The 63,471-nt window shown below is 40.6% G+C and overlaps 5 protein-coding genes and 1 pseudogene across 6 annotated transcripts in view; 1 reads left to right on the top strand and 5 right to left on the bottom strand.

Moving 5' to 3' along the window:
• Positions 1-2,996: 2,996 nt before the first annotated feature.
• On the bottom strand, positions 2,997-9,277 carry LOC142383913 (guanylyl cyclase-activating protein 2-like). Its single transcript, XM_075469746.1, has 4 exons — positions 9,074-9,277; positions 8,803-8,952; positions 6,768-6,867; positions 2,997-3,118 (listed from the first exon to the last, which is right to left on the bottom strand). Exons 1-4 carry the CDS (start codon positions 9,275-9,277, stop codon positions 2,997-2,999), a joined length of 576 nt encoding a protein of 191 aa, XP_075325861.1.
• Positions 9,278-19,285: 10,008 nt separating this feature from the next.
• On the top strand, positions 19,286-23,762 carry LOC142379298 (guanylyl cyclase-activating protein 2-like). The gene is made up of 4 exons (XM_075464725.1): positions 19,286-19,480; positions 19,566-19,715; positions 23,154-23,250; positions 23,641-23,762. Exons 1-4 carry the CDS (start codon positions 19,286-19,288, stop codon positions 23,760-23,762), a joined length of 564 nt encoding a protein of 187 aa, XP_075320840.1.
• Positions 23,763-35,964: 12,202 nt separating this feature from the next.
• On the bottom strand, positions 35,965-37,715 carry LOC142378570 (retinal cone rhodopsin-sensitive cGMP 3',5'-cyclic phosphodiesterase subunit gamma-like). Its single transcript, XM_075463658.1, has 4 exons — positions 37,587-37,715; positions 36,492-36,615; positions 36,372-36,409; positions 35,965-36,291 (listed from the first exon to the last, which is right to left on the bottom strand). The coding sequence occupies exons 2-4, from the start codon at positions 36,605-36,607 to the stop codon at positions 36,215-36,217; spliced, it is 231 nt and encodes a 76-aa protein (XP_075319773.1). The 5' UTR covers positions 36,608-36,615; positions 37,587-37,715; the 3' UTR covers positions 35,965-36,214.
• A 5,487-nt stretch (positions 37,716-43,202) lies between these two features.
• Positions 43,203-45,183, bottom strand: LOC142377776 (retinal cone rhodopsin-sensitive cGMP 3',5'-cyclic phosphodiesterase subunit gamma-like). The gene is made up of 4 exons (XM_075462351.1): positions 45,098-45,183; positions 43,867-43,990; positions 43,747-43,784; positions 43,203-43,666 (listed from the first exon to the last, which is right to left on the bottom strand). The coding sequence occupies exons 2-4, from the start codon at positions 43,980-43,982 to the stop codon at positions 43,590-43,592; spliced, it is 231 nt and encodes a 76-aa protein (XP_075318466.1). The 5' UTR covers positions 43,983-43,990; positions 45,098-45,183; the 3' UTR covers positions 43,203-43,589.
• An 8,344-nt stretch (positions 45,184-53,527) lies between these two features.
• LOC142377078 (retinal cone rhodopsin-sensitive cGMP 3',5'-cyclic phosphodiesterase subunit gamma-like) lies at positions 53,528-57,323 on the bottom strand (annotated as a pseudogene).
• Positions 57,324-61,828: 4,505 nt separating this feature from the next.
• LOC142368710 (ras association domain-containing protein 8-like) overlaps positions 61,829-63,471 on the bottom strand; it is a 10,090-nt gene continuing 8,447 nt past the window's right edge. For both annotated transcript variants that reach the window (XM_075454310.1, XM_075460005.1), the window contains exon 5: positions 61,829-62,298. In XM_075454310.1, the coding sequence (XP_075310425.1) occupies positions 62,158-62,298 (141 nt within the window). In that variant the 3' untranslated portion in view covers positions 61,829-62,157. The remainder of the gene's footprint in view (positions 62,299-63,471) is intronic.

Below are 63,471 nucleotides of genomic sequence, written 5' to 3'. Positions count from 1 at the left end.
CCTGAAAATGTTTCAAATGTTGCTAAAGTTTACAGAGTTTAGAGCTTAAGGGAAATCAGCTTCAGGCCGGCTGATTTTGGCTCGGGCAGGAGCCAAATGCATTGTGGGTAAACGCTCTGCATACTGTCTGATCGATGAGTATGCAGTATGGAAGTATGTAGTATGTAGTATGCAGTATGGGGTTTCGAACACAGCCAAAGACTTTACATCCGTGCAGAGTAGCTGCATGCTGTGTGGTCACATGTTTCAGCATGTTGGAGGTGTTTCCCCCCTTAGATGTGATCAAAGCTCTAAACGTAATAAAACTGGCCCTAGTGTTGTCCTTTTGGTGAAATATAAACTTTGGAGCGCTTCTGCCTCGCCGCCATGTTGGAAACATTCTGAGCCAAAACACTACCGATAAGCGGGATCGTTAGGCAACAAACTGATGCTGTTGGATCGATGTTACAGAGATTTTCTTTATTTTTTGTGTGAACAATTTCAATGCAAACCCCTAAAATCAATGAGCCTCGTGTTCACATTTATTTCCGTGTAAATTGGCAACAGATGAAGTAGTCATGCAGAAGAATTAAGACTTAAGGAAGTCCACACTTTTGGATTGTGATCATGAAGTCCAGTAAATCACAGTTATGGCAGCTAACATCGTGACCCGTCTGTAAAACGATGATATTTTTGAGTAGCATAACTTGAAATACTGAAAGAAACTCCAGCTAAGCTGCCAGCGTTTGTGATTTGGCCTCCGTAGTGTTTGAAATCAGGCCATTATAGTTTGTATAATCAAAGCACCGTTTCTGCATCTACATAAAAAAAAACTAATCGTGTCCTCGTTGTAATGTGCACGATGAACAGATAGCACTGGTGAATCACACTTTCGGCATAATCTGCATGATCAGGCATAACATTATGACTATCTGCCTAATACTAAGAAGATCCCTCTTTTGCCAAAACACCCCCAAGCCGAACTTATAGGTCCTAAAAATTCAGAGGTGGGGCCTCCATGGATCAGATTTAGATCTGGAATTTGGAGGCCACGTTAACACTAAAATTCCTCACCATTCTTATACCATATTTGCATTGTTGTAGGGCACATTATCTACCCAAAAGAGACCAATGACAAGAAGGGACTCTGTTTTCATAACATGACATCATGTAGCTTTGAAATGCCAATACATAACATGCACCTGAGATTAACGGGATAATGTGGACAAGAGGTAAAGTATATGTAGGAGCTATTTGTAAAGTTAGTTTTAGTTTTTTGGTTCTAGTTGTAAATTTAATTTGCTAAATATGAGTAACTTTATTTGATTCATTTCAGTGCTTTATTTAGATTAGATTTTTTTGCTAATATTCTTTGTTAGTTATTTGTTTAGAATATTGTGGTAATTGGGTCACACTGGGCCCCTGGAGGACCAGCATGCACCTGGGTGGGCCAATGTTTTTTTTTTTTACTTGATCGTAGTGACCATTTGTCCATAAAAAAACAAATTAAACTTAAACCAAACAAAATCAAAAGACCCCTGATGCACCATGGGGGATGTGGTTTAACGCAGGGAAAAGGAGAGAGCAGCAGGTTTTCTTTGTTCTTTTGTTTGTTTTATTGATTTGGAATAAATCATCAGAAAACGCAAGAATTCATTTTGGACATTCATCTTCTTTTGCCTGCGTTAAACCACATCCCCCATGATGCATCAGTGGCCTTTTGATTTGGTTTGGTTTAACCCTCCTGTTGTCCTACGGGTCAAAAGTGAGCCACTACCGTGTTTAGCTGTAGAAAAACTACCTTAAACTATCTTTTTCCAACTTGAAATGTTATGACTTTTCCTAAAGGGACCCCATCATTAGAAAAAGTCATACTTTATTTTTGTTCATGTTTCCATGTGGGCTGTACACCACTAGGGCACAAAGATTGTCTTATGGGTCATTTTTGACCCGTGAATTATAAAAACATTTAAACACCAGAAAAAAGTTCACTGTTTTTTCCCTTTCAATATAATTCATTCAGAAGTAATTACTTCACATTTATATAATAGCAATAATAAACCTTTATTATGTCAAAGAAAACTGAGAAAACAAGAAAACTGTTGGTCCAACTGACAGTTGGTTTGTGGTAAAAAAAAAAAAAAAGTTTAATCCTGAAAACTGGTAATTGTCTTTTTGTATTGTGTAACAAAAAATACATGATAAAAAATGTATTGAATTGAGTTGAATAGATAAATAACAGGTGGTTTCATCATACAAAATAGATTTTGGATTTAAAATTCAATTAAGTTGCTTTATTTTGGGGCTTTGGTAGGGCGGCTCATTTCTGACCCGTAGGACAAAAGGGAGTAAACACAATGTTAAGACCGCACAAGGGTTAAGTTTAATTAGTTTTTTTATGGACAAATGGTCACTACAGTATAAGACCTATCAGATTGCATGATTTGGGGTTTTTCCATCCATCCATCCATCCAATTTCTATTCCCGCTCAATCCCATTTAGGGCCGTTAACCTCAGTGCATTTCCACTTGAGCAAATCTAGGAACGGTGTACCTCCGAGGTGTGAACATTGGCTGACTTTTCGGTCCCATTCAGGGAGTTGGAGCCTCGTTGCTGGGTTACACACACGAGTTACCACCAAAATCAACGAGTCGTCACCTACTGATTTACCAACTCCCTGCACCCTGTGTCAGAAGTATAACTGCTTCAGGAGGAAAAAGCCTTTTGTGGGTCAGGTGGTGATGATCTTTTAATCATCTCTATGACTTAAGAAGACAGCGAAGCACAGTCATTGGCTTCCAGGCTCGTATCAGTCACGAACTGCTGCTGTGTCCTCTCAATGGAAGGAAATTCAAGACATATCTTCTATCAAAAAAAACCAAAACTAATAAGAATGAAAGCTTATGGTCCCATGTCGATGCAGAAAAATGTCTCTGCGTGAACAAGGTAAGAACTCTTCACCTCGCAGTAAGGCAGTTTGTTACCGCAACCTGATGTCCAGCCATTCCAAAACGAGCTCAGGAGTTCTTGTTCATCTGTTTAACGAACCAGTCAGTCGGCTGGGGATCAAGTTTGAGCTGTTGCATCACCCAGGGGTCCTTCTCAGACCCCTCAATAAACTCCTCTAAAGAAATCTGATCTGGAATGTGGACACAAACAGCAGGATGATACACAAGGTGAACGATACACTCTTTAGTTATCGTACAATGGAGGAACAGGATGTTCTGATTCACTGCAAGTTAAATCTAAAGATAAATTCTACTGAAACTTAGAGGTGAGGTCAACTTACCAGAGATGGGACCAAGTCACACATGTGCAAGTCTCAAGTAAGTCACAAGTCTTAGCTTTTAAGTCTCAAGTAAGTATCAAGTCTTAGCTTTCAAGTCTCAAGTAAGTCCCAAGTCTTAGCTTTCAAGTCTAAAGTAAGTCCCAAGTCTTAGCTTTCAAGTCTCAAGTAAGTCCCAAGTCTTAGCTTTCAAGTCTCAAGTAAGTCTCAAGTCTTAGCTTTCAAGTCTCAAGTAAGTCCCAAGTCTTAGCTTTCAAGTCTCAAGTAAGTCCCGAGTCTTAGCTTTCAAGTCTCAAGTAAGTCCCAAGTCTTAGCTTTCAAGTCTCAAGTAAGTCCCAAGTCTTAGCTTTCAAGTCTCAAGTGAGTCCCAAGTCTTAGCTTTTAAGTCTCAAGTGAGTCCTAAGTCTTAGCTTTTAAGTCTCAAGTAAGTCCCAAGTTTTAGCTTTCAAGTCTCAAGTGAGTCCCAAGTCTTAGCTTTTAAGTCTCAAGTGAGTCCTAAGTCTTAGCTTTTAAGTCTCAAGTAAGTCCCAAGTCTTAGATTTCAAGTCTCAAGTAAGTCCTAAGTCTTAGCTTTCAAGTCTCAAGGAAGTCCCAAGTCTTAGCTTTCAAGTCTCAAGTAAGTCCCAAGTCTTAGCTTTCAATTCTCAAGTAAGTCCTAAGTCTTAGCTTTCAAGTGTCAAGTAAGTCCCAAGTCTTAGCTTTCAAGTCTCAAGTAAGTCTCAAGTCTTAGCTTTCAAGTCTCAAGTGAGTCCTAAGTCTTAGCTTTCAAGTCTCAAGTAAGTCCCACGTCTTAGCTTTCAAGTCTCAAGTAAGTCCCAAGTCTTAGCTTTCAAGTCTCAAGTAAGTCTCAAGTCTTAGCTTTCAATTCTCAAGTAAGTCCTAAGTCTTAGCTTTCAAGTCTCAAGTAAGTCCTAAGTCTTAGCTTTCAAGTCTCAAGTAAGTCCCAAGTCTTACCTTTCAAGTCTCAAGTAAGTCCCAAGTCTTAGCTTTCAAGTCCAAAGTAAGTCTCAAGTCTTAGCTTTCAAGTCTCAAGTAAGTCTCAAGTCTTACATTTCAAGTCTCAAGTAAGTTTCAAGTCTTAGTTTTCAAGTCTCAAGTAAGTCTCAAGTCTTAGCTTTCAAGTCTCAAGTAAGTCCCAAGTCTTAGTTTTCAAGTCTCAAGTAAGTCCCAAGTCTTAGCTTTCAAGTCTCAAGTAAGTCTCAAGTCTTAGCTTTAAAGTCCAAAGTAAGTCCCAAGTCTTAGCTTTAAAGTCCAAAGTAAGTCACAAGTCTTAGCTTTCAAGTCTCAAGTAAGTCTCAAGTCTTAGCTTTCAAGTCTCAAGTCTTAGTTTTCAAGTCTCAAGTCTCAAGTCTTAGCTTTCAAGTCTCAAGTAAGTCTCAAGTCTTAGCTTTCAATTCTCAAGTAAGTCCTAAGTCTTAGCTTTCAAGTCTCAAGTAAGTATCAAGTCTTAGCTTTCAAGTCTCAAGTAAGTCCCAAGTCTTAGCTTTTAAGTCTCAAGTAAGTCCCAAGTCTTAGCTTTCAAGTCTCAAGTAAGTCCCAAGTCTTAGCTTTCAAGTCTAAAGTAAGTCCCAAGTCTTAGCTTTCAAGTCTCAAGTAAGTCCCAAGTCTTAGCTTTCAAGTCTCAAGTAAGTCCCAAGTCTTAGCTTTCAAGTCTCAAGTCTTAGCTTTCAAGTCTCAAGTAAGTCTCAAGTCTTAGCTTTCAAGTCTCAAGTAAGTCCCAAGTCTTAGCTTTAAAGTCCAAAGTAAGTCACAAGTCTTAGTTTTCAAGTCTCAAGTAAGTCTCAAGTCTTAGCTTTCAAGTCTCAAGTAAGTCTCAAGTCTTAGCTTTCAAGTCTCAAGTAAGTCTCAAGTCTTAGCTTTCAAGTCTCAAGTAAGTCTCAAGTCTTAGCTTTCAATTCTCAAGTAAGTCCTAAGTCTTAGCTTTCAAGTCTCAAGTAAGTATCAAGTCTTAGCTTTCAAGTCTCAAGTAAGTCCCAAGTCTTAGCTTTTAAGTCTCAAATAAGTCCCAAGTCTTAGCTTTCAAGTCTCAAGTAAGTCTCAAGTCTTAGCTTTCAAGTCTCAAGTAAGTACCAAGTCTTAGCTTTCAAGTCTCAAGTAAGTCCTAAGTCTTAGCTTTCAAGTCTCAAGTAAGTCCCAAGTCTTAGCTTTAAAGTCCAACGTAAGTCACAAGTCTTAGCTTTCAAGTCTCAAGTAAGTCTCACGTCTTAGCTTTCAAGTCTCAAGTCTCAAGTCTTAGCTTTCAAGTCTCAAGTCTCAAGTCTTAGCTTTCAAGTCTCAAGTAAGTCTCAAGTCTTAGCTTTCAATTCTCAAGTAAGTCCTAAGTCTTAGCTTTCAAGTCTCAAGTAAGTATCAAGTCTTAGCTTTCAAGTCTCAAGTAAGTCCCAAGTCTTAGCTTTTAAGTCTCAAATAAGTCCCAAGTCTTAGCTTTCAAGTCTCAAGTAAGTCTCAAGTCTTAGCTTTCAAGTCTCAAGTAAGTACCAAGTCTTAGCTTTCAAGTCTCAAGTAAGTCCCAAGTCTTAGCTTTCAAGTCTCAAGTAAGTCCTAAGTCTTAGCTTTCAAGTCTCAAGTAAGTCCCAAGTCTTAGCTTTCAAGTCTCAAGTAAGTCCCAAGTCTTAGCTTTCAAGTCTCAAGTAAGTCTCAAATTTTAGCTTTCAAGTCTCAAGTAAGTCTCAAGTCTTAGCTTTCAAGTCTCAAGTAAGTCCCAAGTCTCAGCTTTCAAGTCTCAAGTAAGTCCCAAGTCTTAGCTTTCAAGTCTCAAGTAAGTCCCAAGTCTTAGCTTTCAAGTCTCAAATAAGTCTCAAGTCTTAGCTTTCAAGTCTCAAGTAAGTCCCAAGTCTTAGCTTTCAAGTCTCAAGTAAGTCTCAAGTTTTAGCTTTCAAGTCTCAAATAAGTCTCAAGTCTTAGCTTTCAAGTCTCAAGTAAGTCCCAAGTCTTAGCTTTCAAGTCTCAAGTAAGTCTCAAGTCTTAGCTTTCAAGTCTCAAGTAAGTCTCAAGTCTTAGCTTTCAAGTCTCAAGTAAGTCTCAAGTCTAACCGAGATCTAACCGAGTCATTAATAGAGATGGGACCAAGTCACACATGTGCAAGTCCCAAGTAATTTTTTCTTGGGCAAATCAAGTCAAGTCACCTTATTATTGCAGTTTTACCTGCAGAATCTGATCTTAATAAAGTGAAAACACAAAGATATAAGTAACTGTCAGTAAACATCATTGGCCAATGTGTCCAACCTGTCCACCCCGTATCATATCAAGCTAATGTTAGCTAACTACCGGCTAGGCTAACAGGACAATATTAGCTAATTTGACGAGCACTTCCTGGTCAGAATGGATCTTCAAATGACGAACAAAGTTGGAAGTTATGCTAGATGCTTAACACTCAAGTCATTCAAGTCATCGTGTCTCAAGTCAAGTCAAGTGCAGAGTCTTTAACTTCAAGTCCGAGTCGAGTCTCAAGTCTTTTATTTTTTGTCAAGTCAAGTCACAAGTCCCCATCTCTGCAACTTACCGTCATGGTTCTTGTCGACCAGTTCGAATAGTCTTTGACAGATGCTGTCGATGTTTTCTGAGACATTAGGGTCCTTGTGCCTCTTTATCTTGTTGATGATCTGAACAGATGGAAAAAAGACATTTTTGATGTCAATCTGTTGTGTGATGACACGCTGTAAATCAGTAAAGTTGCAACTATATGTAATAAATCTCTTCTGCACGTGATTGAGGAATTAATCTCTTAAATATTTCTGTTAAAACACGAGTATTTATGAGTCTTTAATAACCCTCTGGTGAGAGTTTGGGTCTCAGTTTTTCAGTGTTTTTTTATTGAAAATTTAACAGCGTTTACAGTATTTTTTCTCCATCATTTTTCAGCTTTCAGCTCCTTTTCGAATACGTTTTATACACCATAGAAACACACTATTTAACCATATGCAATAGTTAGTTTGGATAGCGTTAGCTTGGCCTCCAGGACCACTATGATGAAGTTTTTAGTTATTTTTGTGACCAGGACACCTGTCCTCTAACCCACACAGTGAACATTTTTTCATCTGAATGTCACTCCATCTAATCTCAGATAGACTCAGAGACACCACATCCGAGAGGGCTTCCTAAACCACAGTTTATATGGTGAAAAAGCCTGAAAAGAGAGCCTGAAAAGCCCTAATTTAAACGTCTAACACAGATATACTCATTGCGCGGCTCCTCAAGTTTTAATTGGCGACTCGCACTCGCATAGTAGCTTATAACAATATGGTAACAATGACAATACATTTTTTCAAATAACATGCAGCGAATACTGCACAGTATTAGGTATTTTTATTAAGTTTGCGTTTTTGTAGTATTAAGTATTTCCATTAAGTATTAATTAAGGCTTAATGGTGTTTCCTAAAGGGGGGACTGTTAAACCTGGCAACGCAGCCCGCTTAAACCACCCTCACACCTGACCGCAGAGCACGCTAGATCCTTTAGCCAGCGCGAGATGCCTTGATTTTGATCTGCCAATGTGGCTCTTGTGAAAAAAATAGTGAATATCACTGGTCTAAAGGATGCAATTAAGGAAAAATTTAAGTGACTAGATGTTAGCTTTCTTAGTTGATCTGCAGAACGTGTGGAAGGTCATCTTTGGCCTTTTACCCCTGCAGGATCCTGTTCATAGACAGAGGAATAGCTTCGTGAAGAAATGAACTAAACATTTTGAAAAGAAATCTCATTTTATCATCTTAAAGGGATAGTTCGCCTCTTTTGACATGAAGCTGTATGACATCCCATATTAGCAACATCATTTACGACAGCCGCGCCTGTTACCGTGTTTACTGCTCGTTCTGCACTTTGGTCTGCACAGCAGGCAGTGATACGAAGGGAGAGAAAATAGGGCCAAGCCATTGTGAGGTCTGACTTTTTCCTGGAGAACCATTTTGTGATGCAAATGTATTACTCTGTTGAACGCATATTGTTTAGAGAAGCAAAACGCTTTATTTTTTAAACCCCAGCCAACTAGCCGGACTACCTTCATCAACACCAAAACGAGGCTGGAACTCTGCTCACAGGACGCAGCAGGGGGTAAGAAGATGTTCAGAAATGATGCTGCTGATATGGGATGTTACACAGCTTCATGTCAGAAGAGGCGAACTATCCCTTTAAGGTTCATTACATTACATTACACTTAGCTGACGCTTTTTATCTGAAGCAACTTACAGCTATTTAGATACAGGGTATTGGTTACAGCCCCTGGAGCAATGTGGGGTCAGGTGCCTTGCTCAAGGGCACTTCAGCCGTGGATAGAGGTGTAGGGAGAGGTAATGGCAGGATTTGAACTGGCAACCCTCGGCTGCCACACACAGGTTCAACAGGCTGCATCTTGCAGAGCATCGTGCGGACGTAAAGCTGTTTCTGCGCGTAAAGCCCTCTGTGGGCAGATAGTGTAAGAGGATACAGATTGTAATTCCTTCGGGACATTTTACTGTGTGGGAGCAGCTAACATTGTTAATAAGTGTGTTTTTAAGCCTTCTGAATATGTGTCGGGGTCCAAAGAAAACCTGAGCGCTCACTTTGATGATGTGTCTCACTTCCTGCCTGGTGAGAGAGCCGTTTCCATCTCTGTCATAAACCTTAAAAGACCACCTCAGCTTGTCCTCCAGCTTTCCACGAAGAATCAGGTTCACGGCCGCCACAAATTCCATGAAGTCTATTTTATTGTCCTAAAAAACAGGAAACGGGAGCAAAGATTGTGTTCATGTGTCAGTTATATCACACTGCGGATACTTTCTCTTTAAAAACCATAAAAAAAACCATTAGATCAACGTGACAACACGCTGTTACCTTGTTCGTGTCGAAGGAGTGAAACACGATTTCCACGTAGGCCAACTCTTCCTCCGACGACGAGCTGCTGACCCCGAAGATTCTCTTGAACTCGTGCAGGTGCAGGTTTCCGCTCGGACACTCGCTGGCAAACTTACGGTAGAGATCCTGAATGTTTTGGAGAGTCACCTCCGACTCGTCCGAGTTGCTCTCTGCCTGACCCATCATTCTAATCACAGAGCTGGAGTAAGTTTCCCGGACGGTGAGATGGAGGCTGGCGAGCTGGAGCATCGCCGCCGGGCACTCATAAATCCATGACCTGTGCTTCCTTCAGCACTCTGAGCTATTTCCAGAACACTCCCACAACAAATCCAATTAATGCTTCACCTGTCTCAATCCAGCTCCCGCACAACAACACACGCTTTCCTTCAACTTTTTCCTGCCTTTAACATAAACTACGACCGGTCCTCTTCTCAGAGAAGTATAGACTACTGAGACCACTTGCTTACTTCAGACCCTGCTGGCTTTCTGACAGCAGAGAGGAGCAGATTTCCCCCCGCAGACGCAGAGCACCCACCGGATCAGCAGGCCGACCGCATCAGTGTGTAAGCGCGGCTTGGCAGAAGTGTTGATCTAATGAAGCCTGCCTTGGGAGAGTTTACCCAGATTGACCTGCCTTCTTGTTGAACCTGTAAAGCTTTTATCTGCCTCTAATACCGCCGTCCTGTCAACGATCTAAGCATAACTGAAGGGAACAGCTGAGCGTAAAGCAGCATTCTTTATTCTTCCTTTGTTTTGGGGAGGGTGAGCCTGATCTTCTGCAGTTCAAAACCTTTTAATAATCTACAAACTTTTTAGAAGAAAGAAGAAGAAGAAAAATACTTTATTCATCCCCCAATGCGGGAAATTCAAATTAGTCAAGTAGCTAAAAAAAAATCATAAATATTTACAATGACTGTATATTAACAACAACATTAATAATACAAATTCTAGTAAAAAATACTACTACTAACTAATAATAATAATAACAATAATAATAATAATAATAATAATAATAATAATAAATGACTACATTTTAATTTTAAATTTTAAATAATTTTAAATTTAATTTTAAAAATTAAAATTTGAATCTGCTTTGTGTATTAAATTAATTAACTTTTTTATATATATAATTTTTTGGGGCTTTTTATGCCTTTATTGTATTGGACAGTGGAGAGAGACAGGAAGCAGGGGGCAGAGAGAGGGGGAACAACACGCAGCAAAGGGCCGTCCGATGTGGGACTCGAACCGGGAACTTTTTAGAAGAAAGAAGAAGAAGAAAAATACTTTATTCATCCCCCAATGCGGGAAATTGAATAATCATAAATATTTACAATGATTGTATATTAACAACAACATTAATAATACAAATTCTAGTAAAAATACTACTACTAACTAATAATAATAATAATAATAACAACAACAACAATAATAATAATAATAATAATAATAATAATAATAATAATAATAATAAATGACTACATTTTAATTTTAAATAATTTTAAATTGAATTTTAATCTGCTTTGTGTATTAAATTAATTAACTTTTTTTTGCTTTTTGCCAGCTGCAGTGAGGACTGTAGCCTCTGTACACGGGGCGTCTGCTGTGCCCACTACGCCACGGACCGCCCCAAATTAATTAACTTTGAAGAAAGCTGTGAGGCTGTTTGCTTTAAACATTCTTAAAACACCTGAAGCTCGTCATGGGAAACAGCTTCCACCGGTTGGCGTGAATAATAATGGCGATCGTATTAAATCTATATTTACTGCCTGTGAGGCGCTCTGGTGTCCTGATGTCACCGTCCAGCTCTGAGCCTTTACCTCCCGTGACTTCTGCATCACATCCTCCGCCCACCAGATGGCCTCGGCCTTCTTATTTCCAGGGTGATTGAGTCGCCTCGCCTGCTCCAGGTTCCTCAAACGGCCTCTTTCTTATCTGGGACCAATGCATTTGGTTTGTTGCTGTTTTGTTAGCTTCATTACAGAATAATTGGTGATTTTTCATCATGGAAGTCAGTGAGTTGGTCAAATTCTCAATTTTTTTTAAATCCAGGTTAAAAACATTTCTGTTCTCATGTGTCTATGCATGAAATCTGCACGATATCTTTGAACTTATCTGGACTGTTGCTTGTTTTTAAAGTCATTTAAATTATTTTATTTGTTTCTCTTTATATTCTTTTATGTATTTTTAATGCTTCTTACACTCCCTGCTGCAATGCTTTTATTTTATGTGAAGCACTTTGAATTGTTTTGTACATGAAATGTGCTACAAATTTGACTTTGATTTTGATTTGATAATTGTTATTCTTCAATTGACGTTTTTCCTCTCTTTTGTAAAGAGTGCTCTGGACCATTAGCGTTGCCATAATTCCTCGCTATATAAATATGTTAGAAAAAAAACTAAATTTAGATGAAAAAGGAGTCTTGTAATTCTATGTTTTTACTTGTCAGGATATTAAAAAAGAAACAGCAAAAGATGCTATATTAAGCCATATCATTGTTATTATTTTCACAAAAACTGAGACAAAACACAGAAGCAGTGAGTGAAAAACTAAGTGAACCCTCGCTGCTTCCACAGGAACTAAGAGGGTAAGTAGTGCTGATCAATATTCTGATTAACTGATCATCAGTCAGTGTGATCACCTCTATAAAAGCAGAAGTTCTGGAGCATTCTGCTGCCCATCGACCTGGGAAGGGTTAGAAGGCCGTTTCCAAACCATCTGGAGTCCATCGTTCTACAGAGAGAAAGATTATTCACAGGTGGAAAACATTCAGGACAGCTGTCAGTCTGCCCAGGAGTGGACGTCCCAGCAAGGTCACCCCAAGGTCAGAAACCCAAGAGCTACATCTCAGACTCTGCAGGCCTCAGTTAGCATGTTAAAGGTTAAAGGTCACCCCAAGGTCAGAAACCCAAAGAGCTACATCTCAGACTCTGCGGGCCTCAGTCAGCATGTTAAAGGTTAAAGGTCACCCCAAGGTCAGAAACCCAAGAGCTACATCTCAGACTCTGCAGGCCTCAGTCAGCATGTTAAAGGTTAAAGGTCACCCCAAGGTCAGAAACCCAAAGAGCTACATCTCAGACTCTGCAGGCCTCAGTCAGCATGTTAAAGGTTAAAGGTCACCCCAAGGTCAGAAACCCAAAGAGCTACATCTCAGACTCTGCGGGCCTCAGTTAGCATGTTAAAGGTTAAAGGTTACCCCAAGGTCAGAAACCCAAAGAGCTACATCTCAGACTCTGCGGGCCTCAGTCAGCATGTTAAAGGTTAAAGGTCACCCCAAGGTCAGAAACCCAAAGAGCTACATCTCAGACTCTGCGGGCCTCAGTCAGCATGTTAAAGGTTAAAGGTCACCCCAAGGTCAGAAACCCAAAGAGCTACATCTCAGACTCTGCGGGCCTCAGTTAGCATGTTAAAGGTTAAAGGTCACCCCAAGGTCAGAAACCCAAAGAGCTACATCTCAGACTCTGCGGGCCTCAGTCAGCATGTTAAAGGTTAAAGGTCACCCCAAGGTCAGAAACCCAAGAGCTACATCTCAGACTCTGCGGGCCTCAGTCAGCATGTTAAAGGTTAAAGGTCACCCCAAGGTCAGAAACCCAAGAGCTACATCTCAGACTCTGCAGGCCTCAGTCAGCATGTTAAAGGTTAAAGGTCACCCCAAGGTCAGAAACCCAAAGAGCTACATCTCAGACTCTGCGGGCCTCAGTTAGCATGTTAAAGGTTAAAGGTCACCCCAAGGTCAGAAACACAAGAGCTACATCTCAGACTCTGTGGGCCTCAGTTAGCATGTTAAAGGTTAAAGGTCACCCCAAGGTCAGAAACCCAAGAGCTACATCTCAGACTCTGCGGGCCTCAGTCAGCATGTTAAAGGTTAAAGGTCATGACAGCACAGTCAGAAACAGGCTGAACAGGTATGGCTTGTGTGGAAGGGCTGCAGGAGAAAGCCTCTTCTCTCTAAAAAGAACATGGCAGCACAGCTTAGGTTTGCAAAGCTGCATCTGAACAAACCACAAGACTTCTGGAACAATGTCCTTTGGACAGAGCAGACCAAAGTGGAGATGTTTGCTCAGAATGCACAGCAGCACGTTTGGAGGAAACCAAACACAGCATATCAGCACAAACACCTCACACCAGCTGTCAAGCACGGTGGTGGAGGGCTGATGATCTGGGCTGGTTCTGCAGGACCTGGGCACCTCGCAGCCATTGAGTCCACCATGAACTCCTCTGGATACCAAAGTGTTCTAGAGCCAGATGTGAGGCCGTCTGTCCGACAGCTGAAGCTGGGCTGAAACTGGCTCATCAACAGGACAAAGATCCCAAACACAGCTGCAGATCTGCAGCAGAATGTGTGAAAAAAGAGAAGAATCAAGGTGTTGCAATGGTTTTGATATATAAGCAAATCCCTGAATTATCAGTTATTTCACATACTTATTTAGTTGCATAAATCATAAACCACTGTAGCAACGTTCCTTCCAGGCGTTGGCCTAATCCCTATTCTTCTGGTTCTACTTCCCATTCCTCATAAAGATGGAGTTACCTTTCTCTTTCAGTGATTGGGGAGTAATGGTTATCTAGCCAGCTATAAAACTCTCAATGACTCAACTTATCAGGGTTCATGTTGAAAAACCAAAAAGGGCCCAAATGCAAGACAGCAGATGAAGTTAGCTTTACAAAGACAACTATGGGTGCTGCCGAGGGTGGATAAGCAACTAAAAACAGACATAACCAACAGAACTTAGACAAACAAAGAAAGATGTCTGACGGATGAAATAAACTGACTGAAAGACTGAAAAAGGCACCAAAGGGAACTGTAGACAACAAAGTATATGCTATATTCTACATGTTTTTTTATGAATTTTTATGTTGTAGAGTTGTGAATTTATTTTAATAATGGAGAAATTGAGCAGCCTTGCTTTATTGTCTACAGTAGTAGATCAACCCTCATCTTACTTTGAAGCTCCCAGATCAAGGAAGTGACGTCGACGCAGCTTTAGCAGCAGAGAAGCTATCAGGCTTGTGTTGATAATAATAAACTCCTGGACTATGTACAAACTTCCAAATGCATCGTTTGGTGAGTACAGACCATATTTGTACTACTGTAGAAGTTTGGTGTCATGACATGTGATTTTACTGTGGTAATTTTGGAGATACTGCCAGGGTCCGTCAGCGCTTGTACGAAGCTATTCGGAATAACTCAGTAACTCAGCTGATGTTCAGCCAATATCGGAAAAACTTTGGGGGGGCTACTTGGCTGGATGTCACAGTTCAAATGACCCTAGGGTGAATCTACTCCGAACCATCACTTTGAAACCAAAATAGTCCCACACGACTGATGTGCAGTTCCTCTTTGAAACTAGCATCCCCGCAGGGTCTGGTTCTGTTGAGCCTGAGGCCATTGTGTAGGTTACAGCTTTGCTTGCGAGTCCTCTCCGGTAGACTGTTTCATAACGTTGCTCCCCGTGTCACGTGACCAGAGTGCAGCCTCTGTGGTTAGACAATCTCGTTTGATCATATCACATGTTTTACTCGCGCATGTCACGTGAACAGAGTATAATCGCAGCCTTTGCGATTAGAAAATTGCACTTGGTCATATCGCGATATTATCGCAAATGCAATATATCGTTCAGCCCTAGTGTGAATTGTACCTGGCTCGGTCACACTTCTGCAGTGCACCACCTCGCCACAGGGGTCCCCCAAGGCTCAGTGCTGGGACCTCTTCTCTTTGCCATATCCACCACCTCACTGGGCCAGATCCTCCCATCACATAGCTTCTCATACCAATGTTATGCTGACGATACCCAGCTCCATCTGTCATTCCCACCTGACGACCACACGGTCTCAGCACCAAACTCAGACTGTCTCTCTGACATATCAAATTGGATGACAGCCCATCACCTCCAACTGAACCTCTCTAAAACCGAACTGTTTGTCTTCCCAGCCAACCAAACAAACACCCCAGCATCTGCATCCAAACTGAATCCCAATCTCTTCCTCCATCAAAGGTAGCTGGAAACTTGGGTGTCATGACTGACCAGCTGACCTTTAAAGATCATGTTGCCTCTGTTGCTCGATCGTGCCGCTTTGTATTGCTAACCATAAGAAAGATCAGGCGGTACCTAACCCAACACGCCACCCAGCTCCTAGTACAGGCCATGGTTATCTCAACGCTCTCCCAACTGGTCTCCCAGCCTGTGCTGTGAAACCTCTGCAGATGGTCCAGAACGCGCCTGGTCTTCGGTCAGCCCAAAAGAGCTCACGTCACCCCTCAGTTCATTGAACTCCACTGGCTGCCCTTAGCCGGCCGCATCACATTCAAGTGATGTAAGCCTACAGAGTGCTTAATGGAACGGCTCACATCTACTTGAATGCTCTCGCCAAGGCTTATGTCACAACTCCGTCACAGGGTTGTCGTCCAGCAGTGCCTACACCACGCTTAAGACAATCCAAACTCTTTTCATGTGTTCCACGATGGTGGAATGACCTGCCGAGCGCTACCAGAACAGGGGCGTCCCTGAGTATCTTCAAGAAACTGTTGAAGACCCAGCTCTTCAGAGAGCATCTCCTATCCTAGCACTTCCCTCTATGCCTGCACTCTCTCTCTTTCCGAGTCTGACTGCTGGTTTCCTTCTTTGTAGCTTATTGTTAGCTTTGATGTTAGCTGTAATGTTATATATTTTTTCAATTGTAAGTCGCTTTGGATAAAAGCATAAAGATAAACATAAACATAAAGACTAAGAAACCAAAACCACCGACCGTGACACTATCTGGTAGAAAACAAAGGCCAAGTGCTTGGGCCAAAATTCATCATATTTACATTAACTCACAGTCTATATTGTATATATATATATATATATATATATATATATATATATATTAGTGGTGGGCATAGATTAATTTTTTTAATCTAGATTAATCTCACTGAAATCTTGAAATTAATCTAGATTAATCTAGATTAAAATGGCTCATTCAGGGGTCCGGCAATCCGCGGGGTTCGCGGAAACAAACGTGTAAACTTTGGTTCCTATCCAAACAATAGTCGTTTAATCCTGAGACTGTTGCAATTGCCGTGTCGAGTGCTTCAATACAATAGTGTAGTAACCCCACGCATACCTTTCTCACTGCAATTAAGTTTTATTTCGGATTTATTTCGGATTTTATTTCGAATTTAGTTTCCTTTTCACAGCTGCCTCTGCTATTCCTGCTCTTCTCAGGTGTACCTAATGTAGTTTTACATCCTTTGTAACGTGATGTATATCTTGTATAACAAATTGTAAATAACAAAACGTTTATTCGTGTCCCTGCCCTCACTTTCCTCATGTTTTTTTCTCGCGGGGGTGCTGCACAGCCACGGGGCCTTTAAGAATTTAACATTCTAAATGTGACGTCACCAGCTACCAAAGCTACCAAAGCAAATTAAGCGAAGCTTCTCCAGCGACAGCGGAGGTCACTCTTGGTGTACACGCAGCAGGCAGACCAGCTTATTCACATGCATGGCTCCAGCAGTTTCTCTAGCTTCGCCAACTTCTCATATTCAGCACTTGTTGGGAGGGCCAGCTGGTGCTGCTGTTGAGATAGCGTTGTGTGCAGTGCGTCTCTGTTGCGCCACACGCGCAGTATCCTCCCTGCGGCCACCATATTAGGAGCGCTGTCTGTTCCAACAGGGCAGATTTTGTCAACTATCCCCCACAGATTAGCGACCTCCATAAACTGCCTAGCACAGGCTTCTGCAAAGTGGCGTTCTTCTGTTTTAATCACACCTAACAGCAGACTAAGTACATCAGCCCACACCCGAGCTAAAATATCAAGGTAAAAGTCATCACAGTTTGCTTACCTATTTTGACCCAGTTCCCAACCCAACTTTGAGAATAGATTAACGGCGATATTTTTTATATCGCCCGATAAGACTCTCAAATTATCGCAGCACGTTAACGCCGATAACGGCCCACCACTAATATATATATATATATATATCTAGATTCTGTATATGTATATATATATATATATATATGTATATATATATATATATATATATATATATATATATATATATATATATATATATATATATATATATATATAGAATAGAATAGAATAGAAAAATACTTTATTTATCCCCCAATGGAGGAAATTCAAATTCGTCAAGTAGCTCAACATTTTTTTTAAATATTTACAAGAATTGAATTAACATCAATAAAACAACAATAATAATACTACTACTAACTAAATAATAATAAATGACTAAATGGCAAAATAAACAAATTAATAAAAATATGTTATATGTATGTATGTATGTCTAGATTCTGTATATATATATATATATATATATTTATAGATTCTGTACATATATATATATATATATATATATATATATATATATATATATATATATATATATACATACAGAATATCTCTCTCTCTCTCTCTATATATATATATATATATATGTATATATATATATATATATATATATATATATATATATACATATATATATATATATACATATACATATATATATCTGCAACAACATCTTTGGATGCCCTGAGAAGCCATGACCTTCTTTATCCACATCTCGCTGCTTTTTCCTTTTTTGATAAATTTCTGGTCACTGGTGAGGGGGAAGGACGGGGTGTCAAAAAGTACTAATCTGCAGGCTGTGAGCTCGAGACCCACCCCGCACGGCGCTTATCTGCTTATCCACGGCTCGTTCACGGCTCCTTCACGTGTGAATGGTCGGGGGATAAAGCCTAAAATGACACGGTCAGGGTTTGAAAAATAAACACTACACTGTTAACAGTGTTGGGCTGACCCCCTGACGCTGCCTAACACAAACAGAAGGGATGCGTGGGTTTTGGAGAGGAAGAAAAACGCTCCTTTGAGACATTTTCTGGCTCCTCTCGGTGTCACATTGGTGTTGACCTGAAGCCGATTGCTGTGCAGCTGGTTATTAGTGTGATCTTCTTCTGCTCGCTTAAGCCTTGGCTGCAGTCGAATCACTTTCTCTGTTCACTGCAGGCCGCGTTGGCTTCGTTTATTTGCAGCCCACAATATTTACACCGTACAGCACAGATCTGACAGGCTTCCACGCCTCGTTCTTTGTCAGATTTTGCTGCTGCTGTGTGGTCACCTTAATTCAGATCTCAGTCAGGCCTTCATTCCAGCAATTACACGAAAATAATGTAGCTCAAGCTTCTGCAAAACTTCCATCACACACTGAAAAAACAACTCTTAAGATTTACTTAAAAAGCCTTTGTAAGTATTTGCACTCAGATGATTTAAGTAATATTTAATGCTGCAATATCAAGTAAATGTTACTTACCATAAAACATAACACTTTTGAAGATATTAAGTAACATTAACTTAATTACATGTAAGTTTTAAGTTATATTTAGTTAAACAAATGAAGTAAAGTCTACTTGTTTTTCATAGGCAGGAACATCATTTTACTCAAAATTTAAAGTAAATTTTATATATCTGTAGTATTTGCTGTTATGAAGTAACTTAGTAGATTTTAACGATACACTTTCAGAGTAAAGCTTATGTAGTATTTCTAGCTTTATGTACATACAACTATTAAACATTTAAATTGTATGAGGAAACCTAAGTAAAACTTACTCTTCCCCCATAATTCATGTTATTACGTTAATAAAATGTTTAATTTTACTTAAGAAGCTCGAGTTCTTACTGAATCTTAAAAATACAAGGTAGAAATTATGAAATTATCTCATTCTTGTTGTATTTTATTGCTTTCACTGTTCTTTTCTTGTTTTTATTTGTTTTTTCTTCTTCTTCTCTTTATTTATTACCTGCTGTAAAGCACTTTGGTACAGCGTAATGATTGTCTGTATTAGGCTGCATAAATAAAGTACATTTACATCTTAATTATGGATGATTAACTCTCATGTCAGGCAGTAGATGTAATTTATTGCGTGCTGCATTGAGCTGCACCGGCTGAGATCTAAATATTTTTAGCACATGTACATTTAGATCCCTTTTCAAGGGGTTAGATTTTTATGCAAGGGTTTAACCCGTTAACAAGATTAATCTATTAGAAGCCTCGCCTCCCCAACAGAAGCTGGGCGGCTGCACGGAGCTCTTGGGTTCACTCTGGGGAGAGCGAGCTGATGCCTGGACCGCCTGTTGCCAGAGACTCAGAGTCCTTCACAACAGGAACTATTTTACACCAGCAACCAGAAGCCATGGGGCAAGGAGAAAGCCACAGTGAGGAAATTGATCTGGCTCAAATTCAGGATCTGTGCCTCATTTTTCTGAAGGAGTGCCCGAGCGGCGCCCTGCACCTGCACGAGTTTAAGAAGATCTTCGGGGTGCAGAGCAGCTCCGCAGAGGAGTCCCTCTTCCTGGAGACCATATTCCGCTCCTTCGACACAAATCAGGTAAAAGTTTGGTGACGTTTGTCCCAGAAATAAAACTGAGATTGTCAGTTTTATCATGTGTAACCCGGCTGTTTTTCGTTCACAGGATAAAACTCTGGATTTCATTGAGTATGTCGCGGCACTAAACTTGATCTTACGAGGCAGTTATGAAGACCGGCTCAAGTGGTCCTTTAAGATGTACGACAAGGATGGGAACGGAAAGCTGGACAGAAAGGAGGTGAAGCAGATCATACGGGTGAGGCCGACTTCTTCAGCTGTTTCTGTTCTTTTTTTGGGTGAATTGTTTCTACAATAAACTGCGTGTTTGTGGTGTTTGGGTTTAGGCATTTAGCTTTTATCCAAAGCAACTTACGAATAAGGATAAAACATTACAGCTAACATCAAAACCAAAGCTCACAATGAGCTACAGAAGGAAGCCACCAGTCAGAGGTGGCAGTGTAGAGATTAGATTAGATTAGATTAGATTAGATTAGATTAGATTAGATTAGATTAGATTAGATTTATTTATCCCACAATGGGGAAATTCACTTGCCACACACTGGAAAAAGAGACTTTTTGGTGAAGTAAACTCTATTAGAGTAACTGTCATAATTTCTACCTTGTATTTTTTAAGATTCAGTAAGAACTCGAGCTTCTTAAGTAAAATTAAACATTTTATTAACGTAATAAATCAAAATCAAATCAAATCAAATTTATTTGTAGCACATTTCATGTACAAACAGTTCAAAGTGCTTTACTTAAAATAAAAGCATTGCAGCAGGGAGTGGAAGAAGCATTAAAATACATAAAAGAATATAAAGAGAAACAAATAAAATAATTTAAATGAATTTTTAAAAAAAATACATGAATTATGGGGGAAGAGTAAGTTTTACTTTGGTTTCCTCATACAATTTAAATGTTTAATAGTTGTATGTACATAAACCTGGAAATACTACATAAACTTTACTCTGAAAGTGTAGCGTTAAAATCTACTAAGTTACTTCGTAACTACTTAGTAAAATGATGTTCCTGCCTATGAAAAACAAGTAGACTTTACTTAATTTGTTTAAATAAATATAACTTAAAACTTAGATGTAATTAAGTTAATGTTACTTAATATCTTCAAAACTGTTATGTTTTATGGTAAGTAACATTTACTTGATACTGGCAAGTGAGTGTTGCTTCATATTACACATATATATATATATATATATATATATATATATATATATATATATATATATATATATATAAAAGAAAAAAAGTGAACAGGACAGTGAGGGATATCTTCAGCTGATGCGTCAAACAGCAAAAACATTCCCAGCTTTCATAACCCAAATCTTCTCAAGCTGGACGGTAAAGAGGGATTAAGGTCAGAGGTCAGAGGTCATGACCATATGGAGCAGCTTCATTGTATAAGGAGAGGTAATCGTGGTGATCCTAAGTGCCTTTAACCCACAGATCCTGCCATAATGCAGTTAAGAAGGTGTCCTCATTCTGACATCTTTGCACCTTCACACAGAGGGAGCTTTCAGATAACTTTCCAGAGTCCTGGTCCCAGGTGGCCTCAGGTGGCCTCAGGTGGCCTCAGCTGGTCCCAGGTGGTCCCAGGTGGCCTCGGGTGGCCTCAGGTGGCCTCAGGTGGTCCCAGGTGGCCCCAGGTGGCCCCAGGTGGCCTCAGGTGGCCTCAGCTGGTCCCAGGTGGCCTCGGGTGGCCTCAGGTGGCCTCAGGTGGTCCCAGGTGGCCCCAGGTGGCCTCAGGTGGCCTCAGGTGGCCTCAGGTGGTCCCAGGTGGCCTCAGGTGGCCTCAGGTGGCCTCAGGTGGCCTCAGGTGGTCCCAGGTGGTCCCAGGTGGCCTCAGGTGGCCTCAGGTGGCCTCGGGTGGTCCCGGGTGGCCTCAGGTGGTCCCAGGTGGCCTCAGGTGGCCTCAGGTGGTCCCAGGTGGTCCCAGGTGGCCTCAGGTGGTCCCAGGTGGCCTCAGGTGGCCTCAGGTGGCCTCAGGTGGTCCCAGGTGGCCTCAGGTGGCCTCAGGTGGCCTCAGGTGGTCCCAGGTGGCCTCAGGTGGTCCCAGGTGGCCTCAGGTGGCCTCAGGTGGCCTCAGGTGGTCCCAGGTGGCCTCAGGTGGCCTCAGGTGGCCTCAGGTGGTCCCAGGTGGTCCCAGGTGGCCTCAGGTGGCCTCAGGTGGCCTCAGGTGGCCTCAGGTGGTCCCGGGTGGCCCCAGGTGGTCCCAGGTGGCCCCAGGTAAAGGAGCCACCTGAGGCCGGTCAGAGTGAAAATAGTCGCTTTGGATCATTTTGGGTGAACTGATCCTTTAAAAAGCTTTGAACGGGAGGAGGAGGTTCGATCAACTTTACTGGAAACAGCTTTTCGCTTATCTGAAACTTTTTATTTCAATTCAATTCATTTTTATTTATATTTATAAAGCGCCAAATACAACAAATGTCATCTCAAGGCGCTTAAATAGTAAAGTCCAATTCAAGCCAATTGGAATTAAATTCATTGTAATTGTAATTATTTATAAAATAATCCAATTCGTTCATGTAGAGCCAATTTTAATTTTTTTTTATTTTTACTTTACAATAAAACCCAAACAATTCAATGAAAAGAATCAAATTAAAGATAAATATTCTGTCCACATTCGAGAATAATCTATCAGACTTCAGCTGTTTATGGAGCCTTAAGATGAGTTTTTGGCATGTTTTAGTTTTCCAGCTCAGACAGAACCTGATGGAGGGGAAACTTTGGCTCTTTATGTGACCGTTTATCCGTTTAAATTTAAAAAAAACTCAAAATGAGAAGGTCTTATCTGGTTAAAACATGCATTAATATACAGACTCCCTCATTCTGGAGACGCCGTACGGATCCCATTAGCCGCTTTCGGACAGACCGTTCTAAGAAAGTAGTTATCAGAACTACCCTCCTCGAATTTCGTTCTGATAACTATCCTTCCCCAGCGGAACTGTTTCAGTCTGCATTCGCACATGAGTCGGGACCTGATAGGGACTGATGCGCCGCGCGCAGCCGTCTGCTTCAGCGCTACATTCAAACACAAAGCAAAACGGTAAAAGTAAGGAGAGTAGAAAAAACACCACCAAGAAGCTAATATGGAGAGCAGGGAGGCCACCGTGTTCATGGTCTGCATGATGGTGATATTAATCATGGACAATCACATCAGGCGTCTAATATCGAGGCTGGAAAAGCTCACAGAGAGAGTCAGGAGATACTTTTTTATTTCATGAAGGAAGAAAGGAGAGCAGAGCGCTGCAGACAAATGAGACCAGTGTAAGTTTAACTTATTCAACACCCGCCGGTTGTGTCTGTGTCGTATGAGGAAACATTTCAGCCGTGATAGCATGACATGGGGCGTAGCTACCGACCACCACACACCTCCGTCACATTCGTTCTATAGAACCATGAAAAGACCCGACCTCGGAGAAGGAGCTGAAATGGTTATAGGAACTGAGGGAGAAAGCCCCGAGTTCCTGTATGTCCGAACACGGGAGAAAACGGCCCCGCGGATTAAAAGGTTATTAGAACTGCCAAAGGTTCCTACAGTCCGAAAGCGGCTCATTGCTGCTGTTTTAACCAACTCAGAGGAAACTTTTCTTATTGTGGAGTCTCATGGTTACCCTCTGACAGACTGTTCCATGTGCAGGAAGTTACTTAAAACTGCATTTTCATGTTTCTCACACAGATTCTTTACAAAATCAAGCTCCAGAGGAGCGACGTAGAAATGCGCCCGTCTCAGATCTGCGACCGGCTCTTTGAGGTGGTCGACCAGAATCACGATGGTAAGTAAAGCGTGTTTTTAAGAATTCAGAGTAATCTGTGTTTAGTTTCTGTAACGTCCTGGATCTTAGTCTTCACACCGCTCATCTGCCTTTTAATGATCTGATCCAGTGTCTTCTCATCTTTCACTCTTTTTTATATTAAACTAGGGCTGGGCGAGTTAACTCGTTATTATCGCGTTAACTCGTTAATTATTTAACGCCGATAAATATTTTATAGGTTTAGATCTGGATAAATGCAGAAAATGTTGCCAAATATCTTGGTTTGTATCATGCGATGGTGTTACAGGCTTACTGCTGACTCTGCTCGGGACGTTTTTGACGTTTAGTCATGCGTGTGGATCAAAGCCAAAGGAAAGCTGATGTAACTGTGGCTGTTTCCCGCCCTCGCAGGTCAGATAAGCCTGTCAGAGTTCATGGAGGGAGCTCAGAAGGACGAGTGGGTGATGGACCTGCTGAAGCTGGACGTGAACGCCACCGGCTGGGTCATCCAGAACTGCAGCAAATTACCGTGATGCTTCACCGACTGGGTTCCACATCCACAGTTTTTTAGTGTGACACTGAGCTGCCGTCTCTGCGCCTTTGGCTTTAAAGGTTCGCCTCCACGTGGAGCTGCTGCCATCTGCAGCCGGAGCGCGGCGCTTTTTTTTAATGACGGCAGCTGTTTGAGTCTGAGGGGCTGGTCCGAGGGTCCAGCTCTCTGCTGCACGCTGTGATCTCACCTTAAGTGTATCATTAAATTAAGACTATTTAATTGTTACATATCAACATTTATCACATTTTATTGGAAAGGACTAAAGAACCAAAAGAGTCGGTTTGCATAATTAGCTAATTAACTTTTCGTTTTGATGAGTTAATTCATTCATTATTGAAATTAGACTCTTTATCGGTCATTTAAATGTTCATTATTTATCTTATTCTCACATTTATGGTCTCGGTGGTGCAGTTATAACCCTGCACAAACATTTTGTTGGACTGATTTATTAGCTGCGTAAGCTGCTGTAGTTCAGACGTTAGACCGTGTTTAACTGGAACAGTATTTATTGTTTTGGTCTCTTTAAGAACAGCAGAAGAAGATAAACACTGAATGTGTTTTATTTATTTGTTAAGTGACTCTCTGAAGACTCCAGTTATTTGTGGATGTCAGTGTACTTTAGAGCAAAGCACTGAATTATAAGCAGTCCAACAGGATCAAAATGATCCCGACATAATGTGCACGTGCACGTGCAGCTGAAACCAATCAGGACTGAACAGGGTGCTGTGATGTGCCAAAACGTCAAGGAGGAAGAGGATGGTAACACTTTGTAATAAGAGTAAAAAGAATCATAGTTTGGGATCTATAAGTAAGCCAGAGTTCAGCTGGTTAGATCCTATTTTAACTCCCATTTGCATGAAGCAACTGTATTGAATTAACTGATTACAAACTAATCCCTCACAGTAACCCGATCATTTGAACAACTTCAGCTCCAGGAATGAATTATTCATCCAATTTAATTAAAGTTTAACAATACTTCAGTGTACATACGTACAAAATACAGCTGAAAATGTCGGCTGCTCCTGATCATCTATGCAAAGTGAGCAGATGTGTCCAAACTTTAGACTCACACTCTGAATTACAAGTGTTCCCGATAAGACTGCAGGTGTAAGAGTGTAAATAATGATGAGAGAGTTGCTCAAACCGTAATGTTTGAACACGAAATATGAACCAAACTATTTGCCGGCTCTAAATGTTTAAACTCTGCTTTAACGGAGCTCTATTATAATAATAATAATAATAATAATAATAATAATGATAATATATTTTATTTATAAAGCACTTTACATCAATTTAATGACCTCAGAGTGCTATATTATCAGTAAATGAATGAAGGTGACGCGGTGAATCAGCCGAAAACCACCTGACGGATGTTTTGCAGGCGACCCTGAACCTCTGGGCTGTCCGGTGTGGTCCGTCACTCCGGACATCAGCAGAGGTCGTGGCGTTGTGCCTCCGGGGCCTCCGTGGATTGAGCTTTGTGCACAGATACTCGTCCAGATCAAAGTCTGGAATGTTTAGTATCGGGTCAACATATCAGGTCCTCTATTGTTTCTCTGAAGCCGCTCCTGAGCCAACCCGATCTCACGACAGAATGTGTCATTTCTAGGGCTGGGCGAGTTAGCTTGTTATTATCGCGTTAACTCGTTAATTATTTAACGCCGATAAATATTTTATCACGCATTAACAACGTTTTATTTATGTAAAAGTCTGTTGAATGCATCACATTCACACAGTTACAGCAAACACCACGAAGCATGGAGGAATAAAATAAAGAGAAACTAGCAGCTAACATCACCCCTACAGGTGTGAAGCTAACGGAGCTAACCGGCGCTACTTCCTGTTTTACTTGTTTCAACATAAAAGCACGTATTTCAAAATAAATTTTTTTTAAAAACTCCTGCATTTACAGCCAAGTTGAATTGTCTTCTCAGCGTAGTAGTTCCAGTCTAAAATATCACTTAAAGGCAAAACACACAACTGATAGCAGCAAGTCATTCAAGGAAACAGACAGTGGAGCGAGGCTTCTACATAAAAACTACAGAAAGATGCTGATGTTAAAAGTGTGTTTGCACAACAAATGTTATGGCACTTTCATTCATATGGCAGCACATTTAAAATAAAGCTAAATGCTAAAAGCTATACGCTACTTTTGGATTCATTTTGGATTTTGCGTACAAATGCGATTAATCATGATTAATCAGGGAAATCATGCGATTAATTAGATTAAACATTTTAATCGTTGCCCAGCCCTGGTAATTTCTTTATTTTCCACTGTGGACTAAGCAGTGCTTCTGCATTACAGAGATGTGGATCAGTTTGTGCTTTTGGTTTAAAGTTTTAAAGTTTCTCAGCAGAACATCAATATTATTCATTTCAGATCCTATTTATTGTCTAGTTGTGGCTGATCTGTGTGTTTCTGTAATCTCCCACTCCCCCATGCACACGTGCATTTTTCTGCTCAATAAAAGAACATTTTCTCGCATGTTTTCTTTTTCCCTAGTTGTTTTTTAAATTTCCAGTGGTTACCCGTATTAGGAATCTAAATCGAACGGAAGGCTTTGAACACCTCGGGGACTAATCCCAGTTAAATCCGCCGGCTAATCAGTTACTGTGCAGGAGCTAGTTAAGGTAAGGTTAGCGGTAGTTAAGACAAAATCATTTACATCACAGAAACTGACCAGTTAAAAGAAATTCTCCATTATGGTGAAATAACAGCAGATGCTGAGCTCAGAGCTCATCACTAGTGTTGGTCAAGTTACTTTTAAACGCCGTTACTCCCAACAAGCAGCTCATCACAGAGCAAATGTAGAGGGACGTAGCTTCATCTGGCTCTGCGTTCTCCATCTTTCTCCAATGCCTGAGTTTGTTGTTGTTGGTGGTGGTGAAGAGGTCAACAGGAAGTGGCTCTATTAGCAACAGCTGGAATGGGTACAGCGCCACCTATCATACCGGGGTATGACACGCTTTGTGCCTCTGATCCCATTCATTCACCACCAGATATCCAAGGAGAATTACCCTTTATCAGCTCAGTCTGATTGTAATTTAGCCAATAATCCGATCCTTTCAGAGCCATGTGACCCCACTGAGCCATTGTTTAGCATACTTTACTGTATACTGTAGGAAAACTTTAGCCACTGTTTTTCACTGATATTCTTCTCATTTCTGGACTGGAATCGTTTTCTCACTTTATATTATATATCATTTTGCCCTGGCGGATTTATTTCTACAAAGTAATGCAAATCAGCACAGCGACATGTATTCATCCATCGTTTATTTTTGAGCAGAACAGAAGGCAGACTCTCGATCGAATCCCTTTTCCAGGTCAGAACTTGCTCCTCATCATCACCAACCCTGACCCGGTTCTAGATGATACCGAACCGAGCCATCTCTCGCAGGTCTGCTTCGGTGAACTCCTCCCAGGGACAGACCACCGCAGAGTCTGCAGGCAGACAAACCAAACATGAAGAGCATCCAAACTAGGACCAGCTTTAGGCTGAACGTCACAGTCACACTCACCTTCATACCCATCCGTCCCCTGCAAGCTGCTGTCGAAGCTGTTAGGAAAAACAGATGCTTGAGGTTACTCTCCTGCTGTCTCCTGATAGGTGAATAACATCATGTGTTGGTGGGGAAGTGACCCATCTCACCTCTTCTGTCCGGGTTTGGGAGCTTTGCTCTTGAACTGTCTGTTCTCCTGCTGCTGGAACTCAGGGGGTGCGGGCTTAGCGCCTTCTGCTGCTGATGTCGGGTTCATCTTAGGGACTTAGAGAAAGAAATGTCGGTTGTATAGCCTGTCAGAGATGGAGAGGAGCATCTTTGAGAAAGAAGATGTGTCGGGGAAGTCAGACGCATTTACATTATTGTGCCAGTAGCATCCTGAGTGTCACCCTCAGGGCTTCAGCGGGGCTACCTTCGGTGACCTTGGGATAATAAGAGCTATTCTAGTATGTTGTAGTGTAAATGGTCCATTTTTAACCTGCATATTTTTCTTCATCACACATAGAGCGCTTCTTTTTATATATATATATATATATATATATATATATATATATATATATATATATATATACACTGTCAGAGGTGGGTAGTAATGAGTTACATTTACTTGAGTAAGTTTTTGAAAACATTATACTTCTAGGAGTAGTTTTAAATCTCTATACTTTTTACTTTTCCTTGAGTAGATGTGTGCAGCAGAAACTGTCCTCTTACTCCGCTACATTAGGCTACAATGAGCTGGTTACTTTTCTTCTTACCTCTTTGGTATTCTACGCCTCATTATTTTTATCCCCCCGCGTACGCCTCACTTTAATGTTTTATTCTGACAGAGAGAGAGACTTCCGCCAAAGGCTCTACCACCTGACTGTGTTCCACCAATCAGACGCAGCCGTGCAGTCTGGTCACGTGACCGTACTCGATCTCAGCGGCGGGACGGGTTAGCTTTAGCATTAGCAGTCGTAGCAAACAAAGAAAGAAACAGATGAAAAATGTCAGAACCAACGGTGGGAAATGAAGACGCAGACGAGGCCTCATACTGAAAGCATGTTTACCTTACAAAGAGTGAGAAACAGCAGCTACATTATGTGTCTTCTGTGTCAACCAAAACAAACGCACATTTCAGCAGAAACTCAACATCTAACTTGAGGAAACATGTAGCGCTAAGTTTCCTAAACTCGTTTCCCCCCCATGGATAGGTGAATGTTTGTTTTTTAGGTTCCATATGGGTTACATATGTTTTAAACATTTCCTAAGTCTTTTATTTTTTATTGAAGTTCTTGAATTTACCTGGATTATTTTAATTTAAGCTATTTTGTAATTAATTAATTAATTTTAATTTATTTGATCAACTGGATGAACTCTAATTTGCCTAAAGATGATTATTTAGTATTTTTGTCTGTCTGATTGAATGCTTGTGTTAACAAATAAATCAGACGTTACTCAACAGTTACTCAGTACTTGAGTAGTTTTTTCACCGAGCACTTTTTTACTCTTACTCAAGTAATTATTTGGATGAATACTTTTTACTTTTACTTGAGTCATATTATTCTGAAGTAACAGTACTTTTACTTGAGTACAATTTGTGGCTACTCTACCCACCTCTGTATACTGTATATATGTACTTTATATAGAGTGTGCAGTGCTGATTTCTCTAATAACACACACCCAGGAACATGTGGGGTTCAGTGTGATGCACAAGGACGCTTCAACACATGGACACGCTGGGGATCAAACTACCAGCCTCCCATCTGGAAGTCAAACAGATGAGCCACTGCCGTCCTGTCAAAGTGGAAGGCTTTGGGTTGAGATTAACCGGGTCTAAACTAACTTTTGTCTAAATGGCAGCTTTAAAATGCTTCAGCCGTATCATCCCAGGAAACAGGGGAACACAATGGTTCTGCAGTTCAGATTCAGAATAACTTTATTCTGCCCACGTCCTGGTTCAGTGGCAGCCTGAGCTTCTATCAGCTCAATGGTGTAATTGGGGCGATTAATTGGTAGTGTTGAGCTGCTCCCATTGGCTGAACCACCCTGTGCATGAGGAACAGCTGTGTGCAGGAATGAGAGAGATGAGGAATCAACAGCAACTTCCTAAATAGAGTCATAACATTCATCTTTAAAAAAACAATGGACAGCAAAGGCAAACACAGTGGCTGTGTTCGAAACCGCATACTTCTCCTACTACTCATCCTAACTTTTTGAGTTAGTATGCGAGTTTGAGTAAGCAGAAGTTCCCGGATGCATACTAGATTCTCCGAAATGTTGGGTATGCATCATGAGGTTACTACTCATACTCAAACTACCCAAGATGCAACGTAACGTGACGTCGCCGATCGTCATTTCCTGTCAAAACGGCAGTTTCAAGCTAGCTACAACGAGGCTAGGTTCACTTCCTGTTTTCAAAACAAAAGCACCAATTGTATGGTAATGGCTTTCCCTATGATAAAAGGCAACGGGTATTTTATTTTGTGAAAATAACAGGAAGTGCGTTGTTCACTGCGGCTAGCTTTAGTAGCGCCGAATTCGTGGGAACAAAATTGTAAACAGCCGGTATTTTGTCAGGTTTTCAACACGTTGGGGATCTAAACGACTACTTTCTCACCTGAAAATGTTTCAAATGTTGCTAAAGTTTACAGAGTTTAGAGCTTAAGAGAAATCAGCTTCAGGCCGGCTGATTTCGGCTCGGGCAGGAGCGAAATGCATTGTGGGTAAACGCTCTGCATACTGTCTGATCGATGAGTATGTAGTATGGAAGTATGTAGTATGCGGTTTCGAACACAGCCAGTTTGTGCACGTTTTATAAATGTTCATAAGAATCCTGAGAAGGTTCCACATTGGGGAAAAGTTTTAGTGAAATTTTCAACAAAGGCATCAAAATATCGCCGAATGGAGCATAAATTTTCTCTTCTTTGGTTGCAAAGCGTGCTCAAAACAGCCTCTAAATGTTGTGTGTCAATACATGACAACAAACATCCTTAAAACAATCTTTATTTACTATCAGATCTCACATGCCAAGTTGGCCAATGTTCCAGGAAGGTTCCCCGCCAGCTTGGAGATTGAATTAATCGCGTGATTTAATGTTCTGGGACGAGCTCAGATTATATCAGAGATGATCGGCTAATTATAAAAAGATGAGACCCAAAGCCGGTCATCTGCTGTGATAACTGGGAAAATATGGAAAGCTGGTCTTCCTCCGGACAGAAAACATTGAATTAGTCAGATATTTTATGGTTTTTAAACTTATAAATACCTGTTAAAAATAGAATTAAACAAAGTACCGCATGGCTGAACTAACTTTTTATGGATGACAACCACCCTGACCAAAATGGCATGTCATTTAATGCCGTAAAAAGACAACAAAAAGGGCAGAAAATACATTAAATTTACACGTTAATGGACCTTTTGATCCGTTTACAGCCAACAACATTAAAACAGAGTTGTAGAACCTCCAACATAAAGAACATTTTGCTTGATATGTTCGTTTTAAACGTATAAATTGGATAAATTAACTTTGCATACATTAAATCTCTCGTGACAATGAACCCACCTTTTCTATCTGGACGTCAGAGGTTTCTCTTTGCAGAGAAGAAGCCAAAAAAGCAGCTGCAAGACAAAGAAGAGGTCCTCTATCTTCTTGCAGTCTCTCTTTTCTGTCTGGGCGTCCGAACGCCCGTGTTTATACACCTGCATGGATCAACCTCCTCCCGGGGATGAGACGCATTTAGGGTCAAGGTTTATCAGTAATCCTCATTAATTCAAGATAACTGGGGAACTCTCACAGGGACGGCCCCCTTTTTTAAATGGCAGTTTAAACATTTAGAAACATTAATGTTTGAGATTTGATGATGAATCTTCACCAGCTTGTGTGTTTCTTAGTGTTTACTCGTGAAGATGTAAAGAATTTTATCCCTGACGATGAGCTGATCACTTTGATCGATCGTTCATGATAAAATGACCGGAGTTTTACTTTTGCTTTTTGTTTGTGGCAAATTATCAGATGACAAAACAAGCAACACTTAGCTGCGAGTTCAGGGACAAGATGGTGACTCATGGGGATGATAGAGCTTGCATAAGGACGACTGTGTGCGTGCACGTGCACGTGCATGCAGCACAATTCTACAGAGACTCTCCACCAGTCTGCCTCTGATGGATGTAAATTAGGGCCAGGCAACAATTGAAATCTTTAATCTAATTAATCACATGATTTCCCTGATCAATCACGATTAATCGCATTTGTACGCAGAATCCAAAAATGAATCCAAAAGTAGCGTATAGCTTTTAGCATTTAGCTTTATTTTAAATGTGCTGCCATATGAATGAAAGTGCCATAACATTTGTTGTGCAAACACACTTTTAACATCAGCATCTTTCTGTAGTTTCTATGTAGAAGCCTCGCTCCACTGTCTGTTTCCTTGAATGACTTGCTGCTATCAGTTGTGTGTTTTGCCTTTAAGTGATATTTTAGACTGGAACTACTACGCTGAGAAGACAATTCAACTTGGCAGTGTTTACAGATGACTTTGGTTCTGTCGACTCCGCCGTCTGGAAGAACTTTAAAATGAAAATGGCCGAGTAAAAGTTCCGTACCCTTCTCCATGTTTGGTGGATCCGCCGATTACTTTCTTTTCCTGTTCCACAGCAGACAGCAGCAGACTTTTACAGAATAAAAGCCTGTGAGCAACAGACTTTTACAAAATAAAAGCTGTGAGCAACAGACTTTTACAAAATAAAAGCCTGTGAGCGACAGACTTTTACAAAATAAAAGCCTGTGAGCAGCAGACTTTTACAGAATAAAAGCCTGTGAGCAACAGACTTTTACAAAATAAAACCTGCGTTAATGCGCAATAAAATATTTATCGGCGTTAAATAATTAGCGAGTTATGGCGATAATAACGAGTTAACTCGCCCAGCCCTAATGTAAATATTAAATGATTAGCTCAGCTTTATTCCATGATAACCTGCGTTTAAACCTGAAGCCTAACAAGCTTTACAAAGCAAAACCAAAGCAGCACAGAGAAAAGGTTTGATACAAAATAGATGCTTTATAGTATGTTCTTCTGCAGTTTACTTGTTGTCAGGCCCAGGAGGGCAGGACGCAGAAGCAGGGATAAGGTTTTCCAATGTGAGCGGAGGAGCGGAGGATCAATTCTCCAAGAGAGAAACAAACACAGGCTAATCAAAATGATCTAAATATACTTATCCCAAAATGGAAGAGGTATAGCTATGAAAAATATCAAAATTATAATAGCCCCACTACAAGGAGAAAAAACAAAAAAGGCTATCAAAATGTATCGTTAACACAAAATAACTCCTGCTTCTAACACTACGGTACGAAATAAACCAAAATTCACTTCTGAAAAATGGAGGCAGTGTGCTATGGAACATATGAAACAAAGGATTTATGAAAGGAGCTATGAAAACTTAATCTATAGCTTTAGCAATTCTATGGTATCAAAATTACAAGAAACAAAAAAAAACTCTCTTAAAGAGGATTCAACAAACCACAGAGGTTGCTTTGATCGAGGCTGAGACAAAGACTTGGGAAGGCCGGAGTGAGACTGACGATCACGACAGACTGGCCCAAGACAAGGGGAGACGCAGACTCTTATACACACTGAGTTAAGAGGGAACAGGTGGAATCATTCATTCAACAATCAGACCGAGACACGAGAGGAGAGTTAATCTTTCCAAATAAAACTGGAAATGACGAAACAAGACATTAGCTGTGTTCGAAACCGCATACTACATACTACATACTGCATACTGCATACTCATCGATCAGACAGTATGCAGAGCGTTTACCCACAATGCATTTCGCTCCTGCCCGAGCCGAAATCAGCCGGCCTGAAGCTGATTTCTCTTAAGCTCTAAACTCTGTAAACTTTAGCAACATTTGAAACATTTTCAGGCGAGAAAGTAGTCGTTTAGATCCCCAACGTGTTGAAAACCTGACAAAATACCGGCTGTTTACAATTTTGTTCCCACGAATTCGGCGCTACTAAAGCTAGCCGCAGTGAGCAACGCACTTCCTGTTATTTTCACAAAATAAAATACCTGTTGCCTTTTATCATAGGGAAAGCCATTACCATACAATTGGTGCTTTTGTTCAGTAGTAGGAGTAGTATGCAGTTTCGAACACAGCCAAGGAGACAGGACAAAAAAAAAACCTTGACCTCACCGCAGTGTGACACTTGTACAGTAAGTTTTCATGTAAATGTTTCCCTTTTGGTGTCTTTTGGATAGTCAGAGGATGGAAGCAGGAGTGAAACAGGTGCTGATAAAAGTATTTTACAAAGTAAAGTTTGTAAAGATTACATGAATTCTTCATTCATTTTTGATTTTGGGTTCTTAAGAAGGCTGCATGTCGGTGTGGTAGTTAGTAATGTTGTCTCACAGGAACAGGGTTCCTGGTAGGAATGTCCCCATCAGGTTTTTTTGCCCCCGACTCATTTGATTTTGAGTATCTGCCGATACCGAGTCCCGATCCGATACCTCTACAGTACATTAAAAAAATGAAGAACGACGAAGAAACAGATCCAGGATGTCCCTGATTTTTTATTTTATTTACTTATTTTATCATTTAACTCATTTAATTATTTTTATCAATTTAATCATTTAATTAATCAAGTAATAAACAAATTCTTCACATTGTAGTTCAGTGCAACAATGTCTAATATAAAAACGAGCAACAGCTCAACCTGAAACACCTGCAGGCATGTAAACAAATAAGCAAATAAAAGTGCCACAGTGTTCTAAAGTAAGGCAGTAATGTGCTTTAACTGCACTCCTAATTCTTCCTCTCCTCCTCTGGCTTCACAGAAGGAAATGTACGTTTTCCTTTATGCAAACCAACATCTCTGCCTTGTCAGGTTTCAGCCTGTTCCTGTTCTCATCAGGGATGTTAGCCATGTCCTCGCCACCTCTTGGAATCCCAAAGTTTTCACATCTCACAGTTTGCGATCGCAGCATTTTTGTCGTCCATTTTAAAATCCCTCCACACCGCGGACATTCGGCCCCCAGCTGCAAGCTGCTGCCTTGTTCTGCTTCGCTTCACGGCAGCAAAGTGACGTCATGCCGCATGTTTCTGTGTGGAGTTCAGACCAGAGACATAAAAATCAGGGGAGTTAGGATTATTGTAGTTGGGGATAAACACCTTCCTCAGTGGAAATAAATGCAATGTGGAGGCATTGGAGACCCATCCAAGATGGCGGCCGCGCTGATACGTCAGCTCCAACAGGCAGCGTCAGTCTATGAGGCGTCTGCCTATATTATGTCTGTGGTTGAGACGGTCTGACTCTGTACCACCACAGAACAAGAAATACTAACATGTTATTTTTTTAAAATATTATAGTTCTGATAAAAAATAATGAGAATAAATATAAATGTATAGATAGGCTACATATCCGATCCCTGATCGGGATGAAACCACGTGATCGGATCGGGACAATTTCAGCTGGGTTCATTCTTTAAAGTGATACTCCGGAGTAGATTCACCCTGGGGTCATTTGAACCGTGATATCCAGCCAAGTAGCCCACCCGCAGTTTTTTCGATATTGGCTGAACATCAGCTGAGTTACTGAGTTATCCCGAATAGCTTAGTACAAGCGCTAACGGACCCTGGCAGTATCTCCAAAATTACCACACTAAAATCACATGCCATGACACCAAACTTCTACAGTAGTACAAATATGGTCTGTACTCACAAAACGATGCATTTGGAAGTTTGAAAATAGTCCAGGAGTTTATTATTATCAACACAAGCCTGATAGCTTCTCTGCAGCTAAAGCTGCGTCGACGTCACTTCAGAGAGCTGGGAGCTTCAAAATAAGATGAGGGTTGATCTACTACTGTAGACAACAAAGCAAGGCTGCTCAGTTTCTCCATTGATAAAATAAATTCACAACTCTACAACATAAAAATTCATACAAATTCATGTAGAATATAGCATATACTTTGTTGTCTACAGTAGTAGATCAACCCTCATCTTACTTTGAAGCTCCCAGATCAAGGAAGTGACGTTGACGCAGCTTTAGCAGCAGAGAAGCTATCAGGCTTGTGTTGATTATAATAAACTCCTGGACTATGTACAAACTTCCAAATGCATCGTTTTGTGAGTACAGACCATATCTGTACTACTGTAGAAGTTTGGTGTCATGGCATGTGATTTTAGTGTGGTAATTTTGGAGATACTGCCAGGTTCCATTAGCGCTTGTACTAAGCTATTCGGGATAACTCAGTAACTCAGCTGATGTTCAGCCAATATCGGAAAAACTTTGGGGGGGCTACTTGGCTGGATGTCACGGTTCAAATGACCTTAGGGTGAATCTACTCCGGAGTATCACTTTAAGGCAGTGGTCCCCAAACTTCTTCTAAAGGGGGCCGGGAGGAAAAAAAAGTACGTTCATGTGGCAAATTTAGATAAATGTTTATGGTTTAACGGAAATCTCGAGTTCTTATGGAAGCCCGTTTCCGCCACTTAATAAAAATAAATTTAGAAATACTATCTCATAATTAGTATCTCATCATTTTGACTTAGTATCTCATAATTATGAGATAGTATTTCTAAATTTATTTTTATTAAGTGGCGGAAACAGGCTTCCATAGCTTCTTCAGTTCTCATCTTCACAAATAATAAAATCAAGGCTGTAAAAGAAGAAGCCAGCACAAACCAGGTAGGTTAAGGAACTTTATTTTGTACAATTTATCAGCCGTATATACACACATTTCAAGCATTTGTTATTTCTGTGTGATGTACAGATTTACAGATTTACAGAGAATGAAACTGAAGTTCCATTAGATGGAGAACGGGTCGAGGTGGAGGTGGCATCACCTCAGTCATGAGTTCACATTAAGTTTTATAGAAACTGCTGCACCAACACCTGATGAAGTCCCTCTTCCTCCGCTGGTGGAGCTCCAGAAAGTCCTCCGCCGGGTTCAGATGATGCCAAACTGAGCCAGGTTGCTCAGGTCCTCCTCACCAAAGTCCTCCCAGGGGCAGATCACTGCAGCGTCTGGAGGCAGAGAGAAAGCAAACATGAGGAGCGCGTCAGACCGGAGCAGGGACGCCTGACTCAGCAGTTTACACACTCACCGTCGAACTCCTCCGTCCCCGGCAGGCCGTTGTCAAAGCTGCGGAGACCAAAGGTTCAGAGGTTAGAAACGGCCGAGCTCCGGGTAGATTCTGCTGTGGCTGGAAACTGCTGCGACTCACCGTTTCTGTCCAGGTTTGGGAGCTTTGCTCCTGAACTGTCTGCCCTCCTTCTGACTGAACTCAGCGGAGACGACCTTGTTGGCCTCTGCTGCTGCTGCTGCTGCTGCTGCGTTCATCTCCAAGACTTTGGATCACAAAAAAAGACTATTATTCTCCTCGTCTACAATACGAGATGCAGATAAAGATGGAACGTCTAAAGGTTAAAATCCAGACAGGTCTGCTGACATCGCATGTGAGGATCAGTCCTGAGGATGACCCTGAATCTTCCCTAAACCTAAACATGTGGTGCATTATGTAACAGTGAAACAAAACAAGCATCTTGCAGGAAGGAAACATTGCTTTTCACTTCCTTCTAACATTGTTAAAATCGTTAATCTTCCACTAATTTAGCTGAGCTACATACCGAATAAGACATACATTCAGCATCAATTCATAAAATGATCATAAATTATTATTATCATTGTTTTTTTTTACTGAGTTTATTTAAAGGACAGCATGCAATACCATAAATCAGCCGTTTCATGAACAACAACAACAAGAGGGTTACATCGGATTCAGCAGGAGTGCTATTTTCCATCCGTAGTCCTTAAAGGGGGATGGGGTAAGGAGTACAATTATTATCATTTTTTTCCTTTCTTTATTTAAAAAAAACAACCTAATTACCAGTGGGTCTATTTTAATCATTTTAATTTGTTCATTTCCGAATTATACATTTTGGTTCATATTTTATTTAATATTTTCTTAAAAAAAAAGTCTTTAAGAAGCCTGATTAAAATAAATAAATAAATAAATAAATAAATAAATAAATAAATAAATAAATAAAAAATAAAACAAATAAATTAAAAAAGAAAAGTGGTATTTCCCATTTTTTTCCACTTTAAACTTACTCTATAATTAATAAAAGAATAAACAAATGAACCAAACTAATGAAAAGTGTGAAAAATAATAAAACCAAACGGACCCTAAGAAGTGCATCGATATCATGGTAAATAATAGGTTAGATAAATCATTTGTATTTAATTAATGTGCTTTTGATGGTTTTTCTTGTTGTCAAGTTATCTGTTTACTTCTGAGATCTCATAAAAATCAACTTACTTGTTTTGTGTGGAGGAGATTTCTGAAAAAGCAGCTGAAAGACAAAGGATTCCTCTTTCTTCTTGCGGTCTCTGTTTCTTGGTGCGGTCGTACATCTTCACACCTGTCTTTATACACCTGCGTGGGCCGACCCGACGGATTAAGGGTCGAGGCTTATGGGTAATCCTCATTAGAATCCTCAGTGGGAAACTTTTATTGGAATTTAAATCGGAATCTTTTGCAAGATGTTTTTTTTTGTGTTTTCAGTTGTTTTTCCGTAAAAAAGATCATCTTTAAAGGGTAATTCTGATGAATCTAAGATTCACTTTAAAAAGATCAGCATCTGAGTCCAACAACAAAAGAAAACTGCATCACATGTGGTGGAACAGTTCAGGGATAAAAGGGTGACTCAGAGGATGAGAAGGGCTTGGATGAAGGGGAACGTGTTCCCATCAGCAAGGGGTGAGTCAGCCTTTCCACCTTTCAAATGTGCAACGCCCCATGTTTAGGTTTAGGGCTGTTACAGCCTCATCCCCGCTCTGACAGACACGCTGAACAGTTTGTCCTGCTTTACAGGAAGTTATCGGGATGATGCTTTGAAAAACTCATCAGGAATTAGGGCTGGGCGAGTTAACTCGTTATCATCACGTCAACTAGCTATTATCGCGTTGACTCGTTATTATCGCGATAACTCGTTATTATCGAGTTAACCTGTTAGTATCGCGTTAACTCGTTAGTATCGCGATGACTCGTTATTATCGAGTTAACCTGTTAGTATCGCGATGACTCGTTATTATCGAGTTAACCCGTTAGTATCGCGTTACCTCGTTATCATTGCGTCAACTAGATATTATCGCATTAACTCGTTGTTATCGCGTTATCAATATTTTATCGCGCATTAACGCCATTTTTAAAAAAAAAAAAAATTTGGGGGGCTTATGTGCCTTTAATGGAAAGTTCAGAGAGACAGGAAGCTGGGGGCCGAGAGAGGGGGAACGACACGCAGCACAGGGCCGTCTGATACGGGACTCAAACCGGGGCCAGCTGCAGTGAGGACTATAGCCTCTGTACACGGGGCGGCTGCTCAACCCACTACGCCACGGACCCCCCCTGTTTTATTATTTATTTTATTTTGTAAAAGTCTGCTGCTCACAGGCTTTTATTATTGTAAAAGTCTGTTGCTCACAGGCTTTTATTTTGTAAAAGTATGTTGCTCACAGGCTTTTATTTTGTAAAAGTCTGCTGCTGTCTGCTGTGGAACAGGAAAAGAAAGTAATCGGCGGATCCACCAAACATGGAGAAGGGTACGGAACTTTTACTCGGCCATTTTCATGTTAAAGTTCTTCCAGACGGCGGAGTCGACAGAACCAAAGTCATCTGTAAACACTGCCAAGTTGAATTGTCTTCTCAGCGTAGTAGTTCCAGTCTAAAATATCACTTAAAGGCAAAACACACAACTGATAGCAGCAAGTCATTCAAGGAAACAGACAGTGGAGCGAGGCTTCTACATAAAAACTACAGAAAGATGCTGATGTTAAAAGTGTGTTTGCACAACAAATGTTATGGCACTTTCATTCATATGGCAGCACATTTAAAATAAAGCTAAATGCTAAAAATGTGGAACCAGCTGCCAGTTTGGCTTCAGGAAACAGACGCCCTCTCTACCTATCAGATCAGGCTTTTTAGTTGCCTCTCTCCTGCCACTGGGGTATTGTGTCAGAAGTAAATCAATGTTTAATATAGATAATATTTCTTTCTGAATCCCTTCCCAATAGTTTTTCCAACTTTGGGCAGTCCCAAAATATGTGTGTGTGGTCTCCTATCTGGTGACAATCCCTCCTGTAAACATACTGGAAGTTATGGAGGGGGTTCTAAAATATCTCACTTTCAGCTTCCACTTGAATTCTTTCCACATTGGGCTTTTAGTTATTTTATACATGTACCAGCATGTATCTTCGATAATAACATTCATTTCTAACTCCCAGTATTTCCCTTTTATATCAAGAGAGCTCCCTGACAACAACACATTTAAGCATTTATAAATTCGTGAAACAACCTTAGTACCAGTCTTTTCTTTTATGATTTTTATGAACAATTCTTCTATAGGAGTGGGTTGTTTCTTGAGTAAACTCCATTCTTTGTGTGACATCAAGTAACTTCTCAGTTGCAAGTATCTATAAAAGTCTTTACTTGCCAAACCAAATCTATCTGGCACATGATTTCCCCCTCAAACATCTGATGTACATCTTTCTATTTTAATAAAACAGACAGTTCAAATCATTTTTATTTCGGTGCCTCTGTTACTTCTGCCAAAAAATGTGGAGATGGAAGGATGCTGGAGCAGACATGCGAAATTTTATTATTATAACCTTTATTTAACCAGGAAGATCCCATTGAGATTAAGAACCTCTTTTTCAAGGGAGACCTGGCCAAGAAAGGCAGCAGCAAATACAAAACACAGCTACAAATTACACATTGATGAAATGAGACAGACGGCAGTCAAAGTAAAACAGAGCAGCCAGGACACCAGGGAAAGCACATGGGAGGGTTCGTTATAAGGAGGCTCATTTGGCTTGTCTGTATTTTAGTGGTATCAACTGAGGTAGCCTACCCAACAGCCAAATACATCCTGCTGTATTTAGTTTCCTCATATTAGAAAGTCTGTTATTTATTTGTTCTACTCCAGATGTCTTTTTTACGGCTCTAAAAATGACCACATCGGGGAAAAGCCTTTTAAGTCACTTTACAAGATCCACTTAAAGGGGCACTAGGTAGCATTTTCACCTAAAATTATAGCCTTCAGGAGTTTAACAAAGGCTAAACAAGTCAATGGTAAGCGAATGAAGCCTGTCTCGCTCCCAACAGGGGTCTGTATGCTGAGAATCCCATATGTAACTTTGGCAGGAGCGACCCGCTTCTGAAGTGTCGTGATGCGTGAGAAGAGTCGTTTGTGTTTACGGCACTTAGCTAGGTCCTGTATGCTAGCTGTAGTTGTAGCTATGTGTTCGCTTGCGTTGAAGAGCCAACACCAAGCGTTTCATATTCTGCCTTTCACAGACTGAATATGAAACGTTCGATGTTGGCACTTCCCATTTGTGAAATTTCTCCAAGCGTGATCTTGTTCATCTACCATAGTGATCTGCGTTTTAGATCGTAAAGAGACAGGTGATGACGGTGCTCTAATTCCTCCTGAGTTCGAGACGTAGCCTAGCTTCAGAAATACACGGACTGACCTGATTAGAATAAGAATAGCGTTTTGATCCGAACAAGAATTGTTATTTACAAATGAAAAAGGATTCATTTGTTCGGATTATGATTGTAATCGGAATAGTGTAGAGCTAGTCTGCGTTTATTGCAGCGTGTGTGTTGGTAGTGCCTGCGCGCATCTGTCTCAGATGTAACTTTTGTAAGTGTCTGCTAATACAAAGGAATCACTCCACGAATACACCATGATGAGGGAAGAATCCCATTCAAGATCAGCAACAGTCCATCCATACATCCATTATCTGCCGCTTCTCCGGGGGTCGGGTCGCGGGGACAGCAGCCTGAGCAGAGAAACCCAGACGAGCTGTCCCCGGCCACTTCCTCCAGCAACAGGATTATAGCATATTATCTTGAGTTCTCTCTTCAGAAAATCTCTGATTATAGTATCTTACGTGGGCAGTCTACACTTGTGAATCAGATGACCTAACTGCACTGACTAAATAACACAACGGCAGCATTCACCACGATGTTTAGTTAGTGGGTGTGTATAATACAAAGGTGGGCATTTTTACGACAGTGTAGAATTTCAGGTTGACCAATAGAGATCGCTATACTGCCGCTAAACTACCTTGTATCCCTTTAAATAATCCTGTCATGTATTATGTTGTAATACTGGAGTCGCCACTAGGTGGGGCTGTGGTGGTCAAAGTGATGTGCTGTATATGTTGAAGCTGCACCAGTAAACAGTGTTCAGTCCTTATTAAGTCGCATACATTACATGGTGTCAGAAGTGGGATTTAGAAAAAAAAAAGATGGAACTGCAAAAACCTCCAGGAACCTGGAAGGTAATCCATCTGAAAACTGGAGAATCTGGATTCAGAAGTTCAACACATATCTCATCGCTAGCGGAATAGCAGAGAAGTAAAATGCGCCACGTTTCTCCATGTCGCCGGGGACGACGCCATCAAAGTGTTCAACGCGTTTCAGTTTGACGTCAACGTTTATGATCTGTTTAAAAACTACTGTGAACCTCGAAAAAACCTGACGTATAGAGTCTGTTGATTATTATTATTATTATTAACTTTATTTGTTATAGAGGGACAGTGTACACTAATTGACATTTCACAAAGAAAATGTAAATGCACCCAATTATAGCCAAAAGGCTAGTTTCCATTGGTAGTCCCCCTGCCAGAAGGAGCATGGCAAATTGATGCATGGGTCACAGATTTAAAAAAACTAAGTGAAAGATTGTGAGTTTGGAGATCTAACCAAGTCACACTGGAATAAATGCCCCTCCATAGATAAGTAAAATAAACAACAAATAAAAGACGCTTTTGCTTGAAATAAGCAAAAAAATCTGCCAATGGAACTAGTGAAAATCGGCTTGTCAAGATTTCTTGAAATAAAATGTGATATTTGGGACTTTTGAGTTAAAAGTGATCTTGAAATTAGCTTAAAAACCTCTTCAAATGTAAAACAAAAAGCTTGTTTCATATGAAATTACTCAAAACAATTTGTTTTCAAGACTTTTTCATTTAACAAGATATTCCAGATGTATTGTCTTCAAACAAGTCCCTATATCTGGCTGAAATGGTGCTTGTTAGACAGTTGTGTCTCATATTAAGTGTAATGAGATATTTTGACTAGAAATGAGACAAATATACTTGGTAAGACTTTGATTTTTTCCAGGTCATTAATAAGAGACAGAGTTGTTACATTACAAATCCCCTCCCTGAATTTTGCACTCTGAACTCCGGTCTTCCACATGCAGCAGGACCGGGTGCAAAGGTCACTGAGGTCACCTCCTTCAGCCAATGAATGAGCCACTCGGACCTTTGGATGCTAAAGCAAAGGTACTACAGGACAGAAAAAGCAATGGTGTGTGAAAAAGTATGTTTATGTGGAAAATTTAGATAAATGTTTATGGTTGAACTGAAATCTAAACTTCTTCAGTTCTCATCTACACAAATAAAATCAAGACTGTACACTGGAAAAAATGCCCCTCCAAAAATAAGTAAAAAAAACAACAAGTAAAAGATGTTTTTGCTTGAAATAAGCAAAAAAATCTGCCAATGGAACTAGTGAAAATCGGCTTGTCAAGATTTCTTGAAATAAGATGTGATATTTAGGACTTTTGAGATAAAAGTGATCTTGAAATTAGCTTAAAAACCTCTTCAAATGTCAAAAAAAGCTTGTTTCATATGATATGTGACTTAAAACTATTTGTTTTCAAGACTTTTTCATTTAACAAGATATTCCAGATGTATTGTCTTCAAACAAGTCCCTATATCTGGCTGAAATGGTGCTTGTTAGGCAGTTGTGTCTTATATTAAGTGTAATGAGATATTTTGACTAGAAATGAGACAAATATACTTGGTAAGACTTTGATTTTTTCCAGTGTAAAAGAAGAAGCCAGCACAAACCAGGTGGTTTAAGGAACTTTATTTTGTACAATTTATCAGCCGTATATACACACATTTCAAGCATTTGTTATTTCTGTGTGATGTACAGATTTACAGATTTACAGAGAATGAAACTGAAGTTCCGTTAGATGGAGAACGGGTCGAGGTGGAGGTGGCATCACCTCAGTCATGAGTTCACATTAAGTTTTATAGAAAAAGATGGAAATATAATACAGTATAATACATCACAATACAATCTGATTGCACCTCGTGTGAAAATCATGTCTATAATGCATTATATGTACGTTCATAAAGCGTCACAATGCACAGTGCAGATGTAAGTTTCTCCACCTGCACCAACACCTGATGAAGTCCCTCTTCCTCCGCTGGTGGAGCTCCAGAAAGTCCTCCGCCGGGTTCAGATGATGCCAAACTGAGCCAGGTTGCTCAGCTCCTCCTCACCAAAGTCCTCCCAGGGGCAGATCACTGCAGCGTCTGGAGGCAGAGAGAAAGCAAACATGAGGAGCGCGTCAGACCGGAGCAGGAACGCCTGACTCAGCAGTTTACACACTCACCGTCGAACTCCTCCGTCCCCGGCAGGCCGTTGTCAAAGCTGCGGAGACCAAAGGTTCAGAGGTTAGAAACGGCCGAGCTCCGGGTAGATTCTGCTGTGGCTGGAAACTGCTGCGACTCACCGTTTCTGTCCAGGTTTGGGAGCTTTGCTCCTGAACTGTCTGCCCTCCTTCTGACTGAACTCAGCGGAGACGACCTTGTTGGCCTCTGCTGCTGCTGCTGCTGCTGCTGCGTTCATCTCCAAGACTTTGGATCACAAAAAAAGACTATTATTCTCCTCGTCTACAATACGAGATGCAGATAAAAAAAAACAAGATGGAATTTAAACATCTAAATCAGAGATACTCATTGCGCGGCTCCTCGAGCTCTAATTGGTGGCTCAGAGATGGAAAAAAGACATTTTTGATGTCAATCTGTTGTATGATGACACGCTCTAAATCAATAAAGTTGCAACTATATGTAATAAATCTCTTCTGCACGTGATTGAGGAATTAATCTCTTAAATATTTCTGTTAAAACACGAGTATTTATGAGTCTTTAATAACCCTCTGGTGAGAGTTTGGGTCTCAGTTTTTCAGTGTTTTTTTATTGAAAATTTAACAGCGTTTACAGTATTTTTTCTCCATCATTTTTCAGCTTTCAGCTCCTTTTCGAATACGTTTTATACACCATAGAAACACACTATTTAACCATATGCAATAGTTAGTTTGGATAGCGTTAGCTTGGCCTCCAGGACCACTGAGATGAAGTTTTTAGTTATTTTTGTGACCAGGACACATGTCCTCTAACCATGCTCATCCTGAATGTCTCACTATGATTACAACAACAAACTACAAATACAACATGAAGAAAGTCGAGGACATGCACGCCAGCTTCCACTCATCCCAGTATTAAGGTAAATGTGGTCTTATTGAACATGTATTGGCTGTGTTGTTTCTTTTTTATATGTAGAAATGCATGCAAAAGGGGAACTTAGTATGTTGTGGTAAAAGTGGCTCTAACCTTGATTTTGCTCTGCCAATGTGGTACTTGTGAACAAAATAGTGAGTATCACTGGTCTAAAGGTTAAAATGCAGACAGGTCTGCTGACATTGCATGTTAGCATGCATTCTGAATCTTCACTAAACCTAAACATGTAACAGTGAAGAAAAACAAGCAAAATGTGCCTAAAGTGGTGCTCTATATATATATGTATATATGTATGTAGTACAGTGGAGGGTTTATCTTTGCAAAAATGTGTAGAATCAGCATTAATGGTATTTGTTTTTTTGAGATAAAGCCAGAGTAAAATCTTCTGGAAAATAATTCTCCAAATGAAACATCTGTTTGAAAATCTGATGAAAACGAACTTACTTGTTTTGTTGTCGGGGAGATTTTCCTGCGCAGAAAAGAAGCAAAAAAAGCTGCTGCAAGACAAAGAAGGACTCTTTCTTCTTACAGTGTCTGTTTCTTGGTGCCGTCTTCCATCTCAACACCTGCTTTTATACAGCTGCGCGGGTCGACCTCCTCCCAGAGGAGACGGATTTAGGGTCGAGGATTATGAGTAAGCCTCATTACATCCTCAGCGAGACAGACTTATGAATGAAGATTTACACATCGAGCACACTGACATTCAGCTGCGAATATTTTCTAATATTTATTGGCTTCACTGGAATATAGGAAACCTCATTTCATCTGAAAGGGTGACCAGAGATTTGAAACACAGTCTCTCACTCGTATATGAGAAAGTCAACAAAAGCAAACAGCTCAGTGCTGCATCACACGTGCTGGAACAGCTCGTCTGTTCGGGGATAAAATGATGACTCAGAAGGGCTCGCATTACGTGGAACGTGTTCAGGTCTCAGAGGGGGTGAATCAGCCTTTCAACCTTTCCAAACATGTGCGCCTGTGTGTGTGTGTGTGTGCATAACAACCCCATTTCTTCCTCTCAGCAGACGGGGGTGTTAGCGTGTTCTCATCCCTTTCCGTCGGACATGCTGAGCAGTGTGATGTCCTTCAGTGGACTGATGTACATCCCAGGTATGACGAAGGAGACATGAGGTGTTAAAGATAGGGCTGGGCGAGTTAGCGCGTTTTTTATCGCGTTAACGCATTCATTATTTAACACTGCAAAGACCCTGTTGTATCTGTAAGGTTTCTTCTTTCTTTCTTATTCTTTGCTAAAGGTGCTCGAAAACTCAGGAAATTTTGCGAGCGCCACCTGCCAGTCGACGACATGAAAGAATCTAAACTTTATATTTTTGGGAGTCGCTCATTGACTCTGTAGCGCCCCCTACGATGCTTAAAAATGGTCCCCGCATTGGGCTTAGTTTCGCGTGGGACGACAAAATTCGGTACACTCATTCATCATGCCCAGACGCACAAAAAAGTCTCTTGCCGCCATGGTCCCACGTCCACAGGAAGGCGGCCATTTTGGATGGAAGGTTTTGGTGCCATTTTGATCGAACTCGTCCTACAGATTTAAAGCTACAGGCTTCAAACTTGGCCAGGTTACTCTTAAGACATGGGGGGGGGGGGTTCATGGGGCAACTTTTTCAAACCTTAAAGGGTGTGGGCGTTCAACTTGGCAGAGTTTACAGATGACTTTGGTTCTGTCGACTCCGCCGTCTGGAAGAACTTTAACATGAAAATGGCCGAGTAAAAGTTCCGTACCCTTCTCCATGTTTGGTGGATCCGCCGATTACTTTCTTTTCCTGTTCCACAGCAGACAGCAACAGACTTTTACAATAATAAAATAAATAATAAAACAGGGGGGGTCCGTGGCGTAGTGGGTTGAGCAGGTGCCCCATGTACAGAGGCTACAGTCCTCACTGCAGCTGGCCCCGGTTCGAGTCTCGCCCTTTGCTGCATGTCGTTCCCCCTCTCTCTGCCCCCTGTTTCCTGTCTGTGAACTATCCATTAAAGGCAAAAAAGTCCCCAAAATTATTATTTTTTTAATAACTGCATTAATTATCAGCATTAAATAATTAACGAGTTAACTCGATAATAATGAGTTAACTCGCCCAGCCCTAATAATAATACAGTGAACATGAGACCAACCACTCTCGCTCTCTGAAATATTCTCCTGCCAATAATTAAAGTTTAGAAGATTCCTTTGAACTTTCTGACAGAAGGAAAAGAAGAACCAGAAGTACAATTGTGGAAAATAACTTTATTTAAATGATCTTTTCTTTCTTTACAGAGATTTATTCTTTGGATCGGATAGTTTTTCCCCATTTATGAGAACAGAATACAATACAATTCACGAGTTTATGTAAATAATTATCATATCACTCAAATAAGCAAAGACTTTATCAAACGTTTACAGTCACACATGACAGCTAATAAAAGCTAAGCTACTTTTGTTGTCATTCATGATTGTAAAGGTTAATAAAGCTTGAGTTTACCCAACAAAGACGCATTACTGGTGTGACCTTCGTGTTACTACACTTTTCTCCTCTGAGGCTGGTTGGACGACACACCTGTCTTCCTCAGAGTGAAGATGGAAGATATGAGGACGCCCCCCGTCTCTCAGGCCGTTCCAAACTGAGCCAGGTCACTCATTTCGACGTCATCGAACTCCTCCCAGGGGCAGACCAGCGCAGCGTCTGCAGGCACATGGACCCGAACGTGAGGAACATTTACACAAAGAGGAGTTTAAGGCTGAGGAAGGAATTCAGACTCACCATCAAGCCCCTCCACCCCTGAGCCGTGGTTGCTGAAAAAAACAAACCAAACTGAAGTTAGACGTTCTGCTGTGGAGCTGTTTGGGGGGATGTCGTGATATGTGAGAGTCAGAGTTGGGAGTAACGGCGTTTAAGTATAAAGGCGTTACTAACGGCGTTATTTTTCCAGTAACGGAGTAATCTAATTGATTACTTTTCCCATCGTTACAACGCCGTTATCGTTACTAAGAATATAAAGTGGTGCGTTACTACAATTTGGTTGTAGGCTTTCGGCTACACATCAGCTGCCTGGAGAGAGCAGGGGTGGGGATGATGACACCGTTGCAAATGCGATGATGATTGGCTGTGTGGGCGGATGCCCCGCTCACGCTGTCTCACTGCACGCGCTAAACACACACAAGACATCGGCGACGAGCCAGGGAAGTTCAAAGGTAGCGTTCTCTAGCTGGAAGTACCGGCACTACTTCTCACTCGTGATAAAAGGCAACAATGTGTATGCTAACCCAACCCCAAGCCCAAATGCAGCTGCTAACCCAACCCCAGGCCAAAAGGCAGCTAGCTAACCCAACCCCAAGCCCAAAGGCAGCTAGCTAACCCAACCCCAAGCCCAAATGCAGCTAGCTAACCCAACCCCAGGCCAAAAGGCAGCTAGCTAACCCAACCCCAAGCCCAAAGGCAGCTAGCTAACCCAACCCCAACGGCAGCTAGCTAACCCAACCCCAAGCCCAAAGGCAGCTAGCTAACCCAACCCCAAGCCCAAAGGCAGTTGCAAACCCAACCCCAAGCCCAAATGCAGCTAGCTAACCCAACCCCAAGCCCAAATGCAGCTAGCTAACCCAACCCCAAGCCCAAATGCAGCTAGCTAACCCAACCCCAAGCCCAAATGCAGCAAGATAACCCAACCCCAAGCCCAAAGGCAGCTAGCTAACCCAACCCCAACGGCAGCTAGCTAACCCAACCCCAAGCCCAAAGGCAGCTAGCTAACCCAACCCCAAGCCCAAATGCAGCTAGCTAACCCAACCCCAGGCCCAAAGGCAGCTAGCTAACCCAACCCCAAGCCCAAATGCAGCTAGCTAACCCAACCCCAGGCCCAAAGGCAGCTAGCTAACCCAACCCCAAGCCCAAATGCAGCTAGATAACCCAACCCCAAGCCCAAAGGCAGCTAGCTAACCCAACCTCAAGCCCAAAGGCAGCTAGCTAACCCAACCCCAAGCCCAAATGCAGCGAGCTAACCCAAGCCCAAGCCCGAGCCCAAATGCAGCTAGATAACCCAACCCCAAGCCCAAATGCAGCGAGCTAACCAAACCCCAGGCCCAAATGCAGCTAGCTAACCCAACCCCAGGCCCAAATGCAGCTAGCTAACCCAACCCCAAGCCCAAATGCAGCTAGCTAACCCAACCCCAAGCCCAAATGCAGCTAGCTAACCCAACCCCAGGCCCAAATGCAGCTAGCTAACCCAACCCCAAGCCCAAATGCAGCTAGATAACCCAACCCCAAGCCCAAATGCAGCGAGCTAACCAAACCCCAAGCCCAAATGCAGCGAGCTAACCAAACCCCAGGCCCAAATGCAGCTAGCTAACCCAACCCCAGGCCCAAAGGCAGCTAGCTAACCCAACCCCAAGCCCAAATGCAGCTAGCTAACCCAACCCCAAGCCCAAATGCAGCTAGCGTGAGCCCCAGCAAAGGAGGCGGAGCCACTCGAAAACAAACAACACTCAATTTTTTGGCTCAGAAACAGGTGACCACCATCACCATTTTATATTCAATATTTATGTTTTTATTTCTATGCATCATATGGCAGGCTGCAATCTACTGAGTTCAAATAAATACCGAATGATCTAAATTACTGTATATAGTGTTTTCATTCTTCAATCAGTTCATATAAACATATTTGATGTTAAAGATGTTATATAACAGAAAAAATAATGCTACAGTTACTTCGCTGAGTAACTAATTACTTTTACAATGTGGTAACTGAGTTACTAACTCAATTACTTTTTGGGAGCAGTAACTAGTAACTGTAACTAATTACTTTTTAAAAGTAACTTGACCAAAACTGGTGAGAGTAGAAATGATCCGTCTCACCGTTTCTGTCCAGGTTTGGGAGCTTTGCTCTTAAACTGTCTGCTCTCCTGATGGAACTCGGGGGATGCAGGCTCGCTGCCCACTGCTGGTGTTGTTGTGTTCATCTCGGGATCTTTGGATCACACAGAAAGAAAAAAGAAGCATTTCATCATAAAGTTTGGACATGTTCTTCTTTGACTTACACATGATCCTTTTATGTCGCATGTGACGCATGTATGTGTTCAAATCTAGACTTCATCACCTCTATTAACGGCACATATTTATATATACATGACCTAAAATAGCTGTAAACTGGAGGAAAAAGTGTCCGCTAATGCTTTGGAGGACGGATTTAATGACTTAGAGAGATGTTGGACGTTAGAGTCTCATGCATGCTTTGAAATGGAAAAGAAAGAAATATGAATGACATGTTTATTTAAGGAATTTGGGAGTTGAAAAATGTAGTGTAGACAGTTAAAACTTTTTTACATGTTGAAAGCTATTACGGCACGAATATTAGACAGGTAAGCGTGAAATATGCCCTTTGTAGCATGATTTTCTATTCAGTTCATTCCCTGATTAAAACTCCTTAATTATTCATGCATTTTAAAGGTGTATGCTACATACTGTTTGATGCTTTCTTCTTTTGAAATTGGCTTTCTGTAATATATATAAAGAAATATACATTTGGTTTCTCTTAGAAATGAACTTACTTGTTTTTCTTGGAGACTGGAAATTTCTCTTTGCGGAGAAGAAGTCAAAAAGCAGCTACAAGACAAAGAAGGAGTCTTTTTTCTTCTTGCAGCCTTTCTTTTCCGTCTCAACACCTGAAAACCGGTTTTTATACACCTGCATGGATCAGAGCCGCAGTTTATAAGTAATCCTCATTAGTTCCAGATAACTGGAAGATTCTCCGCGGGACAGACTTTAGAGAAATATGAAATATACATTTAAAATGTTGAGTTTCAGCCTTGTTTTTTTGCTGCTTTCACATAAACATTCTTTCCCGAATGTATCTGACCAGTAAAAATAATAAACCACTTTCACTGTAAAATACATCTTTAATAGTAAAGCAGTGTACTTAGTTGTGTAATTTGCTTTCCGCCATCAGAGAAATAAATAAAACACAACAATAAACACTAATGCGCACGTGGTGGCGCACGTGGTGGCGCAGCTGGTCTGATCAGAGATATCGGGATGAGTCACAGGGATAATAGGATAATACCAGCTTACATAACAACGACCACATACAAATCTGCAGCTTGTGAGTCCATTTTGGATGAGGGTGTGTTGGGAAGAGGATATTTTCTTTAAGAATTAAAAGAAAACACAACCATGGTGTCAGGCCGGGACTCGAAACAGGACTCAGAGTCAGAGATAGATTAACGGCAGATAACAACTTTAATTAAGTAACAAAACTAAGAATAAAACAAAGTTCTAAGCAAAAACACAAAGTCAAAATCTCTCCTGAAGGAGGTAAACAAAAGACAAATAAACAACCGATGCAGCGATAACTTTAGCTTTTATAAAGGTCCTGGAATAAGGCTGAGGGTGATCTAAGGGAGACGCAGACTATTTAAACAGATGTGAACAGGTGGAAACAATCAGGAATCAGGGGAAGACGATCAGACCGGTGACACAGGAGGGAAGAGCAGGTGGCCTGAAACGAGAGGAGAGTTACTTTTCAAAATAAAACAGGAAGTCACAAGACAAAACCTCACCGCAGTGTGACACATAGAAAACCACTTTTGTGTTAAACCTAGGGCTGGGCGAGTTAACTCGTTATTATCGCGTTAACTCGCTAATTATTTAACGCCGATAAATATTTTATCGCGCATTCGCGCAGGTTTTATTATTTATTTTATTTTGTAAAAGTCTGCTGCTCACAGGCTTTTATTATTGTAAAAGTCTGTTGCTCACAGGCTTTTATTTTGTAAAAGTCTGTTGCTCACAGGCTTTTATTTTGTAAAAGTCTGCTGCTGTCTGCTGTGGAACAGGAAAAGAAAGTAATCGGCGGATCCACCAAACATGGAGAAGGGTACGGAACTTTTACTCGGCCATTTTCATGTTAAAGTTCTTCCAGACGGCGGAGTCGACAGAACCAAAGTCATCTGTAAACTCTGCCAAGTTGAATTGTCTTCTCAGCGTAGTAGTTCCAGTCTAAAATATCACTTAAAGGCAAAACACACAACTGATAGCAGCAAGTCATTCAAGGAAACAGACAGTGGAGCGAGGCTTCTACATAAAAACTACAGAAAGATGCTGATGTTAAAAGTGTGTTTGCACAACAAATGTTATGGCACTTTCATTCATATGGCAGCACATTTAAAATAAAGCTAAATGCTAAAAGCTATACGCTACTTTTGGATTCATTTTTGGATTCTGCGTACAAATGCGATTAATCGTGATTAATCAGGGAAATCATGTGATTAATTAGATTAAACATTTTAATCGTTGCCCAGCCCTAGTTAAACTGTTTGTAAAACTCTCATCTTCTCTGCTTTGGGACTGTTAAAAAATGGAGATGATCATAAAATATTTACAGGGAGACCATGTTCCATGTTTCCTTTCCCTGGGAGCACCAAACAGAAACATATTTATTTATAATAAATAATGACATTCTCCAAAGTATCATTGTATTAGTCAGAGAAATATGAACAAAAATTCAACGCATATTTAATTAACACTTTCAATTTCTTTGTTCACAAACAGATAAATCTGAGTGAGTTTTGTGTCTCGTTCGGGGAACATGTCACACGAACCGAATCAAGAAGGATCACAATTTATTGGACCTAATTTTATGGCACACCAGCCCTGTCTAATGGAATACTGTACGAATGACATAGGTCATGTAAATTAATTTACGTCTTTTGTTCATTTTACACCCTGAGCTCATCACTCTAAACCTGCGTTCTCCATCTTTCTCCAATGCCTGAGTTTGATTTGATTCATTCACCGCCATATATCCAAGGAGAATTACCCTCGCTCAACTCATTCTGATTGTAATTTAGCCAATAATCTGATCTTTTCAGAATGTGACCCCACTGAGTGAGCACAGAGTGAATGAGCTGTGCTGCAGCGGCGATGACGTCATCCCAGCAGACGTGTGTAGAAAGCTTCCTATAAGCCCCCCGATAGCCCCGGATAACAACAACACTGTAGCTCTGAGCTAACAGTGCAATAGCACGCGTTCATTCATTCATTGGTCTTAAAGTATTGGTGAAATAAAGACAGATAATGCCTTATTTAGAGGCTGTATTGTGATCCAAATATCTTCCGAAGGACGCCGACTTTCACCAAACTGTTATCGGTGAGAAGATGAACGGATTTTATGCCAGAAATAAGGTCCAGGTTTAAAAAAAACAAACAAACTTCCCCTTTAAGTCATGATAATCCAAAGTGATGAAACGGAGGGGATGTTGACCTCTTTGTGGTGCTTCCAGGCATTTTCTATCTTCTGGGGTAATTAACAACCCCAAAACAAAAGGGTTTGGATGGTATGAAAGATGTCAAATAAGCAGCTATTCTCACCGTTATTATGAAAAACCTGTTAAATCTGCCAGGATGAATGTATATCTAATGTTTCTCACTGACAATTTGTGACATAAAATACCTAAAAGCTATAAAAAAAAAAAAGCTGGAATCGATCAAATCAATGCAGAAGAGGATGATCACCATAAAAAGAGTGTGTGTCAGTGTCAGTTTATGTATGAAAAGGAGAGAAATGGAACCACGGTAGTTTTTATTATTAGATATTTGGCATCGACAGTACAGTGTGCTTAACTTTCATGCAAACGCTGGGCTGCACAGGCCCCAGGAGAAAAAAGTTGTTGAATTCTGATGAACATTGATTGATGAGAACAAAGATAAGAAAAAAAACGCTACAACTTCCAGGTGGTGAAGTGCATCTTCGGTCCCGGAGCCTCTCCTCCACCGATCAGAGAAGAGAAGACCACCTCTTCATTCAGCATCCATCCTTAAATGGTTCCCGTGAAGACCGATCAACAGAGCGAGACATAGAGTCAATGGGATCTGTTTCCATTTGGCTCGGGGTCTAGACGATGCCAAACTGTGCCAGATCACTCAGCTCCATGTCACCAAATGCCTCCCAGGGGCAGACGACCTCTGCATCTGTAAATGAGCGACCAACAGATGACGCAGCTTTCTTCTTCTACCATTCATGAGACATTTACCACATCTGTTATCATTTGGGTTGGTTGTTACCTCCAAGGCCATCCATCCCGGGAACATCGTCTGACCTGAGAGGTGAAAAGCAGGATTAGTCAAATGCTGCAGCAGTGGGGGGCTGTTACCAGAGATGGGACCAAGTCACACATGTGCAAGTCTCAAGTAAGTATCAAGTCTTAGCTTTCAAGTATCAAGTAAGTCCCAAGTCTTAGCTTTCAAGTCTCAAGTAAGTATCAAGTCTTAGCTTTCAAGTCTCAAGTAAGTCCCAAGTCTTAGCTTTCAAGTCTCAAGTAAGTCCCAAGTCTTAGCTTTCAAGTCTCAAGTAAGTCCCAAGTCTTAGCTTTCAAGTCTCAAGTAAGTATCAAGTCTTAGCTTTCAAGTCTCAAGTAAGTCCCAAGTCTTAGCTTTCAAGTCTCGAGTAACTCCCAAGTCTTAGCTTTCAAGTCTCGAGTAAGTCCCAAGTATTAGCTTTCAAGTCTCAAGTAAGTATCAAGTCTTAGCTTTCGAGTCTCAAGTAAGTCCCAAGTCTTATCTTTCAAGTCTCAAGTAAGTCCCAAGTCTTAGCTTTCAAGTTACAAGTAAGTCTCAAGTCTTAGCTTTCAAGTCTCAAGTAAGTATCAAGTCTTAGCTTTCAAGTCTCAAATAAGTCCCAAGTCTTAGCTTTCAAGTCTCAAGTAAGTCTCAAGTCTTAGCTTTCAAGTCTCAAGTAAGTCTCAAGTCTTAGCTTTAAAGTCCAAAGTAAGTCACAAGTCTTAGCTTTAAAGTCCAAAGTAAGTCTCAAGTCTTAGCTTTCAAGTCACAAGTCTTAGCTTTAAAGTCCAAAGTAAGTCTCAAGTCTTAGCTTTCAAGTCTCAAGTAAGTCCCAAGTCTTAGCTTTCAAGTCTCGAGTAAGTCCCAAGTCTTAGCTTTCAAGTCTCAAGTAAGTATCAAGTCTTAGCTTTCAAGTCTCAAGTAAGTCCCAAGTCTTAGCTTTCAAGTCTCAAGTCTTAGCTTTTAAGTCTCAAGTCTTAGCTTTCAAGTCTCAAGTAAGTCCCAAGTCTTAGCTTTCAAGTCTCAAGTAAGTCCCAAGTCTTAGCTTTCAAGTCTCAAGTAAGTATCAAGTCTTAGCTTTCAAGTCTCAAGTAAGTCCCAAGTCTTAGCTTTCAAGTCTCGAGTAAGTCCCAAGTCTTAGCTTTCAAGTCTCGAGTAAGTCCCAAGTATTAGCTTTCAAGTCTCAAGTAAGTATCAAGTCTTAGCTTTCGAGTCTCAAGTAAGTCCCAAGTCTTAGTTTTCAAGTCTCAAGTAAGTCCCAAGTCTTAGTTTTCAAGTCTCAAGTAAGTCTCAAGTCTTAGCTTTAAAGTCCAAAGTAAGTCACAAGTCTTAGCTTTAAAGTCCAAAGTAAGTCTCAAGTCTTAGCTTTCAAGTCACAAGTCTTAGCTTTAAAGTCCAAAGTAAGTCTCAAGTCTTAGCTTTCAAGTCTCAAGTCTTAGCTTTTAAGTCTCAAGTCTTAGCTTTCAAGTCTCGAGTAAGTCCCAAGTCTTAGCTTTCAAGTCTCGAGTAAGTCCCAAGTCTTAGCTTTCAAGTCTCAAGTCTTAGCTTTCAAGTCTCGAGTAAGTCCCATGTCTTAGCTTTCAAGTCTCGAGTAAGTCCCAAGTCTTAGCTTTCAAGTCTCAAGTAAGTATCAAGTCTTAGCTTTCAAGTCTCAAGTCTTAGCTTTTAAGTCTCAAGTCTTAGCTTTCAAGTCTCAAGTAAGTCCCAAGTCTTAGCTTTCAAGTCTCGAGTAAGTCCCAAGTCTTAGCTTTCAAGTCTCGAGTAAGTCCCAAGTCTTAGCTTTCAAGTCTCAAGTAAGTCTCAAGTCTTAGCTTTTAAGTCTCAAGTCTTAGCTTTTAAGTCTCAAGTAAGTCTCAAGTCTTAGCTTTCAAGTTTCAAGTAAGTCCCAAGTCTTAGCTTTCAAGTCTCAAGTAAGTCCCAAGTCTTAGCTTTCAAGTCTCAAGTAAGTCTCAAGTCTTAGCTTTCAAGTCTCAAGTAAGTCCCAAGTCTTAGCTTTCAAGTCTCAAGTAAGTATCAAGTCTTAGCTTTCAAGTCTCAAGTAAGTCCCAAGTCTTAGCTTTCAAGTCTCAAGTCTTAGCTTTTAAGTCTCAAGTCTTAGCTTTCAAGTCTCAAGTAAGTCCCAAGTCTTAGCTTTTAAGTATCAAGTAAGTCTCAAGTCTTAGCTTTCAAGTCTCAAGTAAGTCCCAAGTCTTAGCTTTCAAGTCTCAAGTAAGTCTCAAGTCTTAGCTTTTAAGTCTCAAGTAAGTCTCAAGTCTTAGCTTTTAAGTCTCAAGTAAGTCTCAAGTCTTAGCTTTCAAGTCTCAAGTAAGTCCCAAGTCTTAGCTTTTAAGTCTCAAGTAAGTCTCAAGTCTTAGCTTTTAAGTCTCAAGTCTTAGCTTTTAAGTCTCAAGTAAGTCTCAAGTCTTAGCTTTCAAGTTTCAAGTAAGTCCCAAGTCTTAGCTTTCAAGTTTCAAGTAAGTCCCAAGTCTTAGCTTTCAAGTCTCAAGTAAGTCTCAAGTCTTAGCTTTCAAGTCTCAAGTAAGTCCCAAGTCTTAGCTTTCAAGTCTCAAGTAAGTATCAAGTCTTAGCTTTCAAGTCTCAAGTAAGTCCCAAGTCTTAGCTTTCAAGTCTCAAGTCTTAGCTTTTAAGTCTCAAGTCTTAGCTTTCAAGTCTCAAGTAAGTCCCAAGTCTTAGCTTTTAAGTATCAAGTAAGTCTCAAGTCTTAGCTTTCAAGTCTCAAGTAAGTCCCAAGTCTTAGCTTTCAAGTCTCAAGTAAGTCTCAAGTCTTAGCTTTCAAGTCTCAAGTAAGTCCCAAGTCTTAGCTTTTAAGTCTCAAGTAAGTCCCAAGTCTTAGCTTTTAAGTCTCAAGTAAATCCCAAATCTTAGCTTTCAAGTCTCAATTAAGTCTCAACTCTTAGCTTTCAAGTCTCAAGTAAGTCCCAAGTCTTAGCTTTCAAGTCTCAAGTCAGTCCCAAGTCTTAGCTTTCAAGTCTCAAGTAAGTCTCAAGTCTTAGCTTTTAAGTCTCAAGTAAGTCCCAAGTCTTAGCTTTCAAGTCTCAAGTAAGTCCCAAGTCTTAGCTTTCAAGTCTCAAGTAAGTCCCAAGTCATTTTTTCTTGGGCATGTCAAGTCACCTTATTATTGCAATTTTACCTGCAGAATCTGATCTTAATAAAGTGAAAAGACAAGATATAAGTAACTGTCCCCACCCTCACCCCGTATCATATCAAGCTAACGTTAGCTAACTACCGACTAGGCTAACAGGAAAATATTAGCTAATTTGACGACCACTTACTGGTCAGAATGGATCTTCAAAGTTGGAAGTTATGCTAGATGCTTAACACTCAAGTCATTCAAGTCATCGTGTCTCAAGTCAAGTCCCGAGTCTTTAACTTCCAAGTCCGAGTCGAGTCTCAAGTCTTTTGTTTTTTGTCAAGTCACAAGTCATCAAAACAGCAACTCGAGTCGAGTTGAGTCCGAGTCATAGCGACTTGAGTCCCCGTCTCTGGCTGTTGCATTCAGTTCTGCTGGAGACTCACCCCTTCTTTCCAGCTTTGGGAGCCTCGCTCTTAAACTACCGGGTCTGCTTCTGCTTGAACTTGGGGGGCGCCGGCTTGGTGCCTTCCGGTACCGCTGCTGCTGCTGCTGCGTTCATAACTATGGAAACAACAAAGACTGACGGGTCGTAAGTTTTTCTTTTGGTGATCCTGGCGTCGGGGCCACAGTCACCATCTCCAGCTAATCCCCTTACCCTGCCTCACCTCAGAGCTTCTATAAGTCATAGTTACAGGATCATGTCTAATGCTAAGCTGTCAGTTATGTGGCTTTAGGACCAGCTAAAGACGCTCTAAATGGCCTCGTGAAATTGCATAATGTGGGAGGGTGTTTAAAGTGTAATTGGTAGCTACATCCCCCTCTGAGGTGAGATGGTCTCAGTATCTATTTGCTCTTGTAGGAGACTGAAGTGTACTTTATAATTTCTTCATCTGGACTGTTGAGCCTTCTTTTTCAATGTGCAGATATTATATTATCACTAGGGCTGGGCAACGATTACAATTTTTAATCTAATTAATCACATGATTTCCCTGATTGATCGCGATTAATCGCATTTGTACCCAAAATCCAAAAAAGTAGTGTACAGCTTTTAGCATTTAGTTTTATTTTAAATGTGCTGCCATATGAATGAAAGTGCCATAACATTTGTTGTGCAAACACACTTTTAACATTAAAAATATTTAAGTGGAGGGTTTGGCCCATGTGATCCTTTTGAAACGAGGCGGTCATTTTGGGTGAGTTGGCTTTGAGTGAGTTGCATGGCTTTGTTTTTGCTGGCATTTTTAGTGATTATAGGACTGTTTAAGTGAGTTTGTCTGCTGAATCTGCTAGTGTGTCTTGTCCTGCCTCCACCTCTGGCACCCTCTATATTTTCATTACCCCCTACCCAAACCAGGGTTTGTATCCCCACCCCGCTGTGACTGGTGGGCAGTTGGTGAGAGGCTGGGGTAGCTTGAGGAAGAAAAGATGGTTGTTGTGGTGTGGGGAGCAGTGTTGGCTGGCATTAGGGGGGTGACTCTGGGACGCCAGTGATCACTCTCTACCCTCCAGGAGGTCTTGTGGGCCCAACTAGACGAATCACTGATGAAAGGAGGTTCCCACCTGATGACCCCAATGACATGTTGGTCAGCACTGCTCACTGATCTATATTATAGGGAGTTACTCACTGAGTCTGGTCCTTTTTATTAATTTGTTTTTTCTTTAGCACAAGTTTCTTGTGTCTACCTTGAACATCAGCATCTTTCTGTAGTTTTTATGTAGAAGCCTCGCTCCACTGTCTGTTTCCTTGAATGACTTCCTGCCATCAGTTGTGTGTTTTGGCTTTAAGTGATATTTTAGACTGGAACTACTACGCTGAGAAGACAATTCAACTTGGCAGAGTTTACAGATGACTTTGGTTCTGTCGACTCCGCCGTCTGGAAGAACTTTAACATGAAAATGGCCGAGTAAAAGTTCCGTACCCTTCTCCATGTTTGGTGGATCCGCCGATTACTTTCTTTTCCGGTTCCACAGCAGACAGCAGCAGACTTTTACAAAATAAAAGCCTGTGAGCAGCAGACTTTTACAAAATAAAATAAATAAATAATAAAACAGGGGTGGTCCGTGGCGTAGTGGGTTGAGCAGATGCCCCATGTACAGAGGTTAAAGTCCTCACTGCAGCTGGCCCCGGTTCGAGTTCCGCATCAGAAGGCCCTGTGCTGCGTGTCGTTCCCCCTCTCTCTGCCCCCTGCTTCCTGTCTCTCTGAACTTTCCTATCCAGAAAAGGCCAAATTATATTTTTTTTAATTAAAAAAATAATAATAATAGGTGAAACCTGCGTTAATCAAATAATAAAATATTTATTGGCATTAAATAATTAACGAGTTAACTCGCCCAGCCATAGTAACAACCCTTCTCTCAGATTATTAATACAGCGTCTGATAAAACAAAGCAGTGAAGAAGACTTAAAGTTGAGTAAAATATCTTAAAAGCTCTGGAACTCTCTTCCACCTGATCTCCGTAACGCACAAACATTACCACATTTCAAATCCAAACTTAAAACTCACCTGTTTAAATTAGCCTATGCATTGTGATTACTATTGCACTGTTTTAATTAACTTTATTTTTTATCTATTTGTTATGTATTTTAAATTGTTTGTTTTTATGTAAGGTGACCTTGAGTGCCTATGAAAGGCGCCTTTAAATAAAATGTATTATTATAATTATTATTATTAAAAAGCATGTACTGTGTTACACTGAACAGATCCAATTTGTTTGCCTTGGCTGAAATAATGAGCAGTTAGAACAGTGAACTGTATATTACAGCATTCAGCCGGATTACACTGTGACCGTGTTCAGCAGGGTTTCCTGAGATCAACAGAATTACTGACAGTCGTATATTTAGAAGTGAGAGTGCCCGACTGCTGGTTGTTTGTTCGGCCCTGTGACGGACCGGTGGGTGTCCTCCGCCTCTCGTCCAATCGCAGCTAAGCTCCAGCCCCCCTGAAACCCTGAATTGGATCAATAATTGGATGGAATTAGTTTATTATCGGCTCACCCCAGTGACCCACTGCAGTTTGCAGTTGAAGATGAGGACTTGTTTTTGTAAGTAAATCCAAAGAGTCATCACTTAACATTTTACAATCACGGAGACCCGATGTGCAAGAAAATCTACCAGAGGAAGAACGGCCGGAGCTTGTTTAACAGCTCAAACTCATATAAATACAAACTCTAAATCACTACAATACAAACGGATGAGCAGACAGTATATAACCCCAAGTAAGCTGCACCTTTTAACCCAAATATCCCAGATACTTGCATTAAATGTTAGCAACAAAAAGGTTCTTTATTCCGTTGCATGTGGAATAAAATCCTCTGATGCTCTCTTTTTGGGAAAAAGTGTTGAACCTGGCCAGTGGAATCATTGAAAAAGAAGTATCTCTCAAACCAAAGTTTACTAAATATTCACCCAGACAACTTTGTGACCTCCAAAAATGAAAAATCCTTACTCAATATTTGTTTTCTGGAGGCTAAAAGATGTATAGCCTGTTCATGGAAAAGAGATAAACCTTGTGCTACTTCGCAGTGGTTCACAGGGAAGTCTTTTTACTTTGCTTTAGAAAAGATGAGCTAAAAATAAACTTGACAAATTTGGGAAAATCTGGAAGGTTTTCTGTAATTTCCTTGAAAAAAAATGACATTGAAGTAGATGGAATGAAGAGTTGAATTAGTTTACACATTTATATTATTATTATTATATTTTTTTCTCCTTCCAGTTATTTATTTATTAATTTCATTTTAATAATTATTATTGCTATTATTATCGTTGCTTTTTTTTTGTATGTACCTTCTTGTTCTATGTTGTTCACCGTTTGTAAATGAACAAAATGTGCAATAAACATACGTTTAAAAAAACAACAACAAGTCTCTGTCCTGGGAGGAGAGGTGGTGGACAACGGCAGCTACCTGAGAGTTAATCTGGATTACAAAACTGGAAATGCAAAACAGAGGTTCTCAAAAAGGTCTCACCTTTCCTCACTTTACTCTCTTTTTCCCCCGTTTAATTTCTCAAATGATATTATGTACATGTGACATTATTGTGGTCATTAACTGGTGTTTCCCTGTTCCAACAGGTATCCTTTGAATGGTGTTACAGTGTTTGTTGTCCCCTCTTTTCTGTCTTCTCAGACCCCAGCTGGTGGAGGCGGATGGCCACCCTTCCTGAGTCTGGTTCTGCCAGAGGTTTCTTCCTGTTCAAAGGGAGTCGTTCCTCTCCACAGTCGCCTCAGGCACGCTCAGGCCGGGAGATTGGACTGAAGACAAGTTTCAGCTCAATCTGTTGGATTCCTTATCGAGGAAAGTGTTTTTGAATTGGCCCTATATGAACGAATTGGATTATTTTATGAATAATTATGATTACAATGAATTGAATTCCAATTGGCTTGAATTGGACTTTATTATCTAAGTGCCTTGAGATGACATTTGTTGTATTTGGCGCTATATAAATAAAACTAAATTGAATTGATCAGGAAGAGGCCTGTTCTTATTATTATTCTTTTTCTGCAACATAGCACAACACAGGAAGCCATTCCTGCCAGCTGCAGTAACTACAGCTGATAATAACTGATGGAGTAAAAAAGAAGGTTTAAACTTTTCTCTCAGGGATAAATAAAGTATTTTTTACAAACAAAGATGCTTTCTCACTGGATTGTTGTTTGATGCGGTCGAATGATTATTGTAATGTATAAAGGAGTCATTTATAGTGACAGTTTTAGCTGTTATAAGTGAATTATATCATCATGACAGCACATACACGTACATTTATTTTTATTTTATTTATTTAGTCATTTATTATTATTATTATATGTAGTAGTATTTTTATTAGAATTGTTTATTATTGTATTATTATTGTTGTAAATATACAATCATTGTAAATAATAATAATTTTTTGGAGCTACTTGACTCATTTGAATTGACCCCATTGGGGGATGAATAAGGTATTTTCCTATTTCTATTTCTATTCTATTTATCTATTATTCTATTTCTCTGAGATGTTGCTGCGCTCAGGTCGGAGGTGTAGATTAAGCTTTGGCGCCCCCTGCTGGAATAAACACAAACTGCTGCAGGAGTCGAGCTTTAATTCAGGGAAGGAGTACAAAATGTTTTCATACATACTGGTAACATTTATCACAGTTCATACAGCAAAATGGACTTAACATCTACAACAATGAACAACTTTTGATGCATTTCCTTTTCATGACAAGTTGTTTTCAGAGATACTTGCAGTATTGAGCTTATCACACACACACACACAGTGTTTTCTGGGCGGGTTTTTAGAGTTTCTGAGAACATGGATGGACTTTTTTCACTATTTTTCATACCTTTGAGGAATATTTAACACGTTTCACTCAACCACAGTCCCATTTAGGAATTGGCGTACATACACTTGGTTGTTTCTACTTCATGATGTCAGCGTTGCTGAGGTAAACCTCATTAACCGGCAGCGAGTTTGCCTGCTCGGCGTTTAGTGCTACAAACCGCTGCAGGTTACTCCGTCTCAGCTCCTTTTTCAGCTCCTCAAACTTCTCCAGTCTGACCTGGAGGACACAAGGTGGGTGATATGTTACCAAAAGAATATTGTCTGTGCATCCACAGGCTGATTTAGCTTAAACCTCTGAGTTATATCGATAGAATCGATGAATAAATGCCAAACATCCTCTGGCACATTTTAAAAAAAGGAAACGTTGTTTTTGTCTTTTAGTGGAAAAAATCCCAGATTATCACCCAGGTTGGTGAGTTCTTAAAGCTACTCGTAACCCTGTGAATGAATTCCATTCATGTTACAACTGATAAGCAGCACAAAACAACATGTTGTGTAAGAAATGTGTGTTACGCAGGTTACTGCCCTTAAATCAACAAAGGAAGAATGTTTCATTTTATCTGCTCATGTGGAAAACCAACACTGTGAAAGTATTTAACACTTTTAGGATAGATCCCTGCAGAATGACTTATGTTTGAGGCATCTGGGAAGGGTTAGAGACTACTTTGCATGTTCTTCTTGAACAAATTCTTCTTATTTCTTTATTTTTTTTATTATGAATAGGCAACGATTAAAATGTTTAATCTAATTAATCACATGATTTCCCTGATTAATCACGATTAATCGCGTTTGTACGCAGAATCCAAAAATGAATCCAAAAGTAGTGTATAGCTTTTAGCATTTAGCTTTATTTTAAATGTGCTGCCAAATGAATGAAAGTGCCATAACATTTGTTGTGCAAACACACTTTTAACATCAGCATCTTTCTGTAGTTTTTATGTAGAAGCCTCGCTCCACTGTCTGTTTCCTTGAATGACTTGCTGCTATCAGTTGTGTGTTTTGCCTTTAAGTGATATTTTAGACTGGAACTACTACGCTGAGAAGACAATTCAACTTGGCAGTGTTTACAGATGACTTTGGTTCTGTCGACTCCGCCGTCTGGAAGAACTTTAACATGAAAATGGCCGAGTAAAAGTTCCGTACCCTTCTCCATGTTTGGTGGATCCGCCGATTACTTTCTTTTCCTGTTCCACAGCAGACAGCAGCAGACTTTTACAAAATAAAAGCCTGTGAGCCACAGACTTTTACAAAATAAAAGCCTGTGAGCCACAGACTTTTACAAAATAAAAGCCAAAATAAAACCCCGGTTCGAGTCCCACATCAGACGGCCCTGTGCTGCGTGTTGTTCCCCCTCTCTCTGCCCCCTGCTTCCTGTCTCTCTGAACTTTCC

Source organism: Odontesthes bonariensis, chromosome 1, assembly GCF_027942865.1.
Source record: "Odontesthes bonariensis isolate fOdoBon6 chromosome 1, fOdoBon6.hap1, whole genome shotgun sequence".
Classification (NCBI taxonomy): Eukaryota; Metazoa; Chordata; class Actinopteri; order Atheriniformes; family Atherinopsidae; genus Odontesthes; species Odontesthes bonariensis.
Note: the sequence above shows the minus strand (reverse complement) of the source record. Positions and strands in the feature narration are given on the sequence as shown.

Coding starts and splice junctions, on each gene's coding strand:
- LOC142383913 (XM_075469746.1), bottom strand. CDS start 9,277: ATGGGTCAGGCAGAGAGCAACTCGGACGAGTCGGAGGTGACTCTCCAA. Junction 6,868..8,802: donor AAGTGAGACACATCATCAAA/GTGAGCGCTCAG, acceptor CCATCTGTTCAG/ATCATCAACAAGATAAAGAG. Junction 3,119..6,767: donor GGTCGACAAGAACCATGACG/GTAAGTTGCAGA, acceptor TCCACATTCCAG/ATCAGATTTCTTTAGAGGAG.
- LOC142379298 (XM_075464725.1), top strand. CDS start 19,286: ATGGGGCAAGGAGAAAGCCACAGTGAGGAAATTGATCTGGCTCAAATT. Junction 19,481..19,565: donor GCTCCTTCGACACAAATCAG/GTAAAAGTTTGG, acceptor TTTCGTTCACAG/GATAAAACTCTGGATTTCAT. Junction 19,716..23,153: donor AGGTGAAGCAGATCATACGG/GTGAGGCCGACT, acceptor TTTCTCACACAG/ATTCTTTACAAAATCAAGCT.
- LOC142378570 (XM_075463658.1), bottom strand. CDS start 36,607: ATGAACGCAGCAGCAGCAGCAGCAGCAGCAGAGGCCAACAAGGTCGTC. Junction 36,410..36,491: donor CCCAAACCTGGACAGAAACG/GTGAGTCGCAGC, acceptor TGGTCTCCGCAG/CTTTGACAACGGCCTGCCGG. Junction 36,292..36,371: donor GGGGACGGAGGAGTTCGACG/GTGAGTGTGTAA, acceptor CTCTGCCTCCAG/ACGCTGCAGTGATCTGCCCC.
- LOC142377776 (XM_075462351.1), bottom strand. CDS start 43,982: ATGAACGCAGCAGCAGCAGCAGCAGCAGCAGAGGCCAACAAGGTCGTC. Junction 43,785..43,866: donor CCCAAACCTGGACAGAAACG/GTGAGTCGCAGC, acceptor TGGTCTCCGCAG/CTTTGACAACGGCCTGCCGG. Junction 43,667..43,746: donor GGGGACGGAGGAGTTCGACG/GTGAGTGTGTAA, acceptor CTCTGCCTCCAG/ACGCTGCAGTGATCTGCCCC.